The following is a 53,282-nucleotide window of genomic DNA, read 5'->3' on the forward strand; positions in this document are numbered from 1 at the left end:
CACAGAGACAAATCATCTGTTGGTTTACTGGTTTACAAAAGCAGCAAACATGGTCACTACACACAGCGAGTACATGCCACATGGTAGCATTGTTGCTGGAAAGGAGTTATATGGATTATTTTCTCTCTTTTTTTAGCTGCTAAAAGTCATAAGGAAGGGTCTTGCAACCATTGGAGTGGCATGAATTCTATGTGTGTACTTTACAACATGTAAAAAAAGAAGAATAGGCCTACATGATTAGATGAAGGAAAGATGCATGATAGGGGTCGCTGGAGCCCTGGTGTTATAGCTTTATACTCTATACCTGACAGGACATGACTAGACCTCCCTAGCAAAGAAATGGGATCTTTAGAGCGGATAGTAACATCATCACATTGACCTTATCTCTTGTGTGTAAATAAGACAAGGTAAAAAGGGAATGCAAACCAGAACCGAGGACAATCTGAAATGGAATTTATTTCATCTCCTCCCCTCAGCGCCGTTGCAGAAACCCTGCGTCTCCACTCTTCCGGGATTACAAAATAACTTGTTGATTTCCCATTGATGCCGATGCATTTTTGAAAGTCAATTATTTGTCTCGCAGGTGTATTTTCTGCCCACGGGAGACGCTGCCAGCTGTCATTTGCACTCAGAGTCAAACGAAATGGCGAAATTGGAGAGGCAAGGTTTCTGCAGGACACTGATGACATGTATTTGTTGTTTTAGGAGAGCAAGCAGGGCAGGGCAGACAGAAAGGATTATGGGGGGATGGGAGTCTAGCGCTTTGATCGGTTGGCATGGTAACACAGATTTCTTTGTGTTGCTTTGGAGAGAGAGAGAGGAGGCAAAGAATTCTGGGTATCATTGGCACGATGACAGGCTGCAAACACACATACACACACACACACACACACCAGGTGCACGACTGAGTCATATTAAGATTCAAGGTCGAAGCAACACCCCCCCTCAGTGAGGAGGCTGGAGAGAGGGAACGACTGATCTGCCTTATTTTATTTTGTCCTCCTTTCATTCTTTTATTCTCTTAACTTATGTTTCTCTTTCCCCCTGTCTTCTCATCTCCTCTCTTCTCTTCTCTTCTCTTCTCCTCTCCTCTCCTCTCCTCTCCTCTCCTCTCCTCTCCTCTCCCCCTCTCACTGTGCTGTGGCAGTGTGCTAACTCAGACAGCTACAGAAATCAGGTTGGCATTAGGTGGGCCAGGCATCCTGCATTCCTCACATAACAGCCAGAGCAAGATGGAAAGGACAAGGGGGGATGGAAAGAAGGGATGAGAAAAAAGGGAAAGGGGGAGAAAGGAGAAGCTAAAGGAGAGAAGGAGCGAGGAGGAGGAATAGGTTCTACATGAAGCTGTCATTTCTTTTCTGGGTGGCATCTAGACTAGACTCTCTCTGTCCTGCTACTCTATTTGTTTCATCTCTATCTTTTTCTAGCTCTCTCTCTCCTTCACCAGCTGCTGTGGTAACAGTGTTTTTTATCTGCTGTTTGCAGCGCGTGGCGCTCAGTCTGGAGGACGATGGCTACCCCTGAGGGGGGGGTGCAGCGTGCCCCCCAGTCCCATCCTGGCCCCTCCTCTCACCATGGCCACTACAACGCAGAGGAGAAAGAGCGGGACACCTCAGTGTGCCCCTCCCCCCTTTTAAGGAGCAGGGATGACTTGTACATCTTGTATATCCCCTTTCTCTTTCTCCTCCGTTACTACCACTCCTCTTACTACCACTACTAGCTACTACTACTTCCTCTAGTACTAGTGATTAGTACTAGTCCTACTTGTGCTAGTACCCTCTCCTCCACTCCTCTGTTCTCTCTCTCTTTTGATAGCGGTAGTGGTGTGTAATACGCTGCTTGATGATTTTTGTCCGAACTAACCTCATTCGGCTGTCTCAGTGCACATTGTAAATAGAAGGCTGACCGGCCGCCGCTCAAGCGGAGCAGCCGGCATGCGTTGTTTTTAATTCCTGATATGTCGACTGTTTATTTATTTGTATGTGTTTTGCTGTTGTAAATATGTAATGAGCAATTCTCAGCGCACAGTGGGTGATTTGTTCAAGTTTGGCAAGAAGGACGATAGTGGGCACGAAAAAGATTTTTCTTCATGGCTCCCCGCGCATCTAGAGTCGACAAGGAAGACGTGTTAAAAATCTTTTTTGTTAACAAGGGGAATGTCATCCTCTCTCACACTCCGCCCCTCAGATTCCCCTCTTGACACATTGTAGGCAGGCAGAGCTAAAAATAGCCAAGGGGAGTGGAGGCAGAGAAATGTTGAGGGCGACTGTGGATTTTTGGAGGTGATTTGGGGGTGAGACAGTAAAGATGTGTTGGGGGGGGTGGGGTTTATGCCACCAGAGGGTCGTGCCACAAGGCAAAAAGCAGCAGGGCAAAAAAAAAGGATTATGGGTAATCCTCTCTGCTGGCATAAGAGGTATGCGGAGGTTCGATAATGAACTCGGGATTGTTTGCACATGTGTATCAGCATTCATACGTGTGTCCCTGAGTTACGGTCCTGTTGCCGTGTTTGTGTGTGTGTGTGTAGCTGTGTGTTTTGTGGGTGAGAGGCGGCAGGATAGGAGCCCACACTTGGAAGGAATCACCTCCTGCTGTCATTGACTGTTCTGTGTGGTTTTGCGTACAGTCCTATTTTGTACAAACAGACAAGTAATACTCTGAGGTTTAACTGAGCTGAGCACTGATTTGATTCGAGAGCTGGATGGAGAGAAACTGTGTAAACCAGCATAATTAAAGCAACAAACTGATCTTCCATTGGCTTGCCACCAACACTCTTCCAGCCCATTGAATCAGATGGAATTTTTGCCTAATGTGTATAGCAATAATAGCTTGTAATGTGTTGTAACAGTGCGTGAGCTATTAGAGGCCCGTATAGCAGGTTAATATGATGGTTGTTATGTCTTCCTATGGCAAATTAGCAACTGTCCCATTGTGGATGTAATTTAGTCTTGATAATGATACAGGGCATTCTGAAGTAGTTAAGCACACTTACAATGCATTATGTAAAGTGAAGAGCTGTTTTTACTTGTCAAAGGTACACATACAACACTAGTCTTCCATTTTTTAGAGCAACAAATCTGTTGAGAAGTGCTTTTGTTTGAGTCTGTATTGTAAACATCAGTGATTATGCATAGACACAAAACCTGGTATATGAATGCTGAATGAAAGACAACATATGTTCAAATATGTTTTTCGCTCCAGCACAGTTGGTCATAAACATTGGTCTTTTTAGTGAATAATGATAGCCCCTTTTGATCTGATTGGTTGTTGTTGCTGCCAGTGAAGTACACAATACTGAAGAATACTCACTCCATAATGAAGAACACTCATATCAGTAGATGGGACATTGAAGTTGACATTGAACTGCATGTGGTTGCTGTAACAAAAGCAAAACAAAAACATGAGCTTATATAATATAATGCAAACAAGAAAGTCTACCCATGTAGACTATGTATTCACACAGCTATACAGCCGGTACATGCGCAAAGGTGCATGTACACTCACAAAAAAAACGTAGGGTTGATTAATGATAGGCATCAATCATGGTTCTCCTTGTCTCTGTGGGAAAGGTTTGCTCAGTGGAGGTGCTAGAGTAACCACAGGAGAGAGAGAGAGAGAGAGAGAGAGAGAGAAAGACAGACAGAGACAAGGGTTGGCAGGAAGGGACGATCCAGGATTAGACCAACCTATATGGAAACAGGACAGTGTGTGTAAGATGAATGGTGGGTCATTTATTCTGATGGATTTCTGCTGACGTTGTGCCCCAATATTCTGACACACACACACACACACACACACACCCCACCACCACCCTCAGTGGGATGGTACTGTCTCTCTCTCTGCTCAGCCCATAACAGCACAGATGCACAGTGGGCGATTTGTACATACTTGACAAGCGGCATGATGGACGGCTAAATTGCAGCCCTCCTCTACATTTCCCTCCCCAACATTACATTTCCCCAGCATTCCCTTTCTCTTCCCCCTACGTTTACTTAACAAAGGGTATTTGTTGAATAATTTGAGCGAGCGAGGGGGAGGCCCATCTCCCTTCATCTTCTAACCTTGCACCCCGCGGATGCAGCCAAATAAAATGCATTACACGGTGGGGTAGACTGTGACACAGATCAGCATGCTGCCCGGCTGTTTTGGTAGGTTCCTGCGGTGTTTGGCTTTTTAGGCAGGCTGAAGCATGACGCGGCATAGCGCTGAAGCATCTTGGACAATTTAAATGGCACACAGCTGTATATTGTCATTCATCACGCAGAACAATTTTGGTGCACAAAATGGTCACAAAATGCATCATGTGTTGTGGTATCTGAAATTGTGGTCTATTTGTTATTGAAAGGTATGCTGGGTTATGTTCGCCTCACTATTTCATAATTTTCACCTAAAATCTAAGTTCTAAAAGGTGATGGATATAATAATGTAAGGTGACAAGAGGGATACCGCTGTTCATCCCACTTCAAACATTGTGAATTTAAGATTAATTTAAATGAATGGTGCTGCATTGGACCATGAGCTGCAAGCCTGCTCAGCACTGCACACTTCATGTCTTCATGTCCACATCTGCCTCAGCCCAGGTCCAGTGGAGTTTTATACTGAGAGGTTGCAGTTAGGAGAATAGATTGCTTATTTATTGAGGTGACTGAGCGTGGCATTGTAGAAAAGTTATTATTGCTACAGTGTCCAGATAGATTGCTTTGTCCACTTTGTAGCCACCTTGAGAGCAGCCGTTTCCTCTGAAGGACACTAAATAGGACAGTGAGGGGTCCAAAAGGAGCTTTCGTCATTCATCATAAATAGCACTTGTGGTAGTTGTAGAGGGCAGGGTGTGACTGTACGCTCGCTGGACTTTACTATCAGCCAGTCCCATAAACAATCTGCACTGTTGCTACAGATCTGTACACTCTTCCTCGAGCCGAGGTCTAAGAATATCGCATTGATTTCGTATACGCATGTGTGTGCATGCGTACATCCTTGCATTTCTGTGTGTATGTGTGTGTGTCTGTGTTATTGTACTAAAATAATTATGTTTGGGACTCAAGGTCAACTTTTCTCTTAATAATTCCTTTGAACTCTGTCAGTGTTAACCCAGTAGTCGCTGCACTGGAGAAAGTAGTGCTACACTGAACAACATATCTATATGTGCTGGCTCCTATTTAAAAGAAAAACCAGCAATTTACAATTCAAGTAAATTCGAGCTTTTAGACATTGGCTCCGGTTCTTGGCCTCAACATCCATTCAAATCATCCTAGGTACACATGGTCAGGTATTGTCCCTAACATTCAATATAGGCAATAAAATCCCTCTGTAGTGTAACTGCTCTATAGATTTGTGAGTAACACTTTATTTAATGCTTACATTTATTAAGTGTATTCCTAACAAATCCTAATGCATTATTAGTGGGGTTGTAATGGCTTATATCTCAAACCAGACTAAATTCCAGCCATGAAGAGGCAATTTCTAATTATTTCATGGAAATACATTACATATTATTAGCCTGTCATAAGAGACTCTAATAGCTCAGATAACCCATAATCCATAATGACTGTATGCCTTAAGTAAAGTGTTACTGATTTGTGCTCCCTGTTCTTTAAAACCGTCTTGTCACTCATCCTTTTTTTTTTTTTTCTCTCTATGCATTTCTAATGGTTGTTCCCTATCTTTTCTGACCGGGGTATCTGACCCACGCTGCTTTAACCATGTACTCAAAGCTTTCTAACATCACTCACATCTCTTCACCACTTCAATCCCTCATGCACTGTGAAGTAATGCTAGCTCCGAGGCTTCAAGTACGTCCAACACGTTACATCGGGGTCTTGTGTGGCTCTTATACGAAACATCTACACAATACGTTGAGCTGAATTGACCTAAAAGTCGACTGCCTGTGTTTTAGTCCAGAGTCAGCCTCGTCGCTAGCATTGCTTTTCCCAGTGCGCTCTCATACTCTCGCCCTCCCATCTTCATCTCAGCCATCGACATCTTTTGCTTTGGCAAGGGCTATCCGTCTTTGTGAACGCACTGGAAGAATAATAAAAAACACTGGAGGGAAATTACATGGAACCCCACAAACAACAAGGGAACCCCACAAACAACAAGGGAAACCCCCCCCCCAGAGCTGAATAACCCCTCCCCACTGTGAACCAGCGAACAGGCGAACAAGCGCGCTTTCGGAGAGGAGAGGCGGCCCCCCGGCTGCAGTGTGGGACAAGGAAGGAACCCTCACTGACTCTCTGCTCGGCTGGCATTTAGTTCTCGTCAACCCAGTGACTTTCCCTCGCCGACTGGTTCCTCTTATTATCATGTGGTTTTTTGGACTGTGAGTCTGTCAGTGAGTTGTCGTCGTCGCTCTCTCTCTCTCTCTCTCTCTCTCTCCCTACTCCCGTCCTCGCCGAACCATTCCCGGTTTCATATTTGACCGACTTGATGTGCGATTACTTGAAGGACAACGTTCAGGCGCCTACATTTTTTTCTACCAGTCAGTGTAAAATGAAGGTTGGGGGGGGGGGGGAAGGGGTGAAGTCTGTGTATGTAACTCTTTTTTGGGGGGATGGGAGGGGGGTGGGGCATTATGGGATGATGATACAGCGGCAACATTATGATAAAATGGCAGTATTGGAATGGATTTGGATTGATTCACTTCAACAGGGAGGCTGCCGAGGGAGAAAATCACTGCAGATAATAAGAAACAAAAGTATAATAAAAATGCTGTTGCTACAATTGTTGGCAAAACTCTTTTCCATTTTCTCAAAATGTTGCCGACGTGTCACCGCCTGTAAGGAAATCTCCAAAACCATTCTGGGTTCTGTCCATTCCACAGCCATATCACAGGCATTTTTTACGCTGTTTGTTGCACAAAACTTTTCAAGAAGCCTTCTGCACTGTGTAAAGAGGTACGTACTTAGGAGGGGAGGGGAAAACGGGGGCGATCCAATGGTACAGTCCAATGGTTTTGAATCATAAACTTGTAAATACGTTTTCATACAGCAAAAACTTTTTGATAATGTTTTAAATGTATCTGTAAAAAAAAGATGTACATAAACCTCCGGGGGAAAAAAAGGAGTGTAGACCATATATGAATTTATTTGTACACAAGAGCACTGGATTTCTTTACTACTTGATTGTAACTAAAAATTAATAATCTGCCAAAGTGTTTTTATTTCTTTTATTTTATCTTCTCCTGTCTGTTCTTTTTATTTGGTTTTTGCTTTTTAACAGTAAAGCATTGCAGATTTTTAGAGTGTTCATACTGTATTTAATTCTGTTGAATAGATTCCGTTGTGTGTTTTTAAAAAAAAGAGGGGTTATCATTTTAATTTATTGGTGCCTTGTTTTGTGCTCCTGTATACTTTTACTCTGTTTCCGTTTTTCTGTGTTATGTGTCTGCGGGACGGGGGGTGAGGATAGTTGGCGGGTTGGTGAGGGAAGTGGGGTGGGGGGGGACTTAAAAACTTAGCGACTTCTGTACTTACATGGAATATCTGTACTGTATGCCAAAATGGTCTCACTCACGTTTCTATGAAATCAAGCTGTTGATAAATATCTCTATATATTGATATATTAAATTTATAAAAACCTCCCAAGACCTTGTGTCGATATGGTTTTTTTCCATCTACCGTTGCTCAGCTAACACACCTGGAAGCTCTGTTCCTGTTATTACCAAGGGATCGTGGAACCTGAAGAGGCTCGTTATCTGTTAAAAGATTACACGTTTCTGGGAGTTTCACTACAACATCAATATCAGAATCACCCATGTGTCCCGTGTCCCTGATGCTCCATGCTAACACTTTAGCTACACTATGTTGATCGATCCTAAGTGATTAGCATTCGCCAAAGTAAGACTGATCTTTTAGTAATACATGGTTGTTAGTATTTTTATTATAGGGACTGTAGATTCATACATTTTATAAATTAAACATCATTAACTCAATATACCTGGTGTAGCCAGGTTTATTTTTAGAACTTTTTCAGGTGAATAACCATGTATTCATCTGCTGTGAAGTGATCTTTAGCTGTACACAGTCTCCCTGATCCTTAGTCCCGGATCCAAAGTTGTATGTCATTCAAATAAAACTGACTACAAAACAGTATGTCATTTTTTTCATATTTTGTGCAAATTTTATTGTTAGTGTCTTTTATGATATGGTCTGTAGATCCATATATTGTGGAATTATTTTAGGTGAGCAACCATGTATATATTAATATTTTTTGTGTTCATCTACATGACTTGGCCACACATCATTTAAGACTGCTTACCATTTAGCTTTAGAGGTGCTACAAGTTTAGATTTTCTCACATTTGAGATAATGCTAGTCGCCTACTATCACCCAACATAGTGTATGCTAAAGTGTTAGCATGGAGCGCCAGAGCCAACGATCCACCTGGGACACATGAATGATTTCGCTGTCTATGCTCTCATCATTAAAATGTAAGTTGACCAGCAAGCCGAGCTCCTAAAAAGTTGGTGTATTCCTTTAATGACCGATAAAGATGACACCCACCCCGCAAGAAAGAGACAGGACAAGTTAAGGCGAAAAAAGAAATAAAGAATACAGTGAGAGAGTGGAAACAGAGTGACAGGGCGAGCGAGAGAAAAAAAAAAAAAAAAAGCAGGAGACAGAGGATGAGTGTAACCCCCAGCGGGGAGGGAGGAGTGACAGCTCGCAGGGGGATTGATGGATGAGCCGACGGGGAGAGGTGGCTCGGGATGCGGGCGCTCTCTGGCCTGCCCGTTGTTCAAGGGTTCCTGTTGCTCTTCATTGAACATTCAGCCCCACGCCCTGCGCTGTCATATCGCCAGGCGTTAGATAAACCCGGGCGGCTCGACGGCTTATCCTCGCCGCTTTCGTTGCAGATTTATGATAACTGGGGGCGTCACGCTATATGTGCTCCCAATGTTTGTGGGTGTGAACGGCCCGCTGTATATCGCAGGTTATCCCTTTCTCTCCCATCTTTCCTGTCACTCTCCACTGTGTGCTATCTCATAACACAGAATCTGCTATAAATATAATCGTCAGAAATGGTTACTCAGCCAGAGCCAGTCCTGTCACAGAATTTTGGCCAGGCAACGGTAAGCCACATTGATGGTAAAATGTGAAAAAAATAAAGACTTTATTGCAAAGATTTTATGATGCTGTTTTACCACCTCTTTTACAGCCGATGTGTGAAATGATATACTCTCTTTAGAGCATGTTTAAATGTTTCAATCTGTTTCTGGACTTGTGTATCAGTATGCCATCCATCATTGGCTCCATGAAGACTGCGAGTGGATTGCCTGTTAAACTGAACCAGTTTAAATTGGATTTTGGTCAGTATATGGAGCGAAAAGGTTCGTCAGATTGTTTATATGAGGTCAGGTTGCTTCAAACAAAAGTAAGTTAATCCAACAAATGTATTTGTTTTTAGGCTTTTAGATAGACATAGTCGCTGCCAAGTTTTCTTAGAGCATGTTATGTCAAGGCCTGCATTTCTAAATCTAAAATTGATTTAAAGATTCTGGTGAGTCTGAAAAGAAGGTTTTGGATTCTGAGGGACTGACACCTAAACCTGATGCTCACACTGATATCTTTTGATAGCTGAAACATTTTCTGCTATCAAACTCCATTGTAGCTGCACTGCAAATATATTGATGTGATGTCACTTTGTATACTTTTGATGGGAATAAGAAAAATACACCACCAATGTGTGACTAGTGAACCTGATGTTGCATTATTATAGTCATATCAAGGTTTGGGGAGCCTCTCTCTACCTGCTTATTCCTTTTCAGGGTCACAGGGGGCCGGAGCCTGTCCCAGCATGCATTGGACTATGGGGATCAGACTTTCTAATCCACCTGACTTGCATGTCTTTTGAATGTGGGAGGAAACCAGAGCACCCAAAGGAAACCATGCAAACACAGGGAGAGCAAACACTGAGCCACCTGCTGTCCGCACTGCTTTATTGTTTTCGGTATTTCTGACTGTTAAATCCCTGGAATAGTCCAGTTTTGTACGATGTTGGCCTCGTTTCTCTTTCTCCACAAACAGCTGGTACTTTCTCATCTATTCTCCATCTTTGCCTCTCTACTCTCTCTCCCTTGGTCTCCTTTTCTGCTAGTCAGTCCCTCCCAATCTCTCCACCATCTCTCTCTCTCTCTCTCTCTCGCTCTCTCTCTCCAACTATTTTCTCCTTCTCTCCCTGCAACAAAATGTAGCTCATGTCGGACTCTATTAGTTAACACTTGGAGTTAGTGGGGCATCCGGGTGGCTGGGTACGTAACTTTTTTTCACTCCACCTGTCACAAAAAAAAAATGAATAAAATATCCGGGGAGCCTGGAATGCCAGCTCTGCTCATGAAAACAATTTAGAAAGAGTTGAGCTCACCTCAACCGACTCACCTTTTCCTCCCCAGAGAGACGGCCTGCTCTGCCCTCTGGATGTTAAAGCATAGAGCAGAAATGTGTCCCAAATTACAATTATGTATGACAACATAACCTCACCTTGAACCGGGATTCTAGTGACATCGTTGGTGCTAAACAGTCATTCCTGTGGCGTTTCAGCACTGCATTTCCCAGAGATAACCGCCATCTGCTATTGGCTGATCTTTGGTGCCAAGTGATGTCACCACCTGACATCACATGGGAAACCAAAGATCAGCCAATAGCAAATGGTAATTTCAGTAGAATGCTTTTTTACCATTAGATCTTAACTCTATCCCTTTTCCCCCACTCCATACATACACAAACACACAAACACACACACACATTATCTACTATGTCTCCTCTATCTTTGCGCTCTGCTGCCCCTGCTGGCTGGAGGCCCCCACTGCACTAATCGTATTAAACTTGTGAATGAAGCGGCAGAGAGAAACCCAAGCAGCCCCCTAATCTGCTTGGCTCCTCCATCCATGAAAGATTAATCTGCCATTTTGTTTTTTTGCTGTCACACAGAAGGATAAGGGACGAAGCATGTACTCACATCTACTAAGGGGATGTTCTCAACTCTCTTTGTGTCTTGTGCCTCTCTTTCTCCCTTCCTTTGTTACTCTCTCTCTCTCATCATCTTCCTCTCTGCCTCTGTCCCTGCTGTTGCGTCAGCGGACTTGGCCTTCGCTGCTGAGTAAGAGAGGCAAGTTTACCATGCAACTCCTGCCGTTAGAACCATTTTACAATATTAACAATTGAAGTGTTTCACAGCCGTTGCAATAAAATTGGATCGTAAGGAGCGAGTGAGCGTTCGGTCTCCCTCCGCCCCTTCACTCCCTCGCTTCCCTTCCTCCCTCCTTCTGTCTCTCTGTCCCTCCCTCCTCTCTCCCTTCTTCCCTCTCTCGCTTCATCTCTTTCTCTACCTTTACCCCCACCTATCCTTTCCCTCCATCCATCTGCCTCTTCTTCCTATATCTCTCCCTCCCCTTCCCTTTCCCTACGTCCTCTCTCTCTCTCTCTCTCTCTCTCTTTACCTCTTGCGATCAACCACTCTTCAGGTTTATAACACTTTCACAGTGTGGTGTGGTGCCTTTGTTGAGGTGATAAGGTGCCTGTGTCTTTGTTAAAGGAGTCAGGTCGGTTCATATGCTACTTCTGGCATCATAAAGTCATTGCAATAAAGCCCTTTTTTCCAAGATGCAGTGAACACTCTCTCTCTCTCTCTCTCTCTCTCTCTCCCTCCCTCCCTCCCTCCTCTGCCTCCTGGATGACAGTTCCTATTATCTCCTGGATAATGTGTTGCTCAGATTAGCCATGGGGGCAGAAAGAGTAGCGGGGATATGGCACTGTATGTGTGTGTGTGTGTGTGTGTGTGTGTGTGTGTGTGTGTGTGTGTGTGTGTGCTTTCAAATTTGTGTGTGTGCCTTTGTGTGTGTCTGTCTGAATTTGTCTGTATTTGTCTGTGTGTGCATGTGTTTGTGCATGTGTGTGTCTGTGTGTGCCTGTGTGTGTGTCTGTGTGTGTGTGAGTCTGTCTATATTTGCGTGTCTGTCTAGCTGTCTGTGTATGTGTGTGTCTTTATATGTGTGTGTGTGTGTGGCCATTAGTGTGTCTGTCTGCCTGTCTGTGTTTGTGTGTGTACGTCTGTCTAGCTGAGCGCCTGCATGTGTGTTTGAGTGCGCACGTGTGTGTGTGTGTGTGTGTGTGAGTGCGTGCCTGCCTGCATTGGAACACACTAGAGGAGGAGTTGATGGGCTGAGTGCCATTACCAGATAATTACAGCTAAAAGTCTCCATGCTAACGAGGACGGCTCATCATCATGGTGCTGGCAGACAGAGAGGCCACAGAAAACATCTGCAATTCAGATTAGGACTGGCTGTATGTGCTGTGTATGTGTGTGTGTGTGTGTGTGTGTGTGTGTGTGTGTGTGTGTTCCCCTGCACTCTCTCTGTCTGTGCATGCGTGTGTATGTGTTCAGTACTTGTATGTTATTTGATGAGAGGATTACTGGTAAGCACAGAGATTCAAATTTTGAATAAGAATGCAGCCTCTCAACTCTGTATGTGTGTGTGTGTGTGAGTCTATACACACACAAATATGCACACTGTATATCAGTGTAATTGGCTGGCACAGTATCTCAGTGTGAGTTGAGTGTGAGGGCATCCATACACTGCATTCGGTGGACGGCTGTAATGGGCTTACTCTTCATTCCCTGTGATGGGCTTATTTCCCCTCTAATTGGTGTCTGTGGCATAGACTGGCAGTCAGCAACTGAGGTCTATACATGTACAAGCTGCATTTAAACAGAAACTGTTTTTGTTTTACATTTTTGTGGTACAGGTATCATCTTTTTAAATATCTATTTGATGTGCTTACATGTTTGGACAGGTGAGGGTGTTCCCTTTGTACCACAAAGGGATTAAAAACCAGATTTGGAGCTTTATTATCCTCCCTGCCTGTTAGGCCTTCATCTCTAGATCCCTTACGTAGGAGTTGATGGGGGGGGGGGGAAGAACGTAATTTTTACTCATTATCCCCACTCTATGGGAATGCTTTGTGCATGTGTAGGGGAATTTGTGAGTGTGTGTGTGTGTGTGTGTGTGTGTGTGTGTGTGTGTGTGTGTGTGTGACAAAGAGAGAGAAGGAAACACTTTTTACTCATTAGCACACATATATGTGAGAGATGCAAATCTGTATTCTCTGCTGTCAGGTAAGGACTGTCTTCATTATCTGCAATGAATCTTTATGAGTGTGTGTGTCTGTGTATGTGTGTGTGTGTGTGCAAGCACATCATTGCGTATGGTGTGTGTGTGTGTGTGTGTGTGTGTATAATGACTGCAGCTGGAGCAACTCAAAAAACAGCACCAGCACATCATCCACTTGAGTTAAGAGCATATCACTCACTCTCCTCTCTCAATCTGTGATTAATGACCATCTGTCTTTTGTCGAACTGAATTTCCATTCCCTTTAAAGGCAATTTGCAAATTATTTCAATATTTTTTTTTATTGTTGTAAAAAAAAAAAAAAGTCTATGTCTGTGTGTGTTTCAGGAGAGGGTACTCTTGTATTAAGAATAGCAATAAAGTAAACTTGATGTAACCCAAAAAATCTATTAAAATGTTTTCATTTGTGAATGGTCCTGTTATAGCTGGTCCAGATTATTCAATTATATTGGCTCACTGTTTGTCACATTCAGTATTTCAGACCATGTTTTCACAGTGTGGCTTAAAGCTGCACTAGCTAACTTCACACTCTGGCGGCCCCAAGTGGCAGCGAGTTGGTGGTGAAAAAAAAATCTTTTCACACCAGGTTCAGCCATCGTTGGCGAGTCCAGATTTCTCTTGATGGAACGTTCGTTCACTGCTGTTTACAGGAAAGTTTTGTATTTCACTTTTGATTCTTCACTTTCTTTCCCACTAGTGTCCATACTCCACACCTGAAAGTAATTTGGGCAAATGGGCAAATCTACAGAGTCTCAATTAGTAGGGAAGGGAAGCTCTCCTCTGCTGTAGCCCAAATTTGTGTTTTGGAGGAATAAAACTGGTGTATTTTTACATAAGAATCTTTAAATCCTGACTTCAGCAAAATCAGTAAAATTGAGTCTCAATATGCACAAGCAATTGCCAAAACAAAGGAAATGCTTTAGAAGGAATACAAAGGCACAGTGAAAGCAGGTGCTTCCACACAGATGTAGTCCCTAAGAAAATTAAGCAATTAACATCCCATTATCATTAGGGCTATATATAAAAATGCTTGGCAGACCCAGCTGTCCATTATTTTGCCCACCATGGCTCTAACAGGAGCTGCAGTGCCTTTGAGAGGACAGACTGCTGGGGGACGTTTGGCAGGAGCTTCACTGATAAGACTGCTCAACTTGCTGATTCACAAGTAGGAGAGGCTCAGGTGTTGTTGACATCAGCAGCCAGTGGCAGCGTGCTGTAGCAAGTGCTTCAGATAATACATGCAGTGGAAAAAAGCAATATGATCAGATGAGTCATCCTCCCGCCTTTTCTCAGCAAGTGGATGAGTATTTGAGTGGCGCACACCAAAAGAAATCCACAGGCCTGAGAGCTTCTTTCCTCTGGTGAAGGGCTCTGCCAGCTCTGTTATGGTGTTGGGTGCGTTTTCCATCACGTTCATCCTATGATGGATGAAGATCAGTGTCAGTCATCGGGAGGTGTGCTTATTTACTGACCGATCACTCAATCAGACAGGTTATACAATCGCTGGTTTTGTGTCATCTTGACTATTGTATTGAACTATTTAGCTGGCTCAGGAGTGGTCACCAATATGGGGTGTCGGGTCAGGACACGGGGACTGGACTTCGATGCGTAGAACTTTACTGAAGGTTTAAGGCATCAGGTACATAGGCACAACAATTGCTTATAGTTTCTCCATCCTATCCATCGGCATGCCACAATACACGGATGTGATGGTGGGTTTGTTTGTGGTCTAAAACAGGAGAGTAATTATCATTACTAATGGAATTAAACAAGGAATGCACGAGAATTACTATCCAAATAGTAGTAAGGTAATCAGCATGAAAACCATATAAAGTAACTCTCAGTAGTTAGCGGTGAGGGAAAAGTCCACACAACATGGATACATCTCTCATTAAAATACTGGGTGTGCAACATGAAGGTTAACAATTTCCACATAGCTTAGTTATTAAACTTAACAAGGCTCTCTAACCATAGCTGAGACTAGTGCAAGCAAGCAAACATCAAGCAACAAGCAGGCAATGTGGGTCTAACTCAATATAGTTATCTCCTTAACATCAATTTAACCTTACACCAATTTCCATAACAGTTAACTGACATATTCTACTTACATTTGGTCATCTACGCACACAACAGGTAAGGTTTACTTGGTTTTAAGTCGTTGAAGTGACCATCTGAAGAGGCTGTCTGCTGCGTGGCACGGAGGATTTTCAGAGCCTGCCTGGGCTGGGGTTGCTATGGTGATTAATTGGCTCGTTAATGGGTGCACTGCCAGAGCCTTTTCTACAACTATTGTTCGGTAGTTTGGTCAAGTGCGACTAAAAGAGATTTGCGCAAGTTTCAACATGCATGAGGCTCTCTCCTGGCTAAAAGTTGAGAAAAGATTCTTAAGTTGTCTCCTAGTTTTCTTTCGTAACATCTGTACTTTGTCCAGGCCTAAAAGCTTACATTCAATGATTTTATATATCAACAACAGACATGGTCATACTACCAGACAGGTAACACAAGGTCATGTAATAGTTAGAACTTGTGCAGTGCAAAGAACGGTTTTGTACAGAGCTACGTCTTATTGGAATATGCTACCATGTTCCCTAAAACATAAACAAACTAGCAAAATTTGTTTTAAAAAGCACTTAAAAAAGTGGATTGTTTTAAGATAAGTGACCTATCTACTGTTGTCTGGTGTTTGACTTTTGGTCTTGTTGTTTTCCTGGTGTGGACCTTCATAGTTATCTTGTTTTGTTTTGTTTTGTTTACTCTGTCTTGTTCCGTTTGGTTCAATTCTGCGCCTGAGTGCTTTCCTTCCTGGTGGTAACGGAGTTTTGTTTTGTTCTATTTTGATTTCGTTTTCTCTGTTTAGTGTTAGTATTATTATCATTGTTGTTGTTGATTTTCTTTTAAAGTTGAGAGTGTTCTGTGAGGGTATGGGGTGATCTGAAGGGTGCTGGGTGGGTGTGAGAGGAATCTGGGTTTTGGGTGAGAGGTATGAGGGTTGTGTTGTTGTTGTGTTTCTTTTTTTTTAATTTTATGTGGGGACCCCAGGAAGAATTGTTGCTACCCTGGTAGCAACTAATGGGAATCTGAATAAAGAATAATGAATAAAGAATAAAGAATGATGAAGCATTTCTAAGCAGATGGGGCACAGAGATATAACACTAGAGGGGACATGTCATAGAGAATTCCTCTTCTGGAATGGGAGCATATGGCAGCCATCTTACCTGGGCCAACTTCTCAGCTGACTGTAATTGGAATCAATGGTGATAGTGCCTTATGCTGCCATTATAATGCTAATATTTTTTTTACTGAGACATCATTACTACTTTTTATTTAGCTCTATGTATGCAAGACAACTGTGACTGTCTAAAATGGTACCAAACATGAGCATCTTTCTGTAGTTTGTAGATAAAAACAGCTAAACTATGTTAAGTAATTATGTTTTCAATCATAAAGATTATCTTCTGGAAGTATTTTAGTGATGCATTTACTTTACAGAAACTATGAATCCTATTTTCAAGAAGACTATAATTATCAGATTTCTTTGATACTCTTTGGTACTGATGGTACCAATGGTACTCTTTGGTACTGATGGTACTGCTCTTTGGTTGATATTAAGAGTATATATGAAAATCTGCTTATTTTTAATAAATAACCCCCCCAAATGATCTGTTGTTGTAGCAATAGACAGATGTTGGCAGCAATTAAATATCACCAACACTGAAACACACCTAACAATACACCCAGATAAAATATACAATAAAAGGCGAATGTAATGCCATTAAGTGGTTAGTGTGACAGGTCTAAGCCAATTTAAGCAGGTAATATGGATATAGGCCCTCACATTTTTTTTTTTTTTTTACTTTATTGGCATGACATCTTAGCCTACAATTAAGATTACAATCCATAAAGAAATAATTTATGTAGATGCCATCATGTAAACAAGTAGGCTACTACAGCAAAAACAAACATCTCTACACTTGAATCAACTTAAAATCCACAGTAGCCTATACAGATATGCAAATGCATCTCCTCTCTGTCACGCCACTATGTGTTACTTCCATCATTAAGGTACGTCTTGGCAGAAATTATCTGCTATTAATTTAAAAAAAAATAGGCACATTTTCAGCAGCAGTGCCGCTACTGAGTACTATACAAATACTATAGAAAACACTATAGAACGTATTTTTAGCATGGTGGATCGCAACTTTACAGTGTGACCTGCCTATGTTCCCTCAGATCAGTACCTCCGCCAATGAGGTAATGTTTTTGCTCCTTTCGCCCCCTAACCCTAACCCTAACCCTCTGATGCTGAGGGAACATGGGGCTGAGGGAACATAGGGCCTAATTTGGATGGGGAAAAAATTCATGAGGGAACATAGGGCTGAGGGAACATAAGGATGGCCCCGTTTGTATGGCAGCAGAGAGCTAGCCAACTAACATACAGCTGAAATGTAAGGATTGCATCCAACAGCTAACTAGCTAACACATACCATTACAAACTATTTCAAATAGAACTCCAGTCTGTTGGCTAATACTAGCCGGAAATGTTGTGTTTTAAGTTGTGTCAGTTAAATTTAGCATATAAAACAACTTCTATCTTCTACTCTTCTGACGTGTGGAAAGTGCTGCAGCTTCTCTGGTCTCTTTGGTCCTTTTAGTGCAGCAGTTAGGTCCAGATCAGGACAACAGTGGTTGCTTCCCATAGGCAGCTGTTGTAGTTGTTTTACAGGTAAACTGGACCCAGGTAAGATGGCGGACGGTTATCCCACGCTTAATGACGTCATGTCCCCTCTAGTGTTATATCTCTATGAGATGGGGATGAAATCATCCAGGATAACAATGCCCTAATCCTAACCCTAAACCCTTCCACAGAGTTAAGGACATGTTTGCAGGAAAAAACAAAGCCCTGCATTGGCTTCAGACTTGCGCAGACTTGCTGGGCAAACTAGCTGAATTCTTCGCACATCCACCCCCGCTGCGTGACCATCTGCAGTTGGTCTAATATATCATGTGTTTTCTTGCATTCCTTTTTGGAAAAGCTTCTCCTTTCTTCTTCTGCCTTTGTTTAGATCTTCTGCTAAACTCTCCGTCCTGTCACTCAGTTTGATTGAGCAGACGTACATCTCCATTTTATTTTATTTTCCTTTTTTCAGTGCAAGATAATAAACAAAACTCCCCCTGAATCCTCATATATATCTGCCTTTGTCAGTCTTTCACCACAGCCATTGTTGTTGTTATTCTCTGAGTTTCATTACCACTGTTTGTTGGTTTCCCTAGGTTACGGTTACCTCTTTAATCTCTTTAACCTCTCTTCTTTAGTATGCGGCTCCTTGTTCAACTCTGCTTCTATTTTGGGCAAGTTAACTTTGTTGTTAGTATACCGCCCACCTTACACACACAGACTCTGCCAAAGTGCAGATTTAAGTTTTTCTGGCAGCTCTTGATGGCTCAATTCTCCTTTAAGACACTTTATGTTGGCTGTTCCATTATTTTAGTATACTGAACAAAAATATAAACGCAACACTTTTGTGCAAAAGTGTTGCTCCCCTTTTTCATGAGTTGAAATAAAAGATCTAAGACTTTTTCTATGCACACAAAAAGCTTATTTCTCTCAAATTTTGTTCACAAATTTGTTTAAATCCGTGTTAGTGAGCACTTCTCCTTTGCCAAGATAATCCATCCACCTGACAGGTGTGGCATATCAAGATGCTGATTAAACAGCATGATTATTGCACAGGTGTGCCTTGGGCTGGTCACAGTAAAAGGCCACTCTAAAATGTGCAGTTATATCACACAACACAATGCCACAGATGTCGCAAGTTTTGAGGGAGCAAGGGAGCGTGCAATTGGCATGCTGACTGCAGGAATGTCCACCAGTGTTGTTGCCCGTGAATTGAATGTTCATGTCACTACCATAAGCCGTCTCCAATGTCGTTTCCGAGAATTTGGCAGTACATCCGACCGGCCTCGCAACCGCAGACCACGTGTAACCACAACAGCCCAGAACCTCCACATCCGGCTTCTTCACCTGTGAGATCGTCTGAGACCAGCCACCCGGACAGCTGATGCAACAGTTGGTTTGCAAAACCAAAGAATTTCTGCACTAACTGTCAGAAACCGTCTCAGAATCTCGTCGTCCTCACCAGGGTCTTGACCTGACTGCGGTTCGTCGTCGTAACCGACTTGAGTGGGCAAATACTCACCTTTGATGGCATCTGGCACTTTGGAGAAGTGTTCTCTTCACAGATTCATCCCAGTTTTCACTGTACCGGGCAGATGGCAGACAGCATGTATGGCGTCCTGTGTGTGAGCGGTTTGCTGATGTCAATGTTGTGAACAGAGTGCCCCATGGTGGCGGTGGGGTTATGGTATGAGCAGGCATAAGCTACGGACAACGAACACTGGTGCATTTTATTGATGGCAATTTGAATGCACAGAGATACCATGACGAGATCCTGAGGCCCATTGTCGTTCCATTCAACACCTGGGTCCAACACCACATGGTGCACTTAATGGCTCAGGAGGTCTCTAACTAGTAAATGGCTCTAATGGCTAATAAAGCTCTCCAGGTAGAAAATTACAGTAAATAGCAAAGTGTCTTTCCATTCTTTTTTCCCACCAAACCCTGGCCTGAAAAGCAGTTTCAAATAAGCAGGAAAATGAGTCAATGGGAAGGCAGATGTGGAGAGAGAAAGATCATTGTTCTCCCTGGAGAAGAAAATGCTACATTACAATGTGTCTATGATGATGTCACTCTTAAAAGTTAAATGCCAAGCTGGCAGCATTTCTGTGTCCTTATCGCAGAGTAATAACCCCATCTGCTGGTCATTATTGTTCAGTACATTATAAATGGACTTGGAGCTGAAGTCCACATAGGTACAATAAGTACACACACACACACACACACACACACACACACACACACACACAGTCCTTCAACTTTTGACAAGTTGCTTTAGCCACATGGATAAATGAAAGTCATCCAGCATTCCCAAGTTAAATGCCTGTTTCTCAGTGGGAATAACAGCAGATGGTGTTTTGAGAAGACTCACCATTTAGAAATGTAATGAGCACATTAGCTGTTGAATAGCAGCAATTAAGCATAATAATTTAGTAACCCTAAATTAGATCCCTATCAAACGGTCAAAATTGTAGACTAGAATTCGTCCTTGTGTGAACTTATGCACATCAGGATGGTCAAGTATGTTAAATTCATTGATAATATTTGATATTTTTCAAATCTATGTTCACAAATGTGGTCACTTCTTTTTCCATATTGAACCTATGAGCATACATTTGCTACAAAAGAAGACAGTATGAGTTTGTCTCTATTTTTCCCTGTTAAAGCTAAAAATATGGATCTGACCATCCAGACTGTTTAGATACCAATAAGAAATTATCTGATCTGGGAAATGAATCTGTGTTTTTGGTTTTGTTAAGGTCCCCTCTAAGGTCCCTGGTAGGAATTGATGCGCATCAATTCACACATTCACACATGTTGTACATTAAAGTTTTTGTACTAAAATGACAGTTTGCATTAAGAATCATATTCCCATAGTGTGCTTGTGGGTGTTGAAAAAAGTTAACACCAAATAACTGTCAAAGTGTTTTGTTGCTCAACAATGACACAAAAAGAGAAGAAGTGACATTTGAGCAAACTGAAACTACTGTATCCAGCATTTCAACTTTCTACCAGCTGATGTTTGTCCTTATAAGTGAGTGTGGGCAACATGAAACAGGCACTTTCCGAGTTTTAAATCTTCATATTTATTTATTTAGAAGTAGTTCTCTGGTTTGTAACATACAAGCCCATTGTACAAGGAATATTACATAGAGGTACAGGTTTTTACATTTGACTCTGTCACTTACAGACTCCGATATTCAGACACGTATTCAAACAAGGGTGAAGTTGCCCCTATAGCTTAAGCCAGTGTTGGGTCTGCTTCATAATATCCCCACCAATGGTCAAGGTTAGTACTCAAGGGCACATGACACGGTCCACAACCTTGTCCAATCACAGACAAACATGTACCACCCAACCACCCAACCAACGGGATGCCAAATGGTCACATAATCAGGGAACACTCCGCATAGTTTCCCATCACCCATTGCTGGATCCCCAAATTCCCTTCCAACACAAACATTGGAATATTTGTCCATGCATACATATACTGTATACGGTAAAAAATATAGCATTTGGAATAAATACTAAATATCATTTAAGAGCAAACTGTCAGACAATACTTGGTATATACTTTTCACAATACTGTATGTACATGTATTTGGCTGGATTTACAGGAACAGATATCTAAACATATCTTTAATTAACCCTGTGTGACCCAGATTTGATTTGAGGTTTTTTGTTGTTCAGCCAGTTATGAAACCCCATGAAATCTGGGTCACATGGGATTAAAGATCTGGACCAAGTTTCCCTAAAGACTGAATACACAGGCATGAAAGATCAGATGTTCAACTTTTAGCGGCACAGATCTGATCATCCCACTGAGCAAAAGACGTGATTTCAACGTCGCGTCTATGCTTTAGCTCTCATATAGCCACGTCTAATCAACGTAAAATTGCTCAGTGGGATGTTATGTCTGTTTGAAATGGGAGAAACTACATAGAATCTATTTTTTTATCCCCATGTTCAGACAGCCATAAAAAGATGACAGACACGCCACAAAGGGTTGAAATTCAGATTTTCTGATCCTGTGTAAATGCAACCTTATTGCTAAGAAAATCTTTCTCCCATTGTGAGTCAACATATGAAGATGATCTGATTACTAAGAGGATGTCGGGAATCCTTTTTGTTCCTGTGTAAATGCAGCCATGGTATATAGTACTATATAACTCTAATATAGTTTATATAATAGACGTATATCTTCAGGTCAGTCTATACAGTCCCATGTCAGCACCCATATTTATAAAGTGTCTGGGAATGATATAGTACTGGTTTAGACTCACTGGTCAGAACACACTGCATATAAAACAAAATGAGCTCTTGTTAAATCCAGATGGCTTGCAAGACGGCACAGCACAAACATGGCAATATAAATTTGTCATGATTTGAAGCGAACCAATAGAATTACAATAGGATTCATATGAACAACTTTTCAAAAGCAAGAAGAAGAGCTGCGATGCTTCATTCGCCATTAAGAAACAAATCCTGAAGTTTCTCCAGAGGGAGTTGTGATCCAAACTCGGAGGCTTGATCCCTTGGTTATCTGGTGTCAGACCATGGATGTGGCAGTTGTTAAATTGAGTGGTATTCCCCTTTAAATCCCACCTTCAGTGACCCTAGCAACCATCTTCACCCCCATTCAAAGATCGAATCCCAATCCAAATGAGGTTGGAGATAAGGAGGGCGAGGTGCCTGTGTTACAAGTAAAACTATTCAACCCATTTTGTCCTGTAAACCGATAATTTACTCACAAGGCCTGGCCAGATTGTCGATAAGGTCACTGGAGGGGAACTTGAAGCTGTAAACATGGTGACAGACCAGTACTCCTGTCTTAAGATACTTTATGAATATGGGTGTCTGTGTCTGGTAAACAGGAGAGAAAGAATGGTGCCACTTCGGCACCATTAGGATGTAGGACGGCCGTCTGATTAAGGCTAGACATACAGCCAATCAACCTCCTCAGTTTCTGATTGACAGTAGTAGTACTCCCATGATATTGCTCCTCCTTGGACTGCATGCCAAAAGACTTTTTTTAGCTGGGCCGCGGGCACAGCACCATGCATTGCCCTGGGGTTTAACATATTGCCAGTTTAATATTTTGAAGTGTGCATGCCTGGAGGCGTGGCCAGAACAGCCCAGCCATCACTAGAGACATGAAGTCTAGTCGATTTCAAGACAGGAGGGAGTTAGTGTTCCATATCACTCAATATCACTGTCTATATTCAAAATCGTCTTACTGATGAAATGTCAAGTCCGAGTCACACAGGATATAAAAAAACAATTTAGACTTTTCTATGTCTGTCCCGTCCTGTGCATGCCTATGTCTGTCTGTGCTTCAACAGGCTCAGAGAGTCCCATGGTCCATGCCAACACAGTTAGTCTTGCTACATTTTCTCTTGGAATGTATCACAGCCAGCCTGACATTCATTGTGCATTTTGTAGCGGTTGCATACATGATTGGATTTGAAACAAGCAGGCGAACAAGACACATTACAGAGAGAGAGAGAGAGAGAGAGAGAGAGAGAGAGAGAGAGAGAGAGAGAGAGAGAGAGAGAGAGAGAGAGAGAGAGAGAGAGAGAGAGATGTTGGTCATGGGAACAGACAGTATTACAACATACTGTGGTTTAGTACAATAGGACAGCCAGCAGGGGGAGTTACTGTATATTGGCATGCAGCACCTTCTGTACGATACAACCTTCCTATTGGAAGACTTGGGTCTTTCTATGGTCTGGTTATACTCTGGTTATAAAAAATCATTTTCTCTGGTGTCCAGCAGAAACCTTTTATCTCCAAATGAGCCTTTTGTTTTTCAGCTGAAATTGACAGATGATTTTATCACCCATGTATGTGAAATATTTCATGACTACGGCACCTGACAAAAACAATGCTTTGTGAAATGTCAAATATCCATTGGGCATCAATAGGAATCTTTTGGGGGTATAAGGTTTCCGCTAGGCACTGATATTATAGGAGGACTATTTTATACAACAAACACAATAAAACAAAGTGCAATAGAAAATATAGTTTGTGCATTTGATTATAATCTGTTAGAATAACATTCTATATATTCTATGATTTCGATAATGGCTTATGTCCAAATATGAAAAGAATGATGTCAGTGTTATAAAAAGGAAAAAAAAAGAAAAAGAAAGAATGTCATAGATATTTTTTTCTATATTATATTATTTGGAAGGTAGATCATGTGCTTAGTATTTTGCCCGAAGAGCTTGTTGATGATGCAAAGCAGCTATTCGTCCATCCGCTCGCCAGCCTGTCCCTCCACCTCACCCCACCCATCCTCTCCTGGACCCCTATTTTATATCCTGTCAATCACCCTTGTCGCTATGGCAATGTCTTTCCACCACTGTGACCGGTCCCTCTCTCTTTTAGCCGTCTGTCCACTGAGCGGTCGATGCAGCGTAGCCGTAAACACCCACGGGGGCTGTTGGCAGAGATATGGAAGGAAGAGGTGGGCGTGCGTTGTTTGAAGCTCTGTATGTGAGCTCCTGTAGCAGTAGTGTGGTCGAGGGTATAGGGGATATATCCACCACGCATATATAGAGTACGTCCAAATGTTTGAGTGGTGTGGTCACAGCAGAGAGCACATCCATGGGGAGTCAGAGACAAATAGAGAGAGAGATGAATTCAGCCTTTTTCCTCTGGGTTGGCAGGCGGAGGGTCTCGGAAAGGGGTGAGAGAGGGGTTGGAGTGGTTTAGAGGAGTCAGCGGGGTCGGCCTGGCTCAGTGGAGGTGTGTGGTAGACGGGGGTTCAGAGGCTCCGGCGTCAGCGTGGGCCTTCAGAAGGTCAACTATGTCTTGGTGGGAGGCCCCCGTGGCCGCCGACTGGGCTGTCTGGCCGTTCTGGGAGGAAAAACAGAGAGAAAATGTCATCGTTTCACATGAAAGACGTTGCAGTTGCTCTTCTTATCCAGACGGCGGCAGTGTTGTGTTGGTTTGAGCCGTTCCTCTAGAAACCGGACAGAACAGTATGTGCTGCACCTGCCCTGGTACAGGCAATACTATACAGGAGTGTAAGACCTGGGTTCAATATTTGGAAACAGTTCTGTGTGTTTTAGCTTTCTTAGAGAACCAAATGTGTGAGATCTATGTGTGTGTGAGTTGAGTTAATGGCTTAATGTCAGATTTCTCTCTCTTTGTCTACCATCCCAAATAGCTCTGTTTCACATCAAAATGCACATATACAAGGAGTTTATAAGTATATCCATCGAGAAGCTTACTGAATTGCCTCTGTATGCTAGGTCAGTGGTTCTCAACGTGGGGTCTGGGGACCACTAGGGGTCCTTGAGGGGGTTCTAGGGGGTCCCCAGCAAATTGATGAATTGTTAAACTTCACCATTATTTAATTTACAGTAAGTAACACAATTAGAGAATGTAGAAGAATGACTGTTTTGATCATAGTTTCTCTGTTATCTCTCTACCTACAATTCAGATAGTCATGGAATTCTGGACAAAATCATATGTGACAATAAAAATATTTTCAGATCTCATCAAATGGGGGTCCGTGGCTCTAATGTGGACTAAATTAGGGGTCCTTGATATGAAAAAGGTTGAGAATCACTGTGCTAGGTTATATATGGCAGGAAAGTGGAAGAGGGGTATGGTGGCATTCTCAACTTCTTTCCCTATGACAACTGGCCAACTTTGGCCAAATATGTCATTCTCACCAATATGTGAGTGCATTTTGGGACGAACAGGTCTTGCGTTACTTTTCAATCCAACATGCACTGAACTATGAACACCTTATCAGTGCCACAGTGGCTTGTCCCAGGAGCAGCCAGCTATGTCTGCACTCTCAGGCACGCACCAGGACTGGTAAGCCATTTTTTCATATGAAGCAATGCAACTAAACTTAAAAGGAATGCACAGAGTTTTGGGGAGATTGGCCCATTGGTCAGAATTAAGTGATGACAACATAGACACCAAAATCATCCATGTGTCCCCGGTAGACCATTTGTTCTAATGCTCCATGCTAACACTTTAGCATACATTATGTTGAGTGATAGTAGGCAACTAGCATTATCCAAAATAAGAAGACAGACCTTTTAGTACTAAAAAGCTGTTAGTGTTTTTTTTATGAAATGGCTTGCAGATTAATTTTCAATTTTGAAAATGAAATAACAGAGTATAGCTGATGTAGCCAGGTTCATACTTGAACTATTTCAAGTGAGCAATCATGTCTTCATCTGCAGCAGAGTGATTTTTAGTCTCCCTATGGAAACAAAGCAAGTCACGATCCAAAGGTGATTATCAAATCAAAGAAAGCCGAGTCGATACTTGAGGAGAACGAGCTGTCTTGAGAGAACGACCCTCTCAAGGATGCGAGCACAGAGAGACGGGCTGTGTGCTTGACACCACGCCTTCAATTAAAACACACAGCTGTTCATTTTCCCAGCTGATTAAACGGCTCTGTACTGTGGCGCTGTTTGTTATGTGATGCGTCGTTCTCGCAGTGAATCTTGGTGTTTCCTGTTCATTCTTGTCAGCCCAGTCACCATCTTCGGTCGGCAAGTAAACTTCTGGATCTTTATCAGTCTTCCATGCTTTCTAACTTTTGAGATGTAATGCTAGTTGCCTACCAAGGAGTTGACCAACGGGCCGATCCCCCAGAAACTCGGTGTATTCCTCTAACAGTTTACCTTATCGGTGAGGCTGAGGTCACAGCGGCCGGTCTCCAGCAGCAGGCGGGCGATGTGTGTGTGTCCGTGTTCACAGGCGCACATCAGGGCAGTGGAGCCGTCGCGGTCCTGGCCGTTCACGTCTGCGCCGCTGCTCAGCAGCAGCTTCACCATGGCAACGCGGCCGTGGCTCACCGCGAGCATGAGCGCCGTCTGCCCTGCCTAGAGAGAGAGAGAGAGAGAGAGAGAGGGGGAAAGGGAAAGAGAGTGACACAGGGCAGGTGTGAGGGAGAGATGCATGGAGGTATGGACAGAGAGGAATTAAAGGGGAGATGAAGAAGAGGAGGAAGGGGAAGTGGTAAAAAAAAATTCCATGACTTTTCCAAGACTTTTCCATAACTAAACCGGAGTCATGACCTAAAAATATTATTCCTTCCTGGTTTGTTAATGTTGTTTAAACAGGTAAACAATCTGGTTTCTACTATAGTTGGGCTTGCTGCAGGGAAGGGAGCATACAATATATAAGAACAGCTGAAAACCACACTCTGATGCAATTAATGTGTGAAATAAGCTGTAAAATACATTCTGGTGTATTCCTGTAAAGTGACCCATTTATAAATTCTTCCCCGCTGAATTTATCAAATTCACTGTCTGGAAAACACCTCTCGAAATTCCATGATATTCCAGAAATTCCATGACCAGCAGGAACCCTGGTATGAGAAGGTGACAAGTGGACTGTATGGAAGTAGATTTTCTGTGCTTGTGTGTGTGTGTGAGCACATGCATGTGTGTGTGTGTGTGTGTGTGTACCTGGCTGGAGCGTGCGTTGACGTCACCCTTTCTCAGCAGCTGCAGCGCCACCTCCAGATCATCGGGGCTATCTGCAGCCGTCAGAGCAGCCAGCATCACTGCAGTATAGCCTGCCTTGTTCACGTTGTCTGTCTCACATAGACCTGAGCACACACACACACACACACACACACACAAACAGAAAAGACATTCTTTTATTGAGTAATGTTTATTAGAGCAAGAGAGGTGAAAGAATTTTTGTGAGGGTTTGAGTAGGGTTAGACTGATGTATTGAGCCAATATTGGCCTTTTATTAAAAATTCTACATTCATCTGTGACTGTGTATCTGACTCTCACCTGTATCCAGCAGCAGTTTGACAACAGTGAAGTTAGAATGTGACACGCTGTAGTGGAGCGCCGTGTTCCCGTTGCCGTCCGTCAAGTTAACGACGTATGGCAGCAGAGTGGGCGTGGTCAGGCCCACCTGTCGCAGGTACAACGTGACCGTGTCGGCCAGCGAGCTTTTCTGACTGGAAATTTTGAACCACTCCTGGTAGAGCACCAGCAAAACCTGACGCTGAGAGCAGGGGAGGCACAGAGATGATACAAATGAAATAGCTGCCAGGCAGCGGCATTTTTATTGGTCCCTACACACCATTTTTACTGTTTTGCGTGTTGAGCAGTTTGCATTTTCAGCCCATTTTAACTTGAGGAATAGCATTGCAAACTATATGACTCCACTCATTGAAGGCACCGCATTCATCAGCTAAATATGAGACATTTTCCTTAACCACAAAAATGTTTTCACCACTGTTTCAGACAGAGGATTAGAAAGGGAGGCATAATTTGTCAGATACACAGATGGGGTTGATAAAGTGTGTGATGCATGCGCACACACAAACATATGCACACACTGTACTTAAGATTGAGAACCATTTAATGTTATGTCATATCCATGTATTACTTTTTTCCAGTCAAATCAGTATGGAGTACTAAAAAGTACTATAAAGAACGATAATTCATACAGTATATCCACAACTTTGAAGAGTGAACAGCCAAAATAAATCCTTACCATTTCTTTATCGGGGGATGAAACCTCTTCCATGCGGTCCTTTACGTAAACACAAGCATCTATGAAGCCCTGGTCTACCTGCTCCCTGAATACAAAGACCAAAACACACAATCAGGAGCATGTTGTTGGTTTTTTTTTTACCTATCCTGGATAGTTTGTATCAAGAACTTTCACAGTCCAGGAATATCTTTAAGTGAATGCAGATTCAGAGGAAGCCAAAAGAAAAAAAAAAGGATTTTAACCCAATGTGTGCCACATCTGCTCTTTTCATTGTTTTCTTTCCTTATTTGGGGGGTTTAACATGGAAATACCATCAGGTCTGGGTAACATATGGCCAGCTACTTTGGTTCCTGTGTAAGCTCTCTACTGAAAACAAAAGATAAAAGATGCCTTTCCTGCTGCCATAACTTACACACACATCAGTTACAGTCACATTGTTAGCACATGCAAACTGTAATGGCAACAGTTTACATTGATTCACTGCCCAATAATGTCCACAGTGTGCTCATGCATAGCCATCCATCATACACAGTCATACATCCCAGGCTGCACCGAGCCTGAGTGGATCACACTCGGTGCTAGTACCCTCGCTGTAATGTAACACACACACACACACACACACACACGGACACAGACACACACACGGTAATGATCAGACAGGTGCTGAGTGATTCTTTAATATAAGTCCTCCCTTCTCCCATGGGCCCCATCTCCTGTCTGGCCCCTGGGCCCCCAGCCCTGTCCACATACCTGAGACAGATGAGTGACTCAGGAATTAGTCAGTGGCGGGAAGGACAACGCTGCTGGTTATTTGCTTTTTGTCTCAAACCCCTGGCACTTTAGGGAATGAAGTGTGTGTGTGTGTGTGTGTGTGTGAGAGGTCTATATTAAAGTGAGAGAGGCTTATACTGACATGAGTAGGAGCAAGTGTGTGTTTATGTGTGTCTGTGTGAGGCCTATATTAAAGTGTGTATGGAAGCGAGTGTGTGTGTTCTGTGTGTATGTGTGTGAGAGAGAGGCTCATAATAAAGTGTGTGTGTGGCAGCAAGTGTGTGCGTTTTGTGTGTGTGTGTGTGTGAGAGATAGAGAGGGAGAGAGAGGCTTATATTAAAAGTGTGTGTCAGAATGAGTGTGCGTTTATGGGTTTCTGTGTGTTTGTGTGTGTGTGTGTGTGTGTGTGGGTGTGTGTGTGTGGGTGGGAGGCCTATATTGAAGCATCATTCAGCACCTGTCTCATACAGAGCATGTAGGCTGCAGCTGGACACAGACAAAGCACTTGATTGTGTCTGGCTGACATCCATCACACAGTCGACTCTATGGGAGAAATCAGCAACACTACATCATCAGCTTTCTCCCTGTCCGTCTCACCCTGTGGCCTGCTCTTCTTCCATCTCCTGGCTGCCCTCTGGATCCAGCAGGCCTCCTTCACCCTCCTTCTCCCCAGCCACGGCACCTTCTCCCTGGGGTGAGACCTCCGTATCCTTCCCCTGGGTCCCTTCTCCCTCCTGAGGCTCGTCTGCTGGCTGAAGCTCCTTCTCCTTCGCTTCCTCGGGTTCTGGGCTGTTCACCTCCTCCTCCGCCTCCACCTTGGCTTTCTCATCTCCACTGGACTCCTCGCTGGATGTGGACTCATAGCTGGAGGAGGACACACACACACACACACACACACACGTTTGTAAGCACTATACCAGTGAGGACATTAAATTACCTAATTTTAAATCACTAATCTTAACTTTTTAAAAGAATACTCCAAGTTTTTGGGAGATTGGCCCATTGGTGAACTTGCCTGTTAAGTTATGAAAACATAGTCACCAAAATCATCCATGTGTCCCTGGTAGATTGTTTGCTCCGGTGCTCCATGCTAACAGTTTAGCATACATTATGATGAGTGATAGTTAGAGACTAGCATTATCTCAAAAGTGACAAAATGAGAACTTGTAGCAGCTCCACAGCTATGAGATATGAGGCTAAATCTGGCAATTCTGTGTGGATTGTTAAAATGTACATGGAATATGATACAAAAAAGTACTGCTTCGAACAACCAGGGACTACTTTCTCTGTTTCCATTGGAAGGGAACATGGTGAGTGATGGGAGACTGCGTACAGCTAAAAATCAATGCGCAGTGTGGTTGCTCACTTGAAATAGTTCCAAAAAATAAACCTGCTACATCAGCTTTATTGAAAAGCTAAAATTTATGAAATTACAGACCATTAAATAAAAACCACTAAGACCTTTTTACTAATAAAAGGTCAGTTTTTCTTTACATTGGATACTGCTAGTGTCCTACTATGAGTCAACATAGTGTATGCTAAACTGTTAGCATGGAGCACCACAGCTAATGATCTACCAGGGACACATGGATGATTTTGGTGTCTATGTTCTCATCACTTAACAGGTAAGTTGACCAATGAACCAATCTCTCCAAAACTTGATGTGTTCTTTAACCTTAGCCTCTAAATGACTAACTTTTACAACTATCCCACTCCTAACTTCAGCTTAACCTTAAACAGCCTAGTTTTCACGACAGAAAAAACATTGTCACATTTGGAAGATTTTCCTCATGTTTCGTTACTACAAATAAGTATGTGTACAGGCATAGACATGTAACAGACACATAACATAATAACACAACGTCTAAACTGCTAAAACTACTGGGAAAGCATTGAAGTCAACATGGGCAAAGGCTAGATAAATAAGAACAGGTCATTCCCTTTTATAACACAAACGTGACATGAAAGGGATGCTTGTGTAATACAACCTTGGCCCATACATCCAACACATCCTTCACACAGACAAACTTACATACACAAATACATGGGCATGTTTACACACACACACACACACATGCAACCTTGGACAAAACCCAACCTTGTTCACAGAAGAAGGGTAATGATATAATTAGTGCTCTATGGAGGTCGTTTAAGTTGTGTGTGTGTGTATGTGTGTATGTGTGTGTGTGTGTGTGTGTGTGTGTGTGTGTGTGTGCGTGTGTGCGTGTGTGTATGTGTGTGTGTGTGTGTGATCATTGGGGTATATCATGAAGGAACCTCTGTGGGACCCGCGATCAGATAGGTATTGAATGCCACCAATTCATGCTTATTTATGGCCCCACACACACACACACACACTGCGTGGAGCGTTCAGGGGCCACAACATTCTCAGGATTCCAGAGGAGCTTAAGGGAGAGCAAAGATAGGCTATATGACCACAAATTTGTGTGTGTGTGTGTGTGTGTGGTTTGTACTGAGGGACAAGGAGATCATGGACAGATCATCTAAAGAGGAGAAAAACAAACAAAAGCCCACTTCCTGGTTTGGGCAGCAACGTGATGTTGTTAGTGAAAATATTCTTGTCTATGAACCGAAATATGTTCAATTTCTTTTCAAGTAGAACAGCATAAAATAGAATAGAATAGATATTTATTGTCCACATCAAGGGGAAACTTTTTAGCTTCACCAGCAAAATCAAATATGACAAACCAGATACAGACCATCTTATAAGACGAGGTCCTTGCAATAACTGTCAATAGTAATTCATCATCAGTTTAGGAGAATAATTAGGAGAATAATTGCATTATGGGATGCAAAGGAAGTCTGTATACTTACTACATCTTTGCATGAGAAACAGATCTATAATCAAAATGAGTTTCTTTGCCTCTGGAAAAAGATCAAAGTGCAGACTGCAGCATAAATCTCCCCCTCAGATATACATCACAGTGAAAGCATTCAGTCCTGAATCAAAATATGTCATTCATGACAGTGAGTGGTGAAGCAGGCTGGAGTGGCTGCTGTGTCTTTTGGCAACAGCTCCTCTAACTCTCTCATCTTTCTTCCTCCCCCCACTCTCCTCACTACATACTACTGAAATATATAGAAATGGACAGTCATTCTTGTAAATGACTTTGGGTTTCATTTGTATGTATCTTGACAAAAACTGTACACTGATGTAAACAAGACTTTATTGTGAATTGAAATACCCGGTTCAATAAAGTTTAAATAAAAATAAAATACCTATAGTGACTTTTCCATATGATAAGATGTGATATCATTTTTCAGAGTGCTTTGAGAGAGCTTGTCGTCAGCTTGAGACTGTTTCTGGTGGGTCGCCACATGTTAATATTACTAATATGACAAATCCTCAACTAAGGCACAATATACTTGATTTAGGGCCCAGCTGAAAAAAACTGAAGAACCATCACTTTACACTTTTACACTCTAACAGACAAAAAAACAGGATTAGTTGCTCAATAAAAGGATTTGGATTGCCTTGCACTCCCCCTTTCCCCCTCAACACTGTTTATTTAGTTTTAAACAAAACCCAGAGAAAGTGTGTATAGTTCCCCATGTCTCCTCCCCCCAGAAAAACAGATCCTTGAATGTTTTTAAGGTAAAGCTCCAGGATGAAAAATAGCCTACAGATAGCGGTCTGAACCTCATCTTCAAATAGTACGCTGCAGCACAGAAAGTGTGTGTATCCCTTCCAGAATAGTTCCCTCCCTAAGAAAACATCCACTAAAACATCCTAAAAACGAGCCCCGGCGCTCATGGAGAAACTCCAAGATGAAAGAGAAGTTGTTTGTGAGTTTCCCTCTGAGGCGGCGTGGAAAACACAACCAATGAGCTGACAAACTGTTTGGCTGCTGTTGCTTTGATAAGAGAGGTGGATCACTGTCAGGCCCAAGTGTGGAAGGCTGAGGTAATTACTATGTGTGTGTGTGTGTGTGTGTGTGTGTGTGTGCGTGCGTGTGTGTGCATACAAGTGTTGTATACTAAGTGCAGCGCCAGGCAGCTAACTAGCATCAGGCCAGCCAGAACAAATAATCTCCCTGCCTAGAGACACGCTTTTGTTCTTTCAACCACCACCATCTGCTAACTTAGAACTCATCAGCTTCACACACGCACATACACACACTGCATCAGGCACTATCAAGCACACACACACACACACACACACACACACACAGACACGCATGCACAGTAGCAGAGGTGGGGTCAGATTCGGGGCAGTGTGTCTATGAAGTAGTCTAGATGACAGACAGTAGGTGGTAGAGTTGTGAGACACAGCTGGGCTCAATTCACTTTCAGTATCATCAAATCAGGCAGGTTTGTTTTTGTTTTTTTTAAATTATAAATTCAACAAACATTTGCCATGTGACAGCTGAATGTTCTATTAATAACAAATGCACCGTACATTTTTATTTTGAATTGATGGGAATCTGGAAATTCATGGACTCTACGCTGGTGTAAACTGGTATAAGCAAACTTGTGTCCATGATCATGCTTATATCCTCAGAGACTATTAATTCTCTAGTTAGCTATGGATTGTAGGGAAAATGTAATGAAGAACAAAACTTTACCTGCCTATCCCCCGTACTGAATATGAACAAATTGCCTACTACTGAAGACTACACAGGTACTGTAAATAGATCAGAACATATCTGGGTTAAAAGATGACCTGGATACATTTTGCATATACTTAAAAAAAGAATTGAGGATGGCTTGATTTATCTTTATTCGTGAATAAAATGCCTACATTTGAGGCTGTCTAATTATCTGGAAACATAAGCAAACTACATGCTGCAGTCCTTCAAATTGCTCCATTGCTACAGACAATACATGACTAGACATCCAAGGACCCATATCCAACACTCATGCACTGAAAACCCAAGACAATGCCTGTGTTAAATTATTTTCTGCACACTTTCTGTTGTGCATTTTCCACAGAAGAAGAACCACAGATGCAGGTATCATTTGACATACATCCAAGGATTACCTGCAGTCATTTTCCACACTTTCCTGGCTAACTGGCTAATCCTTCTGAAGCCCCTTTGGAGAATGTAACACATTAAACCTGACAACTCTGAAAAGGAAAGATATGTAATCCCTGTTTTATATATATATATATATAATTTGTCAAATTAAATCCAAATAAATTAGAATATGATGTTTCATAACTTGTGGATGTCTACAACTGATGCCTAAGGGTTAATTCTTCTTTAGAAATACAAAATTCACAAAAACAGACAGCTGCACATACAAATATAGATCACATGGAGAGTGGATGCTGATTAAAAAGAGGACTTTACCCTCCATTCACGCCAACAAATTTCAGGTTTTTCTTGGCTCCCCCGTTCCCCTGCTTGTCAGCAACGCCATTTTTCTTCATAATGGATTTGAGACCTGGCGGAGAGGAGAGACAGACAGAAAGAGAGATGAAAAGGGAGAAAGAGAAAGAGTCATCAGATTCCTGTGGAGTCTGTGTGTGTGTGTGTGTGTGTGTGTGTGTGTGTGCACTCACAATGTCAGAAAATGCACAAACAAATCAAAGCTGTTTTTCAAATTCATTCATAAAGATCAGATGTTGCAAGGCCGCATCTCTGAACATCCACACTTTGCCAAAAAAGTCGCTTAGTCGTCTGCTGTGCTTCTCATCTTTTAACATGCACATTGTGAATGGATTGAGACTGTGAAATTCAATCAGTTACTGCATCCTCACATGAAAAACAATTAAAATATTTTTAGGTGCACATGATTGTTAGTGCCAGACATTTAATCAGCCTCAAAGGCAGACACATCAGTTGCAAGATAAATCAAGATGATGAACTACTAGTTTGCCTGGATCTGGATGGGATATCTGGATGTAGATAAGAGCATGAGCTAAATGCAGAAAATATAAATGTGCTGTAATAACTGGCTGTGTAATTATACAACAGCCCCTTCCAAAGCTTATCCACCCACCTAGAGAGGCACAGATACTGATACATATCCAAAAATCAACGCAAAGCAATTCTGTCTCTTTCACACATACTAGAAGGATGTGAGATCTCAGTAAAGATGCAACACATTTTCTCCACCATTTGTATCAAATGAAGACAAACAAATGGTCTGTAGTTTTCAGTAGAAGTAGATCAGATTGGTATTGGCAGCTCTAGTGAGACACACAGCAGTAATCGTTTGCACCTGATGGCTGTATATCAGTTTAACCGTGTTTGTGTGTGTTTATGTGTGTATGTGTTCCTTGTGCAGGTGGAGATGTCTGCCTGCCTGTCTCTATGTGTGTGCCTGTCTCCGTGTGTGTGCATGTGTGTGTATGTCTGTGCGAAAACATAGCGGGCCTGGAAGACATTGCGGAACCTCTGGATGCAATTACAAGCCAGCAGAGCTCATCAAATGGTGTGGAAACCCTGTGTTGGCGCAGAAATGGGCTGCTGGGGCCCCATCTGTACATTCCATACAGAGACCCTAATGGGACCAGTGTGAGTAAACAATACCACACAGTCGAGAAAAAAGAGCATTCTTAATAAGAGTGCACAGTGAAAATGAGTTATTAACATGGGTACATGAAGTATTAAAGCACCACACAGATGTTATTATATGATGACCATTAAAAAATGAGTGCAGAAGGACTCCAAAGAGCTTTTACACCCACTGTTTTTTCATGAAAAGACCAATGTGCCAATATGAACTGGGTAAACATTCACCCAGCCATCCTAATATGTCAGGAGTAATGAGGCTGATAGGTTGATTGTTGGGTTTATTTTATTATGTACAACCGTGAAGGGTGTGGAGAAAAGCCAAGGATTCCCAAGGAGCTCAAAACACTAGAAAAATAAGGAGAGGGCAGCCAATTTTAATGCAAAAACAACACTATTTATTCAACAGTCACAGATGAAAATACGTACATAAACCGCGGAACAGTAAATAGGGCTACAACACATGCACACTTCAGGCAATGTATTGTAAGTGGATACACTCTTCGCCCCTCTACTGTTCCACGGCCTGTGTATGCATTTTCATCTTTGCTTCTGTTACAGTAGCTTGAATAAATACTGTTCTTTCTGCATTGGAGGCGGATGCCCTCTCTTTATTTTTCTATTTTACTTTATTATGACCTGAAAAAGACGTGTTTTAATCTATACGCCTACATACTGTATGTCCTCAACTACATAATCACACACTGCTGGGCACAAGACACCTCAGTTTTGGTGTGATTACATGACAGTGGGTTGCCTATCATGAAAAGCAACTGGATAGATTGAGAATTGTGGTTCCTCTGAATGGTAATGTAGGGCAGTAAGCCTTATTGACAACATACAACCTTGACATTATTGGGCCTACTTGCGTATTTAACTGTCCTATAATTGATTCTGCATGGGCTCCTATGCTCCCTCCCCTTGGCTCCTAGCCCAGTATGGCTGTCTCAGTGGCCCCTCTGACAGCAGGCCCGGAGCGGAGGCTCTCGAATGTTTTATGTCAAGGACACAACACTAGATGTTTCTTTGGGCCACAAACCACCAGCTGAGAAGATGTTGACCCAGGGACCACCATCTAAGATGAATTGTGCTTTCAGATGTGAGTCAGTGAGATAACAGTGGGGAGAGGGAAAGATAGATTTAGATTTAGATTGGATTTGGCATTTTAATACATCCTCTTGCTAACTTCTAGTAAATCAAACAGTAGTGTAATGTAACCTTTCCTCATTTTGTCAGAAACCCCTTGAGATGTTCCCAGCTTCTCTGGAAGTCTCCAAACCCCAATTTGAGTCTTTCATGAGTAGCATTGTAATGACATGATACAGAGGGGAGAGTTAGTGTTCATCAATGCAACACTAGTGGTTTCTGTTTCCAATATGTGTAGGATTGGAACACTGTTGTAAGTCAAGGTAATTGAAGCCAGACTGGGAATCTCAGATGTCAAAGACGCAGACAGCAACCACACTGAAACAGTGAGAATAATACATGACAATCGTAAATACATGCAAGAACGCATATAAATCTAGGGCACACACACACACACACACTTACACAAGCACATTCGTATTCCCCACTGAACGTAAAATGAACTTTGAACATAAAATAAATGTGATGGCAGAGTGATTCTGTACTTTAGCTCCTGGGCCATAACCAGAACAAGGAGACATCAAGGGAAGGAACAAAGGCATATCTGATGTGTTTGTGAGGGTGTATGCATGAGTGTCCGTGCAACTATATACTGTACGTGTGTGCTTGCATATGTGTGTGCACATGCCTGTGTGTGTGTGTATGTGTGTGTGTGTGTAGCCATAATGTGTGAGGCAAGAAATATATATTTGATGTGCTCCTGGAGGCCATCCAACCATGTCATTTAGCCTGTGCTCAGCAACACGTGTTGTTCCACCTCTGCTCATGTCAGCCAATAACTATGTTCAACTCGAGGGGCCCTTGGCCTATCCAAGTCAATACAGCCACTCTGTGATATGAAACACAGCAGACATGTAGAAGGCTGTGCTGCCAGGGCAGGCGGCCTGAAGCTTAATATCACGATACAGCTAGATGCAAACTAGCAGACATGGACCTGTGGAACCAAGTAATGAAACACTGTATTTCATTGTTTTGTTTTTCATTGGCCAGTGCTACTATCTGTCATGCCTTACCTCTGGCATATCTTACCCAATTTACTGTAATTCAAGGCAGGCTGACAATAAAACTAAACTAAACTTATGCTTGTGTATGTGTTCAACTACAGTACCTAGAGCTCTGCCAAGAGAGGCTCCATAATGACAAAAATAATAAAATAGAGATGGGCTTGTGGAATTATGCCTTGGCCCCTGCAATGTTGGCACAGTCTCAGAAGAAGATACCACAGCAGAGTGGTTTAAGGGGAATCAACAAAGAAAATATAGCAGACAAAGATAACACAGAGTGATGAATAGTGAGGCAAGGCAGACAATTCCCTTTCGGTCAGACCACTGAAAATAATGGTAGAGTATTAGTGGGGATGGTAGAGCATGAGGGAGAAATAACATGAAAAACTGACATTCTTTTATTTGAACTGAGAAGTCAAACTGAGACCTAGTTACAGACATTTAAAGTGCTCAGGGTATTTTGCATTCTGTTACATCATGTCTCAATGCACTTTTAATCAAGAAACACTTTCATCATAAAGTTTAAACCATTTATTGGAACAAATGGTTATACAGTTATGTTTAGCTTTAAAGACTGCCCTCTTCAGAGTGCACCATGCAGAAACCCAAGCAAGTCTGCTAAATGGAGAACAAACAATACTCAGCCCATCCCCACCCCCATGCCTGCATGGAGCCAAGTACACACTATTCCTCATGTTGATACGCTACTGTCGACAGAAGTGTCACAAGCCATGATCAGACAGCATAACATACAGAGTAGAAAGCATCTCTAAATAATAGAATAGGACCAATGTGGTTTCAGGCTGGGGTGGTGGAGGGAAGCTTCAGCACAGTTACAGTGACCAAGAAGCAGGCCAGCTTAAATAGACCACCTTATTGTCAGTGTTTGATTGTGAGTGTCTTGGATCAGCAGACACGCGTGTTGGTGTGCAAGGGTGAGCGCTCTGCCTGAACTACTGCAAAGCTCCATAGAGGAGACACCATCAATCTCTGCCAGTCTCCTCATCTGTGCTGTGCTACTTATTTGGCTGTCTCTGTAAGCCTTCTTGTACAAGAGAGAGAAGTAAGGATGGCAAGATGAATATTCAAGTCCACATAGTTGGACATTTCCATATTAATCGGTGATGTGAGGCTGCTGGCAGAGAATCAGAAGGGACATGGTATAATGAAGTGGCAAGGAGAATATCAACTAAGGGGATATATCATGATCCTCTGTGAGGGATTATTTCAATGGATATAAAAGTGGAACAGATTTACACTCATGAAGTCCGATTGGTTGGTAGGTATCAGATAGCTAGATAGCTAGATAGATAGATAGATAGATAGATAGATAGATAGATAGATAGTCAAAAGCTTAGCACCAGTGTATAATGTGGTTCTAACTGAACCACAGGCCTACCTTGTTCCTGCTGTTTGCTGGCTGCTGCAGCTTTCTGGCCTGGGGAGTAGAAGGCAGAGAGGACACTGAGGGAGCTGACCAGCTGACTCTGAATAGAGCTCATCTTGGAAGGGCCTGGTTTCCCTGCTGGTTTCCCTGCTGGTTTCCCTGCTGGTTTCCCTGTTGGTTTCCCTGTTGCTGCTGCTGCTGGGGCTGCTTTCCCCACAGGCTTGGCTGATGCTCCTTTCCCTGCCCCTGCTCTTTTCCCTGCAGTCTGTTTCTGTGTGCTGGGGCTCTCCTGCTGGCTGGCCGTCTGCTGAGCTCCAGAGCTGCTCCCCAGCTGTGCCCACTGCTCTCCCAGAAGCCCTGTTAGCCGAGTTACGACTTGACCCAGAGCCGCGGGCGAGGTTGCCGACTCACTGGAGCCTCTGCGAGGAGGTTGGGCCTCGCCTGGGTCCCGACGCGGGGCCTGGGCTTCACCTGAACCATGACGCTGGGCTGCGTCACTGGAGTCTCTTCGAAGAGGTTGTGACTCACTAGAGCCTCGGCGTGGGGGTTGAGTCTCACTGGAACCCCTACGAGGGCCCTGAGACTGAGGCTGGGCCTCACTTGACCCCTGGCGGGCAGAGCGGGCCTGGACTTCACCTGATCCACGACAAGGGGGTTGTGATTCACTGGATCCCCTGCGTGGAGTTTTGAGCTCTTTGGAGTCCCGGCGAGTTGCAGGGGTCTGGGACTGGGACTGGGTTTGAATTGTTTGGGACTCGGTTTGGGTTTCACTGGACCCTGGAGATGGGGCCTGAGGCTCGGCTTGAGTCAGAACCTGAGGCTGTGGTTGTGACTGGCCCTCGCTAGATACCCCAGGAGGCTTCTGGGCTGGGGCACGGTCCTCAGCCTGAGACGGAGTCTCGACTTGAGGTGATGTCTGTGGTTCGGACAGCTGGACTTGGGTCTCACTGGACCCCCCACTAGTATGCTGGGGTGGGGCTTGAGCCTGGGGCTGCGATGGGGCCTTTGCCTGAGCCTGAGGCTGGGTTTTTGTCTGGGGCTGGGACTGCTTGGGTTGAGTTTCGCTGGATCCCCTACGAGGACGCATGGGTGGAGCCTGAAGCTGAGGCAGGGAAGGCTGGGACTGCTCAGTTGTGGGCTTCCGGCCTCTCTGAGGTCTTACTGGAGCCACTGTCTTCACAGCTGAATCCTCTGCTGCTACTACAACACTGTCAGTGACCACAGTCTCTTTGGTCACAATGCTCACAGTCTTACTGTCTGCTGCTGTTTGTTGCTTTTCTACAGTTTCCAATGCAACTTGCTCTGTTTCAGCAGTTTCCGTCACTACACTCTTTGGAGGCATAATTTCTTGTGTTTCTGCATCACTCTGTGCAGTGCTCTCTTTAATCTTAGATTCGGACTCTCTATTTTCTCCTGTCGCAGCAACTTGCAAATTGGTGTCCCCTTCATCTTGGGCCACACTGTCTGGAACTAAACTTTGTTTGACTACACTTTCTATAATTGCAACTGAACTCTCTGTGACTACATCTTTTGTGACCACACTTTCACTGTCTGCACTATCTCTTTCAATTCTTTCATCAGCAGTCTTATCTTCCATTCTTTCAGTGTCCACAATATCTGTGTCCTCTACTCTTTGGGTGCTTCCACTTTCTCTGACTTGACTCTCTACTGCTACATTTCTGGCTGGATTGTTGTCATGCCGTCTGTCTATCTCTGTCTCGGTCTGCTGGTCTGTCCTCTGTGCTGCCTCTGTCTCCGTCACCCTGTCCACAGTGTCCACCCTCTCTGTCTCTGTCCCCTGGTCTACACTGCTGGCCCTCGGCCTCATTGGATGATCTGTCGCTGTCTCTCCTTCTGTCTCTGTGACTTGGTTAACCCTATCTGCCACTGGTGTCTCGGTCATCTGATCCTGAGTATTAACCCTCTCAGTTTCTGTGCCCCGATCCATGCTGTTGGCTCTCGGTCTTGCTGGGCCCATAGCAGCCGCCTCTGCCCCCATCTCTGTCACCTGGTCATGCGTGTCAACTCTCTCTGTCACTGTTCCTTGATCTACACTCCCAGTCCTTGCTCTGGGTACACACACTTCAATACAGATTTTCTCTGTGTCTGTTCCCTGATCTACAGTACCAGGCAACTCTGTCCCTGTCTCCTGGTTGGCAAAGTCTACTTTCTCTGTCTCCGTCCCCCTGTCCATGCTCTCTCTCCTTGACCTGCTCTCTCTCTCTGTAGTACAAACCTCCACTCTCATTCCCTCACTCAATTGTAGTATCTTCTCCTCTTTCAGCTTATTCTCTTCCACTTGTTCTTTCAAAAGGTTGTTAGTTCTATCCAGCTCTTGGCTAGCCTGGGTTAGTTTAGCTTCCAGTATTGATAGCTTGTCCTGCAGCTGCTGGACACTACCTAGGTCCTCATCACTACTGATTTGATAATGTTTTCCATCTTCCACTGCATTAGCATCTTGAATACTGCTGACTCCCTCAACGTGTTTCATAGCTACTTTAAGTGATGTTAATTCCTGTGCTGTAATCTCCTGTGATAGCTTTTTCGCTGCATGCTCTAATGGATTCTCTAATGTCACTTTTTGTCTGTCTGATTTTTCTGACGGCTGTGTTTGTCTCTCCCATTCCTGCTCTGAGAGCCCACCCACTTCTCCCTGTGCTAAGGAACTCTTTACAGATTCATGATGCATCTCTCTCTCTATCTGTAACACTCTGCTTCTTTCTGTTATGCCTTGTTTCTCCTTCCCTGTTGCCTGCTCCACTGGCACATAGCCTGAAGCTTCGGAACCACCCTTGGGTTGAGTTATCAGAGCTGAGTTCAACCCTCCTGGAGGTCTGTCTCCTTGTGGCTGAGTGTGTGTCCCAGCATCAGAACTCGGGGCCGGGATAGAGGATGAGGTGGAGGCCTGGGCTTGGGCCTGGGCTTGGGCCTGGGCTTGGGCCTGGGCTTGGGCCTGGGCTTGGGCCTGGGCTTTGGCCTGGGCTTTGGCCTGGGCTTTGGCCTGGGCTTGGAGCTGAAGTAGTAGCTGCTCCCTTTCCTCTCTCAGCGAGCAGATCTGAGCCTTGAGTTCTGGGATGGTTTTGACCTGCTCCTCCAGCTCTCTCACCCGCTTCAGTGCCACTGTGATCTGCTGGTGAAGTCCTGTCCGGTCCTGGGGAACACACCGTCTCTCTGTTATGTCCGGTGAAGCACGGAACACGTTCTCTGATGAACCATTCTCTGGCGTTCCCACCACCCGGTCTGGACTGCTAGAGTCAGAACCTTTTCGGTGCTGTAGGGTGATGGGCATGCTAGAGGCTCGGAGCAGGTTTGGCCGACCCTGAATCCCCACGGGCTTCTCTTCCAGTCCCCGAGCCCCAGCGCCAACTTCTTCTCTGGGCTTGGCTGAAACATAGCCGCCCCCCTGGCTGGTTGTCCCCCTGCTGGACGTCCCTCCATCACTGGGTCTAAAGTCAAATATCTGTTGGACCTCCGTCACCCGCGATTTGGGCTTGGGTCCCAGGGTGGAAGTCCCAGACCAAGTGCTTTCCTTGGGGGCAGGCCTGGCCCCATGCCCAGGGAGGCTGAAATTCCTGGGCAGAGTGCTGAATTTAGGGGGGCCCTTGACCCTGCGCTGGATGTGCACCCTCTTGATGGTGTTGCCTTTCTCGATATCGTCAACATATTTGAGGAAGTCCAGGTCCAGGTGGAAGCCATATGGGGTCTCCACTGAGTAGGGCAGCTGCTTCCTCTGAACTCCTCCCTCACCGGCCTTGGACGGAAAGCCGTTGGCTGTAAGAAATGAACATCACAATCAATCAATCAATCAATCAATCAATCAATAAATCAATCAATCAAATACCACTACAACTAATTCCACCATTTCTCCTCCTCCTCCTCCTACTCCTACTACTACTAATAATAATAATAGTAGTAATAGTAGTAGTAGTAATAAAAATAACAATAAATCCATCAGATATACAATTGCAATAATCAGATCAGATTAATAATCATAACTTTCAATCACTCTGTCAAAACAGCTCACATTTCTATTACCTCAGACAACACAACTTTACAAATGAACATGAACCGGATCACAGATTATTTTTATCAGCATTATTATTCACATTCACCCCCTTGCACAGACAGGCTGTACTGTGCTGCACACATGGTGCTTCATTATGTAAAACCATATCACTTACTGGGATGTAATTATCATGCAGTGATTGCGCTAAAACAAACTCATCGGTATGCAAAACGCTGCTCATGCTGTGTCAACTTATGAATACAGTATGAGACAGGGGGCGGTTATCACCAGGAGGAACTTTGCCTACATTTGGCCTCATACAGGATCAGGAAGTCAGATGTTTAACCCTTCATGGCATAGATTTGATCATGTAATGGCTGTACGAGCAGGGAAAAATATGATTACATATGACTAGTCCCTTTTCATACAGCCACGGGAAGATCAGATCTGTGCCACAAAGAATTAAAAGTGAGATTCTTTGTGCTTGTGTAAATGCAGTCTCAATGATCCTCACCACTTTTCTTGTCCATCATTGGAGGTGGAGTTCACGGTCATCGACTTGTGTTTGGTACAGTTAGAGCTGGCAGCCTAGATAAGAGAGAAATGAGAGAGTTGTGTGAGAAACTGAAATAACGGCCATTATCACCACCTGGACAGAACTCAGCCCTCCATTCTAGAGGAGAGTAAATATTTGTGTCATTAATGTTTTGGAGGAATTGGAGGAAAATGACAGAGCCGTGAGAGCAAATGAAATGAGGAAAATAGAGTCTGACTCAGCCTGTCAGCTCTACCAAGGTCCTTGAGTCATACAGTCGTATAGAAAATGTGTTGGTTTCAACAGATTTTTTAAGTTTCCTTTGTTTAAATTACTTGTTCCACAAGTGTGGCTGAATATTCCTATTGATTCTGTTGGGCAGCTGAAATAGTACTACGATCAACATCTGTAACATGACTCAGCCTTTCCATACAAGTGAACAAATATTTGCCTCTCTGAGATAAGATATATTTCTGTAAGATCATGCCAGACCCAGGCCAGACTGCCAGAAAAACAAAAAAAAACAAAAAACATGCTGGCAAAAATGCTGACTTTAATCAAAAGTAATCTTGGCAATTTGCAACAGCTTTGTAAGTAAACCCAACATGATGTAGTCTATTGTGCATGCAACATAATATTTTAATGACCAAACAAAACACAGCACCACTGTTTTACAAAAGATTATGTTGCAAATAGCTGTCTCAACATTGTTTAATCAGTGCTATGCAGCAGTATAGGGGAAACTGAGGATATTGTTATACTGAAGAGGGGCTGTAGGCATTTCTATTGTAATTGCACTCAATTGAATGGTATATCTGAAATGCCCAGAAGAAATGTGTATGCGTATGCAATTGATACCTTTATACCATCGACTACTCTACTGGAGCCAAGACTGCTTTTCGTAAACTGTACCAAGCACCAGCAATAATTGATAGCATGGTATGTAGTGAAAGGCAGCGCCATCATGTCCATTAACTCCATTTTCCTTTATTGTCTTGCTGAGCCAGACCCTTAGAGGCCATTTAAAGTCACCACAACACTGGACAGACCCACGGTTCCATTCTACTGAGTGGGAAAATGTTCCATTTGGTGCAATTTTGTGTCATTTGTTCCAGTTGGAGAAGCCAAGAAATCAGAGCTGCTTGCCCATTTTTTACGAGGAGGGTCTTGGAGAGTCGAGGTAAGTGAGATGGAAAACAATTCAACGTGGGGACTCAAAACTTTTAACGGCTTATGCAAAGCTTCCTAATAAAATATCTAATACTAATAATAAACCCAGGCAATTCCCACAGCCTTGAGTGAGCTGCACAGTTCAAATCCATATTAAATGAATACTTAAGCCCTTACAGCCAAATATCAACTCTAAAGCTATTTAGCAAATAGGCACACATTATTCACACAATTTCCATGCAAATTTGTACCAGTGGAGAAAATATCTGCTATGTAGGAGGGCACAGCGTGTGAGCGCCTGAAGCTCTGCTTTAATAAACGCTGGAGCGCAAACTTCAACATTTGTGTCAATTTCAGAGGTGTAAATTTACCTTTCCATTATTTTTTAGTAGGCGGTCCACTGTGTGTAATACAACAGACAGTACAGACAGGGTTTTCTATGGCAGTCTTTCAAACTACTGTTGTATCCTAAGGCATCATATTAAAATCAAACTGTAGATGTTATCAATCATGTCATACAATAATAGATATATAGTTATGTTATAGTTATATAGTTATAGTGATGCAATTCTACAGATCCTTTTGCTTTTAGAGTGTTTCCTGTCATTTATCATTTCATTTCCTATTTTGATGCCATTGCGGAGCCATTTTTGCACACACACACACACACACACACACACACACACAAAAACCTGTTAGGGGCCTTGAGGGAATACGAAAACATTGCCGCTTAAGAGGCAGTTTTCATATTTCAAATGGCTGCTTTGATGCCTGCAGAAAGAATGGGAACACCACTCTCCACTGTACCTCGCTACATGTGGTATGTGATGCTACAAAAGAATAGCCCCCCTGTCTCCCTGAAATCTCATACTACTGACGATTCAGCTGGCATTTTGAGTTTACCAGGTCAGAACATTTTCAAGATTAAAATTTCCAACTGACCTTGTAGCCAAATATATAGCCAAAAGCCACCTATACTTGATTACGGGTTACAGAGCTATTGGTTGATTACAGATGGTAACACTGCTTAACACATCCATTACAGCATATTTAGATTAGATTTTGTGTGCTTGTGCTGCACAATATTTAGTCTGATACAGTCTGCAGTATGAGCATTGAGTCCCGGCCACTGTGTAAAGCTGTGCTGTGCAGCGGTGAGCGGGGACATATTGCAAGGCAAGCATTACATGGGCTGGCAATGTAATCAATCAACATGACAGCCAGTCCACCCAGGGATCTAAGCAGCAACTGTGACAAGCTCTATTTGGCCCTTGTCCCGTCTTCATAAATTGAGCCTTAACAATGAAAAGAATTGGTGACCTGGAGCAGAAACCGTCCCACCTATCTACAGGCTCTCTATATTTGTCTCTGTTACAGATGAGCACACACACACACACACACACACACACACACAGACACACAGATAAACTGACTGACAGCCAAAGCACAGGATCTGACACCATGTGATTGCTACCATGGCAACCACTCTTCAATCCACTACTCTTGCCTGTCCCAGGAGTGTGGAGAGCAGGGGCATCCCTGACTCCTCCTGATGTTTAATGCGACTACAATCGGCTTGCTGTCCTTAAGGCTTAATTAGCCGATTTGCGAGCGGAAGAATGCCGCTTGTAATTGTCGAGTGAAGCACAGGCAAACCCCGCTGGCAATTATACGCAGTGGGCAGGCAACAAAAACCTCCTTAATTAGATCCTTACCAAACAGAGAGAAAGGTAGAGGAGGAGGAGAGAGGAGGGAAAATAGGAGGGAGAAATAAAGATAGGAGGGAGATAGGAGGGAGAAATAAAGAGAGAGAAGGTGAGGAGTATGAGGAGTGAGAGAGGAACATCCGAGAGAAGGATAGAGCAAGATGGACTGAGTGAGAGAGAAGATGATACTGGCAAGAATGATGAGACAATAATAATCTGTGACTTGGCAGAACTGTAAATTCTTTAATGAGGAAGGTTCTAGCTGACCTTTCCAACAATCTCATTTTCAGGAATTTGAAAGTTTCCTCTTTTAATTAGTCACTCCTCAAGTTCTTGTAGCTAATGAAGGCCTTGGAGCAACAGGAGTAATATGCATGATCAACATTAACATTAATTAATGACACAAGGGGCCATAAAGTCTATTAAAATCCAGCATGCATGCATATGTGTGTATGTGTTTGTGTATGTGTGCATGCACAGGGATACAATATCAATTCAATCTGGTAACATGCAGTGAGTGGCACGTACAATGTGTGTGTGTGTGTATACATATGCGGCAGCACACAGTATGGTAACTAGTAGAATTTCATGGCTCCCCAGCCCAAGTTAGTGATTAAATATAGCAAGCCACTGATGACACTGATGATGCCCAATCCACCCTGGATTAGAGTGATAATGACTATGAGCTGAAAGCTCATAAAGGATATGCTAATGCAAATTGATAGCACTGGCTGGAGGCTACGTTAGGCTAAAAGGCTACTTTGAGTGTGTGTATGTGTGTGTATGTGTGCATGTGTACAGCTAGTGGATTTTTATGTCCAAAATTGTGTTTGTGTGTGTCAGCAACACGTTAGTCACTTTGTTAGTCACTGTTGGTTTATGTGTGTGTGTGTGTGTGTGTGTACAGCATGTGTGCTTTTGTGTCCAAAATATGTGTTTGTGTGTGTCAGCACCACGTGAGTCACTTTGTCATCCCAATGAACAGCACACACTCCCCTTCTCACACATTCACATAAGCCCTTAAAGGACATGCCTCGATCTATTAACGCCAATCCAATAAGTGTGACAGCTGCTCCAGAGGTGACGACGTACGTAATGAGAAGCCCGGAAGACTCTGCTATAATGGGAGTACAGTAAATAAGCTCATACTGACAGCCAGACAAATGCCATCGCTGTCCTGTGGAAACCTCAAACTTACTAATATACTTGTTTTCTTTTTTCAAAATGTAATTGAGACTCATGGAACGAGCCAAATACTTGAAAGAGAAAGAAGATTTCTAAGGTTTCTGCATGATATACAGTAGTATGTGATGATATCAAATAAGCTTGCAATGACAGCCAGCCTATTCAGCGTTTTGAAATTACACACAAACACGCGCGCACAGACACACACTCGCACACACCTTATTTAGACCTGAACCTCTTTAAATGCCTGCTGACCCAGCCTACCAAGAGGGGGGAAAGCATTAATTGAATGTCATAGGTCATTACAGTGGAGTGCCTGTGTAGTGGAGATTGAATTAGACTGATACACTGACACACAGCAGGCTGAGATGGAAGACAGGGCAACAGGAAATAAGATTGGAGAGGGTGAGCAAGGGACAGGCGGTGGGCGGGTGGGAGAGAGGGGGGGGCAGAGACGGGAGTGGCAACTGTACACGCTCATATCTCATACAGAGAGGCATTACTGTTTATTTCCCTCTCTTTTGCTCCAGCTCTCCCTCTGTCATTTTCTGTCTCCCACTCATTTCATTTCATTAAAAAACACACACACTTCTGCATGAATGCATTACGATCTCTCTCTCTCTCTCTCTCACACACACACACACACACACACACACACACAGACGACGTACACTGGCTACAGCTGCACCTCTAAATAAGTGTTCATCAGCAATGTGAAAGCAGCAGTGGGGAATTGCTAGCAGCAGCAGAAGAGAGTGGAACAGGCACGCCAACAACAATAACAGAGGTCCCGGGTCCTTATCACAGCCCTGACATGGGACCAGCTATCTCTGTTTACCCTTGTAATAGCCTGAGAATGTGGGCAGGACTGTCCAGCTTAATACCCAAACTCTCAGCCAGAGATAGACAGACTAATACAAGCAAGAACACATATGCAGGCACAAACAAGGACACAGATATAGACACATACTGTACACATACAAACTATACTTACAACCAAAGATTACCTTGCAACCTCATTTGAATGTTAAAGGTCCCCTATTATAGGAATTCAACATTTTCTCAATTTATATACATGTATGATCAAAGATTTTTAATGAAGACATTGTTACAATTAGATTTTGTTATTGCATTTTCAAAAATCCATCCTTTTTTACAGGCAGTTTCAGATTAACTCCAGTAAACGCATCACAACTGGATTTGGTCCTGATTGGCTCCCCTCATTACAGAATTACTGAAATCCTTCCAGTCAAGCCAGTTTGCAGCATTTGAACTGGAAAGCCTCCAGTCAGCAGGTTTACCTCGTTTGAATTAGAGGAGCTGCTGCCGCCGGCCAATCAGGCTCCAATATTGTGACTGGCATGTCTGTGAGTGACTTCAAAGCCATTCAAGTTACCTCATTCGATTCAACTTAAAACTAAACAAAACATTGCATTGCAAAACATTGTGAAGAACATTTTTCTTATCCTGCACCTTGAAAATATCTGTCTATTTTAAAGTATGGTTTACTTATAATGTCAAAAATGAAATGATTTTGACAAACTGTTTGAAAACATAGCCTAACGTTTTAATACTTCTGGTACTTACAGCCTGATGCCTTTATTTGTGTGGATGTGGTAATGTTATTATGACTTTATCAACTGGACGTTAAGATGTGGTGAAAACGGCTCAAGACTTTGTCCAATTAGTATGATTGCTGGCCTGTATTGGGAAGCCTATATGAATAGGGCTGTTTAACAAGAGTAGATCATTGATGATGCAGACGTGTGTCCCATCAGTGACCCCGACAACACCAGGAAAACACACTATATCCATAAATGCTATTTCTTGTGCAATGAAATAAACTGCATCACAACATGAGGCTGTGAAAGAGCTGTAATTGTTGGTGTGATTATTCTACTGATGGAGGGTTGCGACAGACCCAAATCATCACTGCTGCACTGTTGCATTTTGCCTGTTGCCAAATATTTTAATGTTGTGATCACTTTCATTTCGGGCCTAATACTGCTGCTTCGTTGCGTGGGAGATGTGAGCGCATCTGTAATGAGATCAACCACAAACATCATGCCTGCACAATCTAATCTGTAGCGTTATTAACTCACTGTCATTCAGCCTTTGGAGAACATTTCTCCCTCCTCCGCCTGTTGCAGCCATTTTCTCCTCTGCTTAAGAAAATCCTAAGACATTCTATCCTTAGGATCCTTAGGAGCTGTCTTAGGATCTAATATGTTTCTTGAATTGCTTTTATCTTATATATTACTAGGATTTAATCTTATTTTTAAGAGGAAGTTCTTAGAAATTGTCATATTTCTAATAATTTTCTTAGAATTTCAGCACTAGGACCAACTGAATACAGCCTCTAATGTTTGTGTGTCCATTTTGTATCTGTGGGTCCCATTACAGAGCAGAATGTGATGTAATTCAAAGACATTCCCTATGATACAAATGAATGAGGGATGCTGTTGATGGTGCAACTAATTAAATCTAGTGAGTTGCAGGTGTGAATGTCAATTTTGCAGATGGCACACTACAGAACAGAGAGGCTCCGGACCAGTGAGCTGAGAAAATTATAGACATACAGTGTAGACAAGACAACTGGGAACTGGAAAGTTTCTGATTGCTAAACTAGATTGGAGAAAAGACGGTGTTGGCACCAGAGCATGAAGAGAGAATTGGGAGGCGTTTATCTGATGTTTCAGTGTTTATCTCAGTCTGCCTGTGTCCTCTGCAGGGCCAGATCAATTCCACCGCCCTACACCACCTATCTGAGCACAATCTAGTCCATCCCACTCCAGTCTTAGAGTATCTCTGTCTTTGTATGGTGCAAGAGCCAGATCGTCCTCCTTCAGCTAACACCTCGATATTACGTCTTCTGGGCCAATTTGGGATACGTCTTCTGGGCCAATTTGCACTTAATCTCCTTCAGTCCAGTCCAGGCATAATCCACACGACTTCATTTCAGTCTAGTCCAGTTAGATCCAGTTTGATCCAGTATGACAGTCCTGTGTATGTATTCTGCAGAGGCCAGATTGTTCCCACTGCTCTATGCAACATCTGGCTCTGAACCCCAGAGAGAAAATGAGTAAGGGAACCGTTTGTGGCATTTGTCAGGCAGTAGCAAGATTATCCTGGATGGCTGCACCAAGCGCTGTTATGTTACAGGTCAATTCAAACTGTTTTATTTTTCTGTGACAAACTTCAAATTAAGGTTATGGGTTGCACCGGGTACCTTAACCCATCATCATAGTTAAGAACATCTTTGAGTGTAATAGGAATTTCAATGTAACTGTTATGGACACAAGTCTGCAGAAGTTTTCTTCAAAGTAGTAGATAGGCATAAAAACTGCGGGAAGCTACAAAGCTGGTTAACTACAGCAGTTTGCTGGTTATCTCTACTTTGCAGAGCCCAAGAGAGACAAAAAACAACTGTCTGTGTTTGACAAAATCTATTGTCACTGCTTTGTTTTAGCTTACATTATACAGTATGTTCTGTATCTGACTGCCGAATGGAAATGATTATCTTTTGAAGCTCGGGGGAAAACAAAAGAAACTCTTTTTCAAAAAATAAATCGGCCAAAAGGCACAAAAGGTACCAACTGTTTCTGTACTTTTGTTCTGAGGCAACGGTTCTGCAGCCTTCGCACAGGGAATTGAGTTATGTAAGATAATAAGAATGGACAGGCTGCATATGGATGGTGGCCTCCTAGATTAACATATCCCACAGTGAAATGTGCACCCTGTGTTTGCTGTGTATTTTTCACTCTGTCCAACCAAGCAATATCAAACCAGGAGGCCTTCAACTTAATACACCTGAATGGTTGACAAGGAGGAAGAGAGAGGAAAGGAAAATGAAGTGAAAAGTAGAACCACAACATGGCAACAATCCTTCCTTGGATACTCTTACACTGTTAGATATCAGCAATTTGTGATGTTCAGTATTTCGTGATGAAGTGCTGTAATTTACTGTTGTGGTGTACTAGCTGTCCCTCAACCTGCTTCATCTACCTCTACTTTAGTTAGCAATTTCCTATGTTCCCAGAATGCCTTTCAACAAGCCCCACAGAAGTTCACATGTGTCGGTGGAGAGAGTGACAGTGATAGTGGTAGTAAGTTTTTCCAGTCAAGAAAAAGTGAGAGCGGGGAGAGGGAGCGGATGCTGTGATGTGCCGTGCCTGGTTGTTCAAATTACAAAAAAGCCGTCAGAGAGGGTGTTACGTTTCACACGCTACCAACCGCAGATCTGCAAGCTGTGGCTGCATTGCATTCTGGTCTATTGAGACTACTGTCAGTGGAGAAACTGGTAGCTCTGCCTCTTCTATGATGGATTTCTCCTTGTAAGATTGTTGATGTAAAAAATGGTGAGTCTAGAAAGAGGGTTAGCAAGAGGACACCTAGTCTTGTTTAAAAGTGTTAGGGTGGATTTACTCAGTGTTACCAGAGGATCTTGTGGATAAGGCCCCTTTGAAGTAGAGGCAGGACAGGATGAATCATACAGAATATAACCACTATGATCAACACTAGTGCACATATAGTAGTTTGAATAGACATGGAGGATGATAGAACAGAAAGAGAGCAAGAGATTTAGGACCGCCGGGAGTGGCTTAACATCTCAGCGTTGCCATTCTCATCCTGCGTCTGTCTTGTCAGCCTCCAAAGGACAGATAACCCTCACGCCCCCGCCCGCCCCGCATCTGTTTTCTTATCGCTCTATCCCTCCATCCCTCCATCCCTCCATCCCTCCATCCCTCACCCACAGAGAGGAACAGCATCCCGCTCTTACAGACGGGCTCTCCTCACGCCCTACAGTGGCATTTCAGCACGAGGAGCAGCTGCCTGCTTTCATTAGCGATAAAGGAAGCGACACACCATCTATTATTCATCGGCGCACACATCCAGCCGGCTCTAGCTAGCGTAGAGATCCTTTAGCGCGATGGCTAGCGTCTCTCCCCATGCAAATTAATGAGGGTCCTGGAGCTACGTACTGCTACCGCTGCCGCTAATTAGCATGTGGGCTAGCTGACTGTTCCAGCGTGGAAAGTCAATATTAACAGATGTTAAAGGAGGTTGAAAAGGAGATAAAGGGGAAAGGGAGGTGGGGTACACTTGGGGAGATGGAGGCATAGTGATAAAAAAGAGAGAGAGAGAGAGAGAGAGAGAGAGATGGGGGGGGGGGGGGGGATGTAGTTTAGGGAAAGCTGTGGAATAAGTGAGGGAAAGACAGAGCGGAGGGGGAAGGGAGAAGGATGCTGTTAGAGGGGATGACAGGAACGAGGGATGGTGAAAGGAGGAAGAGAGACAGATGAGAGATGTGACGAAAGAATGGAGGGCGGTGTGTGTGTGTGTGTGTGTGTGTGTATGTGCGTGTGTGTGTGGGGGGGTGTTATACTGTACACTGCCATAGGAGAGGGGATCAGTGACAGTACTGCCACGTCTCATCACATCTGCTTCCGCTAGCTATGACAGGTAAAACCAACACACACACACACACACACACACACACACACACACAAAACACGCATAGAATCAAACACATAGACAAATTCAAACCTATGTTATGAACCCATTCACATGGAAACACAAGGTATAAATAAG

General features: G+C 43.3%; 1 protein-coding gene across 1 annotated transcript; it reads right to left on the reverse strand.

Annotated features, from left to right (window-relative positions):
* Positions 1–24,542: 24,542 nt before the first annotated feature.
* Positions 24,543–43,627, reverse strand: LOC139656819 (KN motif and ankyrin repeat domains 1-like). The gene is made up of 12 exons (XM_071534443.1): positions 43,609–43,627; positions 42,090–42,859; positions 41,856–42,005; positions 39,101–41,714; positions 34,385–34,478; positions 30,460–30,462; positions 29,667–29,933; positions 28,299–28,383; positions 27,584–27,803; positions 27,248–27,390; positions 26,459–26,659; positions 24,543–24,662 (listed from the first exon to the last, which is right to left on the reverse strand). The coding sequence occupies exons 1-12, from the start codon at positions 43,625–43,627 to the stop codon at positions 24,543–24,545; spliced, it is 4,686 nt and encodes a 1,561-aa protein (XP_071390544.1).
* Positions 43,628–53,282: the final 9,655 nt, after the last annotated feature.

This window comes from Centroberyx affinis, unplaced genomic scaffold, assembly GCF_046629955.1.
Source record: "Centroberyx affinis isolate AG114_WGS23_722 - 3 ecotype Tasmania unplaced genomic scaffold, CSIRO-AGI_Caff_v1 ptg002544l_1, whole genome shotgun sequence".
Lineage (NCBI taxonomy): Eukaryota > Metazoa > Chordata > Actinopteri > Beryciformes > Berycidae > Centroberyx > Centroberyx affinis.

Bases quoted from the DNA above. Each gene is read 5' to 3' on its own strand.
- LOC139656819 (XM_071534443.1), bottom strand. The intron at 41,715-41,855 runs GTGCCAGTGGAG...CTCTCAGAGCAG, and splicing joins GTTCCGAAGCTTCAGGCTAT to GAATGGGAGAGACAAACACA. The intron at 27,391-27,583 runs GTGAGAGTCAGA...GTGTGTGCTCAG, and splicing joins CAAACTGCTGCTGGATACAG to GTCTATGTGAGACAGACAAC.